Here is a 72089-nt window from a genome sequence, read left to right as displayed (position 1 = left end):
GATTGTTCAGTGAGGGTATCGAGAGTTCATCAGGGTTGTACTCTTGAGCTGTTCCGAGAGACAGAGAGAGAGAGAGAGAGAGAGAGAGAGAGAGAGATCTGATTGATTTAGTTCTTATTCCTTTTCGCGAGAGCAAGGTCATTATAGGGATAAACTGGTTGAGCCCTAATGGGGCAATGATCGATTGAAGGCACCAGTTATTTCATGTTCAAACCCCAAGTGGGGGAGAACTAGTTATTCATAGCGAGGGTGCTCAGCATGAATCGACTCTATGTTCAGCTGCGAGATTTAGGAGATATCTTCAGCAGGGTTGTTTGGGTTTTGTGGCTTATGTAATGGACACCAGGATGGAGAGAAAGAGGACAATTAAGGATGTGGCTGTCGTTCAAGAGTATTCAAATGTATTCCTAAAGGATTTTCCTAGAGTACCTTCGGAGAGGCAGGGAGAGTTCCGTATTGATTTGCTTATAGGTGTAGCTCCGATAAACAAGGCACCATATCGGTTAGCATCACCGGAGATGCAAAAGTTGTCTACAAAACTATAGGAGTTGTTAGATAAGGGGTTTATCAGACCGAGTAGTTCACCTGGTGAGCGTCGATTATGTTTGTAATGAAGATGGATGGCTCCCACATAATGTGCATTGATTCTCGGGATTTGAACAAGTTGACAATGAAGAACCATTATCCGCTTTCAAGGATCGATGATTTGTTCGACCAGTTTGCAGGGTGTGTCTTGGTTCTCCAAGATTGACTTGCATTCAGGTTATCATTAGACGAGGGTTCGATATAAGGATCTTCATAAGACAGCCTTCAGGACTTGTTATGGTCATTACGAATTTGTGGTGATGCCTTTTAGGCTCACCAATGCATCGGAAGAGTTCATGGATACCATGTTGGATCGATCGCTCGTTATGTTTATCGATGATATATTGGTATATTCTAAGACCATGGATCAGCATGAGGATCATCTACGAGAGGTTCTGAAGACTCAGATTACAGAGAGGCTATATGCCAAATTCTCCAAGTGCAAGTTTTGGTTGTGCGAGGTGCAGTTTTGGGAGCATCTTATCAAGAAGAAGGTTATATTGGTTTATCCGGCCAAGATCAAGGTCGTGATGCAGTGGGAGGCTCCGAGGTCTCCATCCAATATTCAAAGATTCCTTGGTTTATCTGGGTATTATCATAGGTTTATCGAGAATTTCTCTAGGATAACAGTTCCGTTTACCATGTTGACGAAGAAGTCTGCTACTTTCCGTTGGGGGCCTGATCAACAGGCAATGTTCGAGACTTTAAGGCAGAAGTTATACAAGGCTCTGATGTTGACCATGCCAGAGGGGGTGGATGACTTCGTAGTATACTGTAATGAATCAATTTTGTTTTTGGGTGCAGTTTTGATGTAGATGGTCCGTGTGATAGCTTATGCTTCGAGGCAGTTGAAGCCTCATGAGGAGAATTATCCCAATCAAGATTTTGAGCTAGGGGTGGCAGTGTTCACCCTCAAGATTTAGCGGCATTACTCATATGGGGTTCGTTGCACCATCTACACGGACCACAAGAGTTTGAGGTATTTGATGGATCAGCCAAATCTGAACATGAGGCGACGCATGTGGCTCGATGTGGTGAAGGAATATGATTATGAGATCCTTTATCACCCTGGGAAGATCAACATGGTAGTCGATGCTCTTAGCCACAAGGTAGCTAGTACTCCAATCTGAGATGTATGTTTGAGAATGACAGTGAATACTCCACTTTTAGAGCAGATTTGTGAGTCTCATGTTGAGGCTATGAAGGAGGAGCATCGGAAGAGTGAGTGTATTGTGAGCCATGTCTCCTCTTTTGATTATGATAATAGGGGTTATTGACCCTTCATCGAAGAGTTTGGGTTATGTATTTTGTGGATACATGACAAATTTTGATGGAGGAGGCGCATAATTCGATGTTACTATTGATCCGAGTGCAAAAAAGATGTATAAATATATGGCTTGATTATTGGTGGCACTGCATGAAGCCAGATGTGACCTGGTATGTGTAGAGGTGCTTGACTTGCAAGAAAGTCAAAGTCGGTCATCATTGAACTCATGACAAAATGGAGTCGTTGGATGTTCCTGTTTGGAAATGGGAAGAGATTACGATGGATTTCGTCATGAAGCTACCATGGACCTCACGAGGGGTAGATTTGATTTTGGTCATCGTGGATTGTTTAACCAAGAGTGAACATTTTATTCCCATTCAAGATAGCATATCTGTGGATAAGTTGGTAGATGTTTATATCTGAGAAGTTGTGGCATGACATGCGGTTCCATTATCAGTGGTCTCGGATCAGGATGTGCGCTTCACTTCCAGATTTTGGAAGAGATTTCATGAGGATTTGGTACTCTTCTGCACTTTAGCATAACTTTTCATCCGCATACTAATGATCAGAGTGAGCAAACTATTCAGACTTTGGAGGATATGCTTCGGGCTTGTGTGCTTGATTTCGGTGGTAGCTAGGATGCATATCTCTAATTGGATGAGTTTTCTTACAACAACAACTATCACACCAGTATTGATCAACCTCCTTTTGAGATGCTGTGTGGGAGGAAGTGTTGGACCCCGTTTTGTTGGGGCGAGGTCGGTCAACGAATTATGGGTAGCACGGAGGTGGTGGTCCAAACTACCGAGTTGATCCAGCAGGTGTGCAGGATATTGCAAAACGTGCAAAGTCGACAGAAGAGCTAAGGAGACAAGCGTCGATCCGATTTGGAGTTTCAGGTCAGAGATATGGTACTCTTGAAGGTGTCACCTTAGAAATGTGTCATTCGGTTCAGGAATTCGGGCAAGTTGGGCCCCTAGATATATCGGTCCTTTTAGGGTTATTGCCCAGGTGGGCAGAGTTGCATATCATTTGGAGCTGATTGAGGAGCTCAGCCAGCTCCACAACACTTTTCACGTCTCTCAGTTGCGGAAGTGTTTGGATGATGATTCTGCAGTGGTTCCTATGGAGGACATTCAGGTGAACGAGCGCTTGAATTATATAGAGACCGATTTCCTGATTGGTTTTGAGCATAACAAACAATCCCTATGTGTGCATGCAACCCTAATTTGTAGGATATAGGTTTTCTCTAATTGAACATAAAAGTATTAAACACAAAAGAATAAACCCTAAAAGATACCTACTATTTTCGAAATTCATATTAATAGATAGTATACATACCTTTGATTGTTATGTAGTAATAACAATGTAGATCCAAGAGTTCATGAAGCTTGAGAGAAAGTGTCACATGTGTCACACCTCTAATGACTCACAAACACACTTAGCAAGAGGATGAGAGGAGAGAGATGAAGAGGATTGAGAATTTTGGATTTCTCTTGAGGAATAGAATGGCCAAAAATCACAAGGTGTATAGGTCTATTTATAGTGTAGATAGGATGCCCTGGATAACCCTAATTTGAATATAATATTATTAATTCAAATTTGGTAATTATCCACCTCCTTAATTATCCATATGGGATAATCTAGAAACCTTAATTATCATAGAATTTCGTCCATACCCTTCCCTTGGAAGATTCTGGACCATTTTTCTCAACTATTGAGCAATTCCACTTTTAGTCCCTACACTTTTAATTAATTCATTTAAACCCAAAATTAATTCCAAATTAATTTCTTATCAAATATTAATTAAATAGTATGATTTCTAATTAATATATTATTTCCATAATACATTAATAAATCATTTATATCACTTTATTAATCAATTAATAAATTCATCCTCTCTCTTCAAAAGGCATCATGTCTAGTTGCTAGTATGAAAGCAACCCAAAAGGATTGTGCTACTATCAATTCAAGTACATACCAATTATAGTTATGGGCTTAGAAACCTAATCCAACAGTCTCCCAGTTGGATAAGTCTAATAACTATAGTTACCAGTATGACTTCAGAAATTGACTAGCAAATTGTAGCTCTCAAAGCCGTTGTTGAACTCTGACACAATTAGTTCGGTGTCCTTAGATACGTGATCAAATATTCCTCCGTTCTACAAGATAACGTATGGTCATGAGACATGGATTATAATCAATCTTATTGTCCAAGTTTTCTTTCCCAATTTCTGATTTATGACGACTGAAATCAGACTACCAATTAAACACATCAATTCAGTCAAGACTTGGCCAAGCGCTTAAGATGTCTTAATCAAATCATTGAGGTTCCCACATATATCTCTTTTCCCGTTAGGGCAAAAGGAACAGATAAACTTTGACTTATATGCTTGTACTATTCACTCATCAAATCACACACAACAATACATTTTATAACCAAGTTACTGATGTGTTTACGTATTATCAATGCACAACTGATTTGTAAACAACAACTCATATATCTCCGTTTCAAGAATATATGATATTATCGTCTCAAAATTACTCGTGATAGAATCCATGAAGTAATTATCTGAATGTCGGTTTATCCAATACTCAAAATCTCCATTTCCATGTACTCATGAATATTACAACAAAATTATTGTTATGTCTAATCCCCATAGACAAGCTACAATTCAATTCATGACAGTATTAATTCGCTACTTACTTCCAAAAGTACGATCGACTGTGGATGTTTGAATAATCCAATTATTCGAGAAGTAAAACATGAGAACTGAAACACAATAATAACTTAATTAACTACGGTCACAAAACTATTGAATATAAATAAAACTCTTATTATTTAATCACCATATCAATTAGACTTTATTAATTGTATAATATTTCAAGTAATCAACTAAATACTTGAATCAAACATTTGTCATGCCATGTTATAAGCATGCATACTATGTTTCTCTATAATCATTCCTTTGTGAGAAGATCGATTCGACATTATTCCAACGGTGCTCATTTCACAATGCCAAATTCTAGTAATTACTAGAATGCATTAGAGTTCAACCTTTCATGCAATGATCTTTTGTAATATCGAGGCTTCAAAGTCACAGAGACTTTGCCAACGATATTACAAAATATTCCATTGAAACTTTGTTGCTTAAAACAGTTCCATGGTAACAAAGTTTCAAATTCCAGATACAATCCTTAAACACCTTGCATTAAAGTTTCAAACTTACATGTAGATTTCAATAACCAACTCCCATTATGAAAACATTTCCATATTCCCATATGACCATCAATTCTGAATAAGAATCACCTCCATTCAGAACTATGTCAGTATGGTCCTTCCAAATATTACTATACTGTCAATTGTCCACAAGCAACCAATCCTTCGGTATAACCTCATAATGATCTTGACAGTTGTTCAATAACTTTAGTCTTACCAAGTTCTAGTCCTTATCCTTCTTAATGCCATAGGCATTTGGAAAATCAGAACAAGTGAATATTATAGCATATGTAATCAATCCTATATCTGAAACATATAGGACTCGATCCATTATGTCTTACATAATGACTTGATATCTACTCAGTCTCTTGCTATAATATTTCCATACATCAAATTTTCTATGTTGAATCATTTCAACACGATATTCATATATGTCCGAGACTAAGTTCCATTAAATCTTTCAATCTAAACTTTATTTGAAATGAAGTATGAGTGCCCTCTCCCCCAAACCTTATCATAGCAAAACAATTTCCAAATATAGCAACCTGCAAATTGAAAACTTTGTTTCTTATAAACAGTATTGCCAACTTGCAACACTTAGCATAATAATTATGCTCTCACTAGCATAACAATTATGCTACTAGCATAACAATTATGCTTCCATCCACATAACAATTATGCTCCCACTAGCTTTGACATGTACCCTGAAATCAGCTAGACTTCTAGAAATCAATACTCTTTGACTTTCTTACTAAGGTGCAGATTTCTGATACGTGATGCTTTTATAAGTCTTCATCTAGACTTCTCAAGCTCATACACCTTCATTAGATAGCATATGTTTGTGTTTAAACCCTTTCAGAACTTATAGCTATAAGTCCTGAATTATTCAAACTGTACCTTGCCATTTCTCACTATTCGAACTATGAAAAGGGATGTCGTAATCATATGCGAATTTGAGAACGCAATTCTCACAACTGTTAATCATAACGATATTAATCCTATTTAAAATCTACTAGCAAAATTATTTTGTCACACCCCCGAACCAGACGGCGGAAACGTTCGAGGGCTCTTGTGACTTAAATTGAATACCATCACAATGAATATACATGAATCATAACATAATTCGTCACCATGCATTGAAATATTACAACTGATATTGTTTGCATCTAGTACATTGTTTTAGACATTACAATTTCATAACATAAACTGTTCGATAGACAATCTAAGCAAAACACCATGACATAACTTGGTACTTATTCTTCGGCTTACCTGTTACCTGAGAATACAAGTTATTTTGAAAAACGTCAACATATGAAATGTTGGTGAGTTCATAAGTAATGTTGTAGTAAAATGATTTGGTGTAGTTTGTAAAACCCAGAAAATCCGATATTTTTTGAAAAGATCATTGTTTATAAAAAGTGTGAAGATCCGTGATTATATGCTTGTTGATTTTTAAAACATGTATAATTGTTGAACTTTTGTATAAATCACGCAAGTGAAAATGTTGAACTTCCCGGGAAAACCCGATGTTTTCCCAACACATAAAATATGGTGACTTGTCTATTGTTATACCAATACGTCGAATGATTTTGATTACCCGAGTGGCATTGGATTAATTAGGGTTGTGAGTTATTATAATCACGCATTAAAGAAAATGACTACTTTATAACTACAATTTACGAACGATCCTTAAAGGCTTTGGCCGTTACTACTCACTTAATCCACCCACCATGATTACTCTTGTTTATCGTCCTGAATCTGTTTACTTTGATTTTTCATAAGCCCAACAACCGAGGAGATAGGAGAGTACGGAGTCCCTTTATTTCCATGAGTTATTCAAGGCTATCGGGAATGCGAAAGACACTTGGCCCCACTCGCATTTGACTTCTCGACCTCGCTAGCAGTACTAATGGGTCATTAGGGCCCAATAACACATTAGAGCTATTGAAAGTCCTTTTACGTGGAATTGGGTCATAGAAGGCCCAATATCAGATAAGCATATTCCCTTTGGGCCCAAAGATCATGTTAATGGGCTAGCAAGGCCCAAAAAGCATGATTTGAAACTTCTAAGCCCCAAGTTTGTAAGTTAGTTCATCATAATTATCGCGTGTTCATTGAAATGCATGGGTTTATCATTTTTGTTTTGTTATTGATTCGAGACCGAATCAATTCGTTTTGTAACGATATTTGTTGTTGAGAGTGTATTTGTTTTTTCCGTTTCGTCGATAGTCGTGGATCTTGTATTTTGTATTATTGACTTAATTTGTTTGAAAATGGAGTTTGGCCCTTTTCATTTCCTTTCTTTTATAAAAATAACACTTTTGGTCCTTTTATATAAAAGAATTTCATTTTTAGTCCTTAAAACACTTTTCTTGACACTTTTGTATAATTTATTTGATGAAAACACGATTTTAACTATAACGTCCCAAAAATACGAGCCAAAAATTTCATTTAATAAGCATATGCTTAGCAACCATTAGAAATATAACGTTCACCGATCTTATCATTTCATAAAAGATTATCGCATGTCTTGAAAAACATTTTATAAAAAACATAATATCATCAGAGCACAAATTCCCAGGAGGGTCTCATAGTGCGGAATACAAGGCATGTGTGTGATGGGCCGCTACCGCTCCAGCTCCTTCCCTTTCGAAGAAGAGGTACCTGAAACCAAACTGAAAATTGTAAGCACAAAGCTTAGTGAGTTCCCCCATAATACCACATACCATACAATAATATAATGAACAACTAGGAGATACGGGCCTCGCCCACACTCTGCTAACTGGGAGATACGGGCCTCGCCCACACTCCGCTATCTAGGAGATACGGGCCTCGCCCACACTCCGCTATCTAGGAGATACGGGCCTCGCCCACACTCCACTATCTAGGAGATACGGGCTCTGCCACACTCCGACACTATCATATCGTCTATACGAGCCGGCCTTGGTGCCTTAGACTCGTTACTACTAGAAGGAAACTCACCTCGAAGTAGCTGCTGAAAGTCTGCTTGCTGAGCGCCTGACTGCTGAACCGGAACTCCCCGGATACAATTTCCATACACACTAAGTTAGATACTGATAACTAATATTAGGGTAAAATGACTATTTTACCCCCCGGTCAAAGTCAACATCCTGGTCAAAGTCAACTTCCTGGTTGACCGGACTCGCCAAGTTGGCTCGCCAACTCGCCGAGTCCCTTCCATCTGTTCTAGTTCTACACTCGTTTCTACTCGTCGAGCTTAGCGAAGACTCGACACGTTCTTCCTCGATGCATACATACTAAGTCCAAGTTCATCTGACTCACCGAGTTAAAGAACAACTCGTCGAGTCTAAGGCAATCTTCATCGGACTCGCCGAGTTGCTCATCCAACTCTCCGAGTCCACGGCTAACTTCATAGGACTCGCCGAGTCTATTGTTCTACTCGTCGAGTTCATTCAGTCCTTTTTCTATACAGACCTAATTTGAGTCATGCAGAAGCTCAAACCACAGATCTAGGCTTCTAGGGCATGCTTATCACGTAAAGTTGCAAACTTTACGTGCATGCATAGCTTTAGAGGCTTCAAATGTCCAAACTAAGCTCTTAATGGGATTCTAAGTTCAAGAGGGACCTTAATCACCAATATGACTAAAACTTAACACTTCAAGAAGGTAATAAGAGTCCAGATCTGGAGTATAACCCAACCATAAGATTTCTCTTCAAGGATTTGGGGTTTTAGGGCTTAAAAGCAACAATTTAGGGACAAACAAGATCTAATAGATCAATAACTAAGATGGAAACTTTATTACCAGAATGGATGACCACAAATGAATGTGTTCTGGATATAAGTCCCCCTCCTTGACCTCTTCAACCTCTCCCGTCTTCCTCTTGCTCCAAGGTGCACCAAAAGTCCCTTCACAAGGCAACAATCACTCAAACTTATCAATGGAGGCTAGGGTTTTCGATAAGGAATGCTCTGAGGGTGATGGGGGCTGAGATGGGGCTGTAAGGACGTTTAAATAGGGTGCAAACCCTAAGGATTAGGGTCTCCTCCTGATTGGCCTACTTGCCGAGTCCAGGCATGGACTCGCCGAGTAGATCACTTAAAGCCCGCATCCACTCGACATCTACTCGGCAAGTTAGGGCTACAACTCGCCGAGTAGCTCTTCCCAAAAGAACATTTAATCAAAATAAATACGTACCAGGAACGCGGCGTTACATTAACCCAAAGTTTACTTTTTTGACAGATTCAACCCCTCTAGAATAGTGATTCTCGGTTAAGGACCCATTTTTCACACCTTTTACAGTTTTGGCACAAAATCTAAAAAGTTTGCATTTTTGGTCCTTTTTTATAATGAAAAGCATTTTTGAACCTTATAAACATTTTCTTATGCTAATTACTCCCTGTTTTACAGAAAATTACATTTCCAGCCCCTCAAACTTATAAATTTCGCATTTTGAGGCTTATTGGGCCGAGAAGCCCATAATTAGCCCATTAGGTTAAAATTTTACATTTTAAGTCCCTTGAAATTTCTAATATTTAGAAAAATATTTAAAGAAACTGTTTTGATCCCTTTTAACCTTCAAGAAACCGTGACTTGTTGATTTTTACCCCAAGTTTGTATTTTTGACATTTTAAGCCAAAAAATAGGTTTTATGTTATAGTATGTTCATCACAACCTTGTCAACTTATTTTTCTTGACTTGTTTAGTGTAAAATAGCTTAAGTTATGTTTATTTCCTTTCTCATGTCTTAGATCTCGGGTTTACACCCTTTTTTGGTAACATATTCATCACAGTACACAAGAAATCACACACATACATGCATCAAATCACACAAAGCATACATATACACATAGATCTACACATTTTCTTGTATTCTCCCCCATAAAACTCATAAAAACCGAAAAGAAAGGGGTATGAAGCTCACCTTGAGTGTGGTTTCGGTTTTGGAAAGAAAAGATGAAGAAGAATTCGATCCTAGCAACCTTTCTTGGAGGATCTCGAACTTAGTGTGCTCTAAGATGCAAGATCATGAGTTTGAATGGATTAAGAGATGATTTTTGATGAAAAGAAGTGAGTTAAAGCATGGATCAAACATCAACTTACCTTGGATGATGATTTTTGTGGAAGGATCTCTTTGAAAGCTCCTAAATTTCGAAACTTTTTTTGATGAAGAAAGAACTTTTTTAGAGAGAGTTTTGTTTGTAAAAGATGAATGAAATGGGTGTGTGTGTGGGTGTCTTCGGCCGAGAGTAGAAAGGAGAGGGAGAAGAGAGAGAGTGATGGGATTGTTGCATGGAGATATGGGTTACATGCATGGAAATCCAAGAGAAGATAATGAGTTGGCACCACAAAGTCAACTCTTCCTTTCTTTGTGGGCTTAGGCCGAAAATTAGAGAAGAGAGAAGGGAGTTTTGGGCCTTTAATGCTTAAGCACATATTATAATCCATTTAGGTGAATTTTTGGCCCAAATAATTCTAGGAATGATTTTTATGGCCTATTAGGGCCAAATTAGGTTAGTTATGGCCCAATGAGGTCCATTAAGGTATTTTATTTCATTCTAGGCCCAATATGGCCCAAAATATTAAAATAAATGAAAGTGGGTCCAATTAGAGCCCATACAAGAGTTCTAAGCCCAATATAGTCCAATTGGAAGCTTATTGGTCCATTGGGCCCAATAAGGAAATTCTAGTCCAAAATGGACTCAAACAAGGATTTCTAGGGTTTCCAATTGTTTGTTGGCTATTTGCAGTGCATGTATGAAGTGTTTGATTGAAATTTTGTTGTTATTGAATAAACATATTACATGCTTTCACATTGTTGGTTCACATTTGTTATCATTGTTCAATGTTTACAAGGCTTCAAATTCCTAGTTGTGACATATTTCCTCATAATCATTTTCATGAATTGGAGCGAAACCTTTTGCCACCTAGATTTTATGGTGTATGCGTTCCCATCCATGTGAATCTTGTCATTTCCAACCTAAAATAATAAGATAAGGTTGAGGAAAAAAATGAAAAACAAATTTAGTTTTCCTTTCATGGACTGAACTTTGTTTATTCTTAATTTCTTGTCTTTTGGCAGCACAAAATCCTACCAGCGCTTCCATGTTGTTAAGCATCTCATCCATATTGATCAATTTACTTTCACTCACCAACATGATCTGCCTTTGAACCATAAAACTCATGAGCTTTGCCTACTCAACTGGAAGGTGCACATAAACAAGAATGCGTCAATTGAAGACAATAGGTTATCAACCTCAGGTTGTGTGCTAGTGATAACTAAAAGGTTTATTCTTGATTGACTCCTGAAACTTTTCAAGATCAATAAGACTCCCATTGACTTCTTGAAATATATTTTTATCTTTCAAGGAACAATCCTTTATGATCAGGAAAGACATTTCAAGGAACAATCCTTTATGAGTAGGAAAGACATATTCAAAAGTTAGTATGGATTCTCGATAAGAAAAACACTTCACAAAATTGGTCTAAGTTTATCATTTGTTTTAACTAAAACATCAAAACTTCCAATTCTGAATGTGATAGAGTAAGAAAACATTATTACTCCAAAATTTATGATGTGTTATAACCCTACTTAGTAAAGAATAAGCTTCAAGATACAATTTGCAGTTACTAGAGTATATCTCTAAAACTTGATTGGAAACAAAGTATGACTCATCTCCTGATTAAACCATTTCACTGATATCCAGGCCTGACCCAATACATGGGCGAGTTGGGCTTAGGCCCAGGGCATAAAAAAATGGGGCATAATATGTGTCCAATAAGTAATACTGTGTGTATATATATATATATATATATATATATGTGTGTGTGTGTGTGTGTGTCCAATAAGTAATACTATATATATATATATATATATATATATATATATATATATATATTGGCCCAAAAGTTAGCTGCTCCAATCCAAGAAGGAAAGTGTCCTACGTCCGGATGCAAGAGTGGAAGGTGGAAGGCGTGAGCGCCAAAGAGTCGATAGCTCTTGAGAACTTCAATCGTCAAATCGGTTACCCCAACCTTGAAAATCGTGGAATACGAGCTGTAAATTGGCTGGATTTCTTATTCTCAATTTCTTATTCTAAATCGGTTATCTAAGCTCTCAGTTCAGTAGATTCACTTGTACCGCTTGTGCTTGACTGATTAGATTTTTTTTTTGCATAAAGCAATAAGAAAACCGAAAACGAAAGAAAGGAGTAACCTAGTAAGGTTTATGGTTGTTGATCCTTTCTCCTTGATTGGTTCATTTTTTTTCGATTTTTGCTGGTTTCTCTTCAACTGGACAAGTGATCGGGGTCATCAGGTGAGTTCTTTTTTTTTTTCTTAGTGTGCTTCTAATTCCTTTCTAAACTTGCTAAAATCAATTATCACCTCTTCAATCGTCATTGTATTTGAATCTGATTAAGTGATTCGTTTTAGGAGGTTGATTCAGTTTAAGTATTTGGAAGTGATTTGGGTGAGTTCTCTATTTCTCTTCTTCCGATTTCAATTTTTATTGGATGATTTCGATTGATGTGTATCATTGTATGTTATTAAGTGATTCAATTTATGGTAAAAAAAAGAGTTTCTTCTTTGTTCAAGCTTGGATAAGCTCGAAATTTGCTGCCATCAATCTTTCTCCTTTATTTGTGGTTTGCTTCAGGTAACATTTTGTCTATTGTGGTTTGCTTATTTCTGATTTATGATTCATTGATTTATTTTCTGATTAGTTTCTTTCATTCATTGTTATTAGACAGTAGTTTTTAAAAATGGGTTTTTATTTTTTATTCTTTGATTCATTTTTCAGATTTCTTGACATCTTGAAAGTGGAATAAAAAATGAAAATATTGTTCAGGTTGTATATTTGTTTGCTTAGCTTTTATCACTAGATTTGTTTTTTTTATCAATAGATTTGTTGTCTTGTTGGTTTAAGGGGGTGTTTGGATAGGAAAAAAAATGGTGCTTATTGCTTATTGCTTATTCCCACCACAATAAGTTAACTTTGAGTGTTTGGATAAAATCCTTAAAAAATCAGCTTATTAAGCTAAATAAGCTAATTTTAATAAGCATCTCTCCCCATGCTTATTGCTTATTGCTTATTCTCACCACAAATAAGCTAATAAGCTAATCCAAACACCCCCTAAAATATGTTTCCCTAAAAACAACCATAAGCTGCTCAAAATGAAAAAAAGAACAAGAAGAGGATAATCAATTAAAAGGGGCCTTTGAGATTTTTTGTTAGAAGTCAAAATGCTAGTGAAAATAATCCGGTTAATAATTATAATATTCCACCAAGTACTTCGAATAATGTGGTTGATATTTCTAAGGATTTAGAAAAAAAAGACTTTGTTGAGAAAGATAAACCAAGTGATTTAATATTATTGATCCTAGAGTACGTAAGAAAATGGATATGTTTTCTAACGTGTTGGTTGCATATAGGATATTGTTGATGGTGCTAGGGTTGTTAATCGGTTCAACCCGATTGGGTTTCGGGTTAAACGGGTCGGGTTAGTCGGGTTTTCACAAAAAATAATTTAACCCGGCACCCGACCTTATTAAGGTATGGGTTGGTCGGTTTCGGGTTAATCGGGTTTCGGCTTAATAGGGTCGGGTTAGCCGTGTTAGTCGAGTTAATAGACTAAACACTTAATTTAAACATAATATATATGGTTTTTTCAAGAGTGCAATCTGATATAAATCCAAACCATTTTTTGCTCTTTTCTTAACATTGTCACACCCCAAAACCACGAACGGCGGAAACGTTCAGCGGTGGAGGACGTCATGTACAGTATCACAACAGTGTAATATAATAAACAAGCAACAACATCGTCCATTGCATTATAAGTAAAGTTTAATACATGTGTGTTCTTTCATTGTAATAAGACACCAAAAATATACAATCAAAATAAAAGACGAGACTTGTCTGCTCCGTCTTCTCAAAACCTGGCCATCGTACCTGTCTACTGTTGACCTGAGAATACAAGTTATTTTGAAAGAGAGTATCAGCTTTAAAGCTGGTGAATTCATAAGTATTTAAGTGTCATTGTCTTGTTTATGAAAATCTGTTATGAAGGCCATGTAAACCTTTAAATGAAAATGTTGATGTAAGTATGAAATCCGTAGAAAATCCCTTATTTTCTATAAGTATGAATTATAGTCTTCTACCAAGACCCGAATGTTTTGTTATGACAATGTAGTCTTCTACCAAGACCCGAATGTTTTGTAAGTAAAATGATAGTTTTCCTTTAATTGTTTAGTACTAAAGTACTTAGTCTAACTCATCGTTTATGTGAAAGTATCACAAAATAAAGTAAACAGGAAAATGTACTACTGTAAGTGTTGTCACTGGGTACTAGGACTAATACAACATCGCATTAAGCGAAATATGTAACCTAATGAACATTCGAAGATTATCCAGAAAAAGTAATAATGTAAGTGTCATTGCTGGGTACTAGGAGTAACACAACATCGCAATAAGCGAAAGGTATAACCTAATGAACAATCGAAGATTGTCCACTTGTCCTCTGTATCAGCAGTATGTGGGTGGAGGGGTTAGCCCCGGTTATCGATCTACCTAGTATAAGTAGTAACATCCCCCTCTGGCACGTATCACGATATTGTCCGCTTTGGGCCACTCGACACGAGGACTTCCCAGGGGGTCACCCATCCTGGTACTACTCCCGCCCGAGCACGCTTAACTGCAGAGTTCTTATGGGATCTGCTACCCTCACGGCTTTAAAACGCGTTGTGACAAGGAAGGTATCCACACCCCTTATAAGGAATGTTTAGTTCTCCTTCCCAGTCGATGTGGGATCAGATCTAACCCATTTTCACCCCCCATTATAGGGTTCGACGTCCCCGTCGAACACATCGACCCGTGCCCTAGCTCTGATACCATTTGTAACATCCCCCTCTGGCACGTATCACAATATTGTCCGCTTTGGGCCACTCGGCACGAGGACTTCCCAGGGGGTCACCCATCCTGGTACTACTCCCGCCCGAGCACGCTTAACTGCAGAGTTCTTATGGGATCTGCTACCCTCACGGCTTTAAAACGCGTTGTGACAAGGAAGGTATCCACACCCCTTATAAGGAATGTTTACTTCTCCTTCCCAGTCGATGTGGGATCAGATCTAACCCACTTAAAAATTTGGACCATTTCTCGATTTGTGCGTGTCATCCTTGTGCAGGGGCCATGCTAATCTTCTCTGTATCGTTCCAATTTTATCGGATGTCCCCGAAGGGACGTATCACAAGTAATGGGTTAAGCAAAATTTGTAACATCCCAGGGGTGCGATCTGATACCAACTTGTAACGAACCAATTTTCATGACCAAAAATTTCGTTTTAAAAACATTACCTTTAGAAAATATTAAAAACTAAAACATTGTCTGATCGAATTATCACACAAGTGAACCCTGTCTAAAAGCCAATTCATACATTCAATCAAATATCAGAGTACAAATCCCAGTGAAGCTCGTAAATGCGGAAACCGGAGAGTGTGTGTGTGTGTGACGTGCCGCTACTGCGCCGGCTCCTTTCCCCTAGCTGAGGAGGTACCTGAAACCAAAACTGAAAACTGTAAGCACAAAGCTTAGTGAGTTCCCCCATAATACCACATACCATGCAACATATAACAACCATTGTTCAGCTAGGAGTTACGGGCCTTGCCCACACTCGGGAAGATACGGGCCCTGCCCACACTTCGCTAGCCGGGAGATACGGGCCACGCCCACACTTGTGAAGATACGGGCCCTGCCCACACTTTGCTATCTGGGAGATACGGGCCTAGCCCACACTCCAACCTCGGAGAGATACGGGCCCTGCCCACACTCAACCGCTAACTCATAACATACAAGTATCACGTAGACAACAAGTATTAGCAATTCTATCATATTAACACATATATCATACTTGACTAAACCCAGAGATACGGGCTCGGCCCACACTCTAGTACTAACATCTCGTCTACACGGGTCGGTCTTGGTGCCTTGGACCCGTTCCTACTGGAAAGGAAACTCACCTCGAAATAGCTGCTGGTCTGTGTGGGAATTGATCACCTACTACTGCTGCTGCTGCTCCGGAAACCCTCCGGCTGCAATTCCCACAATAAACTCAATCAAACACTGCTCACTGACCTTTGGGTAAAATGACCATTTTACCCCTGACCTTGCCCTAAGTCAAAGTCAGAGTCAACTTTTCAGTTGACCTCGACTCGCCGAGTTGGCTTTCCAACTCGCCGAGTCCCTACGCAAACGACTGTCCTGAATCCTGATCCTACTCGTCGAGTTAGGCGACGACTCGACGGGTTCACCTTCTTAACCAATATTCAAGTCCTTCATCCTACTCGCCGAGTTGTATGAACAACTCGCTGAGTTCATCTTCATCCGATGAACACTTATGCGAAGACTCGCCGAGTTGTATGAACAACTCGTCGAGTCTGTTCTTGATCTAAGGAGATGGCCTTGAACTCGCCGAGTCAGGGCATTGACTCGCCGAGTACCTCCATAGATGAGTTAAGCTTCCGACTCACTGAGTCACACCCCGTGACTCACTGCTCACTCGATACTACGAAAAAAGGGGACAAACTCGGAGACTTGCGAATAGACTCGCCGAGTCATATGAACGACTCGCTGAGTCGTTGCCATGCACCTACTGAATACCCGGATTTACTCGATTCCAGTCCATGCCATTCATAGATCTGGACTTCTAGGGCACGAATCACACGTAAAGTTTCCAACTTTACGTGTGGATATTCACCAATATGGATTTTAGGGCTCAAAATGTCTCAAAAGGGTAGATCTAGGGCTAATAAGCAACATGGGGCCAAAAAGCTAACAGATCTGAGCCCCTGGAGCTCAATCTTGCCTAGATCCAAAGGCCAAACGCCTTATTACAACATACAAGGCACATACAAGCTTGGGGATTTGATCAAGAAGGACCCAAATGAAGTTTTAAGCATAGAATCAAGGGGAAAACGGGTTATACCTCAAAGGAACTGCTGGAAGAACACAAATAACGCTTGGATGGCTTCCCTTCTTCTGGATCTACCTCCTTCCTCTTCCAAAGCCTTCAAAAACACACACACTAACCTCAAACTCTCAAGGAATAACTTAGAACGAGAGATACAGGGCTTTAAGGGTCAATGGGGGCCGGCTTGGGGCTGATAAGTCCTTTAAATAGGGTGCAAACCCCTGAAACTTAGGGTTTCATCCAACAGCTGTGACTCGCCGAGTCCAGGATATGGACTCGCCGAGTCACCAACTTAAACGTGTCCCGGGTCCCGCATCCACTCGGCGAGTCGGACCTATGACTCGCCGAGTCCAAGGCTAAAAGAAAGGAAATACTCAAATAACATTTACGTACCAGGAACCGGGTGCTACACGGTCGCCCACCTGGAACTCCAATGGTTTCCTACGCTTGTCAGCGTAGCTTTTCTGTCGGTCTCTAGAGGCTTTTAGTCGTTCACGAATTTGAACGATCTTCTCTATCGTTTCCCGAATGATCTCCGGACCCGTGAGAGTGCTTTCGGGAACTCGTCCCTTAGCTAACTGGGTATCACCCACTTCAGCCCAGCACAGAGGGGATCTGCACTTTCGGCCATAGAGGGCCTCGAACGGAGTTGCCTTTATGCTCGTATGATAACTGTTGTTGTAGGAAAATTCAACAATGGGTAAATGGGTATCCCAAGCTTTTCCAAAGTCAATCACACAGGCACGCAACATATCTTCTAAGGTTTGGATAGTCCTCTCACTTTGCCCGTCGGTCTGTGGATGGTAGGCTGTACTCATGTCCAGCCTAGTTCCTAGGGAATTTTGTAATGACTGCCAAAACCTCGAAGTGAATCTACTATCTCGGTCCGAGATGATAGATAAACGAACACCGTGCAACCTTACAATCTCCCTAATGTAAGTTCTGGTAAGTTTCTCCATCTTGTCTGTTTCTTTGATTGGCAAGAAGTGTGCAGACTTGGTCAGTCTATCGACGATGACCCATATGGAATCAAGTCCACCCGTCGTCTTGGGCAACTTGGTTATGAAGTCCATAGTGATCCGCTCCAGCTTCCATTCTGGTATCTCCGGTTGTTGTAGCAGACCGGAGGGTTTCTGGTATTCGACCTTGACCTTTGCGCAAGTAAGGCATTTACTCACGAAGGTAGCAATATTTGCTTTCATGTTAGGCCACCAGTATAACTTTTTAAGATCCAGATACATCTTATCTGAACCCGGGTGGACGGAATAACGAGTGTTGTGAGCTTCGGTCATGACCAAGTCTCTGAAGCCACCGTGTTTCGGTGTCCAGATCCGATCCATGAGGTATAAGGCTCCGCCACCCTTGATTTCTAAGTTCTTATCCATCCCTCTAAGGGATTCACCCGCCACGTTTTCAGGTTTCAAAGCGTCGAGCTGAGCCTCCTTTATTTGCGCGGACAAGTGTGAATGGATAGTTAGAGTCAAAGATTTGACTCTACGACCAGTATATTCTTTCCGACTTAGGGCGTCGGCTACTACATTGGCTTTACCCGGATGATAACGAATTTCGCACTCATAATCACTGGGTAGCTCGACCCACCGTCGTTGTCTCATGTTGAGCTCTTTCTGGTCGAAAATGTGTTGTAGACTCTTATAGTCTGTAAAGATCGTGCTTTTTGTACCGTACAGGTAATGTCGCCAGATCTTCAGAGCTAACACAACTGCTCCTAGTTCAAGATCATGGGTTGTGTAGTTAACCTTATGTGTCTTCAGCTGTCTCGAGGCATAGGCTATGACTTTACCTCGCTGCATCAGAACACATCCGAGCCCTTGTTTTGATGCGTCGCAATAGACTACGAAGTCTTCTATCCCTTCGGGGAGGGACAGTATTGGTGCGGTGCACAAGGCTCGTTTGAGCGTTTGGAACGCTCTTTCTTGTTTCTCTTCCCAGTCAAAGGCTACGCCCTTCTGGGTCAGTGTTGTAAGGGGTTTTGCTATGCGGGATAAGTTCTGAATGAACCTACGATAGTAGCCAGCTAGACCTAGAAATTGACGAATTTCAGTAGGTGTCCTTGGTGCAGACCAGTTCTCGATGGCCTTGATTTTGGAAGGGTCCACGTGTATTCCCTCTTCGCTAACAACATGGCCCAAAAATTCGACTCGCCGAATCCAAAATTTGCACTTTGAGAACTTCGCGTAGAGCTTCTCCGATCGCAATGTTTCTAAGATTTTACGGAGATGTTGACTATGTTCCTCCTTACTTCGAGAGTAGATGAGTATGTCATCAATGAAGACGATGACGAACTGATCCAAGTAAGGACGACACACCCTATTCATCAGATCCATGAATACTGCGGGCGCGTTAGTCAATCCGAACGGCATCACTACAAACTCGTAATGTCCATAACGAGTTCGGAAGGCTGTCTTGGGAACATCCTCCTCTAACACTCGTAGTTGGTGATATCCGGATCGCAGATCTATCTTCGAGAAGTAGTTGGCTCCTTGAAGTTGATCAAATAAATCGTCAATGCGGGGCAAGGGATAACGATTTTTAATGGTAAGTTTGTTGAGTTCTCTATAGTCGATGCACATGCGAAACGATCCATCTTTCTTCTTGACGAACAAGATCGGTGCTCCCCATGGTGAGAAGCTTGGTTGAATGAATCCCTTCTTGAGAAGTTCGTTAAGTTGAGTGGAAAGTTCCTGCATTTCAGCCGATGCCAGACGATAAGGAGATTTGGCTATGGGGGTAGCTCCTGGCACTAAGTCGATTCTGAACTCGACTTGGCGTTGCGGTGGTAAACCGAGAAGTTCTTCTGGAAATATGTCGGGGAAGTCGCGTACTTCTGGGATGTTCTGAATGTCTTTCAGTTCTTGATTGGTATCGACGACGTGTGCGAGAAATGCAGGGTACTCCTTTCGCAAACACTTCTGAGCTTGAATGCACGAAATGATGCGAAGGCTCGTACTAGGTTTGTCGCCGTAGATAACTAAGGTTTCGTTGTTAGGAAGGTTAAGACGAACTGCTTTTTCGAAGCACATAATGTCGGCGCGAAGAAGACTCAACCAATCCATACCGATGATAACGTCGAAACATTTAATTGGGACTGGCATGAGATCTATCTTGAAAGTATGGCCATCTAAAGTTAAGGTACAACCTACGTATATGCAGTTTGTACTCTCTATTTTCCCGTTATCCATTTCTACCGTGAATGAATTATCTAATGCACATGGTTTTTGTTTAAGCAGGTGTGCAAATTTGTGACTTACAAAACTTTTCTCGGCTCCACTATCGAAAAGTAGCAAGCATATGAGTTATCAAGGAGGAACGTACCAGTAACTATCGTAGGATCAGCTACTGCTTCCTCGTGGCCTAGGGCCATAACTCTTCCTACTCCGCCATCCATCCCCGCTTTAGGGCAGTTCCTCTTGTAGTGGCCCACCTCGCCACAACCGTAGCAAGTTTGGCCCATACCGGCATTAGGAACCTGGGCGGCTTGAGCTGTTGGAGCCTGGCAGAAATGGGTTGTGTGCCCCTTCCTGTTGCAGTTGGTGCATTACATCTCCCTGCAAGGCCCGCGGTGGTGGAAGCTGCATTTGTTGCACTTCGGGAGAGACCCAACATAAGTTTTTGCTGGTAAGGGGTTCGCAGGGACAACAGGAGTCACTGTGGCAGCATTGATCACCACAAGTTGTTGTTTATTGGAGGATCCTTGCGAAGCCCCTCTTTTCCTCTTATTCCACCCCTTCCTGTTGTTGTCGGGGTTGGACTTTTGGGGTATGGGTGTAGGGATTGTTGTGTTCTGATGTTTCCGGTGATCGATGAGAGATTGTGCCAGTTCCTTGGCGCTATCGAAGGTAATAGGCCTGGAAGCGATCACACTTGACTGGATCTGGGGCGACAGTCCTGAGATATATCTCTCTATCTTTTTGCTCTGGAGAGCAACCATGTCAGGGCATAAGTTTGCCAGATCACAGAACCTATTTGTGTAGGTCGTGATGTCGGATCCAACCATTTGTAGACCCCAGAATTCATGCTCGAGTTTTTGTACTTCGCCTCGAGGACAGTACTCTTTCATCAGCATGTCCTTTAACTTTTCCCAGCTGATGGAATACGCCACCACCAAAGTCAGATAGTTAACATGGTTGTTCCACCATGTTAGTGCTCTGTCAGAGAAGGTACAAGCTGCAAACTTGACCTTGTTGCCCACCTGACAAGCACAGATTTCAAAGACAGATTCCATCTTTTCAATCCATTGTCTCAACACCATAACACCCCCAGTTCCATTGAAGCTGCGGGGTTTGGCGTTAGTGAAGTCCTTGTAGGTGCATTCCCGAGGGTGTCCATGGCTCTTGCCGTGGTTCGAGGGTGGTGCACCTGTTCCTGATCCACTAGGGGCAGGAGCGTTGATTGCTGACACAGCAGCTGCAACTGCTGCTGTGAAAGCTGCCTGGAACATGTTGGCATCGAAAGGATTTGGTGGTTGAAGAGGTTCAGGTAGTGGTGGAGGTGGTGGTATCGGTGTTTCGTTATTTGGGTTGCGCCTTGGATTCCTGCGTGGCGGCATCTTTAACTATACGTTTAAAAGATGACGACATGGATAAGAATAAATGATTAATGAATGTGTCTCATAGACTAAATCCCCATAGCCCAACAACAGAAAGAATAGTATGATTAAATGAAGAAGATAGAATTTGGATAATAATTTCCATAAGATTAGATATCTGTAAATAATACTGGAATTACAGATGTAACAAGTTCGGAAAAAATGGCCTAGAAGTGGGCCTTACATCAACCAAGATGGAAAATTTTGACAAAATTAAGACTAGATCAAGACCTAACAGGTCTAAGATTTATAAAGACAGGAAATTAGACCAAAGTTTTACATAAACTAGGTTATATCCAAAAGATGAGTTGACGAGATTCTATCGGCGACGAGAACTGCTAGCATGAGTCCTTGATCCCGACAGTAGACGTTCAATGTCCCTTATACGCTTGTCCGACCTTGCTTGCTGAGCTCGAAGTTCTCTAACTTCAGCTTGGGTTTTAGCAAGTTCCCTCTGCAGATTTGCATTGCGGACCAGAGTCCTTTCATGAGCAGACTCTAGTTGGCGAATGTGGACAGTGTTAACACCAGAGTTGGCGTCAACTTCCAAGACTTGATTTATAGTCGCCTGAGCCATTATCGAGTTCCGAGAAATCCTACGCACCATGATTGGTAGGACTCTATCAGCAGAACCTCCTTCAGTGAGGTTGTAGAAACTTCGGTCTCCATTGTAGGGAATGGGCTGACCCTGTTCATGACTCCATGTATTCAAGTTAGTGGCCCACAGAGGTGTGGGTCCTTGAAATGCGGGACGGGGGTTCAGGTTTGGGTTTTGAGCAGCTGGGGGTAGGTTGTTGACTTCTAGCTCCGAGTCAGAACTATCGGAAAAACCCTCAGCATGGTGATCATCCAAAGGGATTGGGTGATCATCTTCCGGTTCTGCCTCTAGCCAACCAACATTGCCTTGGTTCGAGAAGTACGGATCGCCATGGTGAAATCCATCCATTTTAATCTACGCGAGAAAAGGGATGTAAGAAATAGCTAAATAGACGAACTGACTAAGATAGTTACAGTAAGACCAATACCCCTATGGTATTTCTTTATGGTTGTGTTGGTAAGTTTTTAGACTTGTTGCCACATCACAACCATTCTTGGGCATATGCTAATCACTCCTTGGACCAGCATAGTTGATCAGGCTATGCCATTCCCAAGACTCACCATATATCCCCAAGCTTACTTGTGATATTCAACAATCGTAATACTTTTGTTCTTGTCGTTGTGACACTGATTTTAGTATGAATGCAGGCACGTATACTTTGTTAAATATTTTATTATTTAAAAGTATAACTCTTAGACAGAGTGTTTTAATCCCGATGTATTTATAGTTAGTATATCTTTTATGGGTTGATATACTTTATTCACTATAAACAATGCTCTGATACCAATCTGTCACACCCCAAAACCACGAACGGCGGAAACGTTCAGGGGTGGAGGACGTCATGTACAGTATCACAACAGTGTAATATAATAAACAAGCAACAACATCATCCATTGCATTGTAAGCAAAGTTTAATACATGTGTGTTCTTTCATTGTAGTAAGACACCAAAAATATACAATCAAAATAAAAGACGAGACTTGTCTGCTCCGTCTTCTCAAAACCTGGCCATCGTACCTGTCTACTGTTGACCTGAGAATACAAGTTATTTTGAAAGAGAGTATCAGCTTTAAAGCTGGTGAATTCATAAGTATTTAAGTGTCATTGTCTTGTTTATGAAAATCTGTTATGAAGGCCATGTAAACCTTTAAATGAAAATGTTGATGTAAGTATGAAATCCGTAGAAAATCCCTTATTTTCTATAAGTATGAATTGTAGTCTTCTACCAAGACCCGAATGTTTTGTTATGACAATGTAGTCTTCTACCAAGACCCGAATGTTTTGTAAGTAAAATGATAGTTTTCCTTTAATTGTTTAGTACTAAAGTACTTAGTCTAACTCATCGTTGATGTGAAAGTATCACAAAATAAAGTAAACAGGAAAATGTACTACTGTAAGTGTTGTCACTGGGTACTAGGACTAACACAACATCGCATTAAGCGAAATATGTAACCTAATGAACATTCGAAGATTGTCCAGAAAAAGTAATAATGTAAGTGTCATCGATGGGTACTAGGAGTAACACAACATCGCAATAAGCGAAAGGTATAACCTAATGAACAATCGAAGATTGTCCACTTGTCCTCTGTATCAGCAGTATGTGGGTGGAGGGGTTAGCCCCGGTTATCGATCTACCTAGTATAAGTAGTAACCTTAGACCTCCGTAGATGGTCATTGACCACTGGTGCTAATCAGTGGGGTTCGGAATGGTAAGTCCCGCCGAGCTATCCCATTGAACCGGGATAGGAAAGATAATTTACACAGTAAGTACTAATAAATCATCCTCGTAGTTCTAAGTACAAGTATCCAGGTAAGTGAATACAGGATAATGCACCTATGTAAAAGTGTTCCTGTATGGTATTCATGTATGTGTGTCCATGTAACAGGTAAGTATATGTAAACATATTCATGTATCAGGTAAACATCTGTATGTACTCATGTATCAGGTAATGTACTAGTATAGACTCATGAATGAACTGACTCCTGTGTGATTCCTTGTAATAGAAGTAATGTTTGATATCTTCAAATTATCCCTATGATAATTTACTATAATATAACTGGTTGATCATGTAGGTTTATACACTCTTACTACTCAAGGGTGTGGGCAACTGGATGAAAGGTGTAAACTATAACATCGATACTTATATAAGAATATAAGTGTATATGCATAGTTTAGTTCAAGAATGTAAAATGGTTTTGTAAGACATCTTATTGGTTTTGAACAATAATTAAAAATGACTTTATGTCATTTTAATATACATTTCAAAGGTAAAACATTTGATAACAATGTGTTTTTTAAAACCATTTCATGCATCACATTTTGTAGCATGTGAAATCTGTTAAATGACAAACACAGTTATAAAATACATATCAATGATTTAATAACATGTTTGTTTCTACTTGTATCCCCCCCCTTTAAAGCATTTAAAATCATTTAAAACATTGATTAGGGGTATGAACTCACCTGTAGTTGGTGATTGGGATGAACTGAACGGTATAGGATTGCTAGGTGTTAAGCGAGGACTTGTACACACACTACGGTCCTAATGAACATATAATCACACATATATGCACTCAATTAGTCTCAAATCACTAATTGATAATGTTAAGACATCCTAGACATAATAAACACTTTATATAAGTGTTTTAAGCCCTAAGGATTGCATCTAAGCTATTGTGGGACAAGGTACTTGTGTTTAGGGTTCCAAAGGACCCCATATATGAGTTTACTCCCCATATACCATCACACATGGAGTTTACGGTTGTAAACTCTTGAGTTTACGGCCGTAAACTCCCAACCATGGGGGTATTGTTTGTTTTGAAGTCCCAAATGATTCCTAGAATTATTCCAACTTGGTGGTTCAATTCTTGAAAGGGTTTAAGGTCTAGAAACACTCCATTTAGGAGTTTATGGAACCAAGGCCATTTCCCTTGGAGTTTACGGTTGTACACTCCCTTGGGGTGTTGTTTTTGTTGTTTTCAAGCCTCATGCATAAGTGGGGAAATTTCTAGGCATGTGTTTAAAGCTAATGAGGACCCTAGGCACACTTTGGTGCCATTGCTTGGTGTTTACGGCCTAGGAGCATACCAAGGCCGTAAACTCACTTCAAGAGGTGATTTTGATGTGGTTTTGTCCTTCAATTAAGTGGGAAACAATTCCATGTAAAGGTCTAGGGCTTTAGGTGTCTTAAAAGCACCCTTTGGTCCATTTCTATGGAGTTTACGGCCTAAGATACACTTGGGCCGTGAACTCCCATGTGTTTGTGTTCTTTGATTGTTTTCTTGTCCTTAATACACCTACAAATGAGTCTAAGGCAGTAGCATAACACAAGGAACAATCTAGGCTCGGTTTCGGGAGTTTACCGCCCAAGGACACCTTGGGGAGTAAACTCCTAAATCTAGTGATTTAGCCTTCTAAATCTTGTTATTAACATATATAAAGCTTTCTAACACTACTAGAAAGAGGTAATCATGATTTGGGATAAAAACACGAAGATCCGTGAGAGAGCAAATGGCTTTTCTCTAGTTGGAAATGTGAATAATGAATGAATTTGGTTCAGAATTCTATTTATAGTCCTGAGATATTTTTGGCAGAAAATATTTTTATTCCTGTAATGATCTCTAATATAATAGAGTGTTGGAATAATAGTGTTGCACAAAACCCTAGTGCACCCACTCTCCTGATATTTCCTGAAGTGTAAACCCTGAATTAACCAAACTTACGCGAAAAGTCTGAAAATTAACTGTGACTGCTATAACTTCTATTGAAGTGATATAGTTTGTACAGAATGGAAATTTCGGGTTGTCACAAACATCAAGAATGCATACAAATTGAAACAAACTAAAAATAAAAGATCATGGACCCCACAGTTATTACAACATACCAGAAAGCATGCATACCATAATAGCTAAAAGAGTTCTTCCATTATAAATATTAAATAGATGAACTTTCAATCTCTTATTAACGATCAACTCCATGTAGTTTATTCATGTTTATAGTTAGTTTAAAGTAGAAATAACTATCAAAATAAAATCTTTACTTTCTCAGCCGGTCCAGTAATTTTGAGATGTGGAGGTTTTATATCTTTTTAGACTTCAACTTCACAAATGGGAGTTACTTGACCCTCGTATGCTTCTAGAGTCACAAAAATTTACATTTCAAAGGATTTGTAGTCTTTTTGTATACTTCAAGTAGAGGGCAGTGGAATATGTAAAGGTTGTGAATTCCTAACCGGGTTATTTGGGTTGACCCGAAACCCGATTTTTTTAGTAAAAATCAACCCTAAACCCGACCCTAACTACAAGTCGGGTTTGTCGGGTTAACCCGAATAACCCGATTTGGAATTCTAACCCTATTGAACCCGACCCTAATTACTTTATTCGAGTTAAGGTCGGGTCGGGTTAATCGGGTTCAGGGTTTTTTGACACCCCTAGATGGTGCCAGTTACGTTGCGGAAAGAAGCTTCTCAAAATCGAAGCTCTTGAATCTCATCTCCAAAGTATTATGACTCAAGAAGATTCAATGAATTAGCAATTTTAATATCAAAAGTGATTTTTTTATAAAATATTGATTATTGTAAAATAAAAGATATTTTTGCTTCAAAAAAATGCACTAAGACATCATTTTAGGTGATTTCTATAGGTTTTTGTTTTTATTGTTTGTTTGATTATAAAATTTATTGCATTTTTGATTTTGTAAAATTTTTATATATAAGGGCATAAATTTTTAATCTCGCCCAGGGTAGTTAAAAACAATGGACAGGCCCTGCTGATATCTGATTCCTCTTTAGTCGAAACAATTTCACTAATATGTTCTTCAAGGATCAATTTGTGACATGGTTTCATAATCATTAAGATGATCACAAATCACGATACTAAAGTACTATCATTTCCTTTTAGATTGGAGAAACTTTTTTTCTAACAGATTCTTCATATTCGTTCTATCACACTTTGAAAACTTTCCAAAGTGTTAGAATTATATTTAATCTTATAAACACGACCATATTTACTGAACTTTCAGTAAATCATGACGAATAGACTTATCGTTCTTTGTGGTGGATCTAAATAGTCCATATCAATGTGTACTAGATCCTTTAGTCCTTCACTTGACTCGCATAAACATGTGATCAACGAATTATTCATAATTTCCCAACGTTTAAGACTCTCATATATCACACTATTCAAATTGCATGACTCCAACTTTTTATCCAATTGAAACTTGGGTGATGAGAATTCCTTTTTCACTTGGTTAATTATGACATTTACCACATATGATATAACTAAGAGTCAACCCCATATTTTGCATTGCTAATAATAGAGATATAACCACCAATTTTCATAAATGCCATTCCAAGGAGATATAAAATAAATAAATCAAAATTCACTTTTATTAATAATAAGCAGAAAATATTTGTCCTTACAATGAAAATATATGAAAACTATGTCTCTAGATATTTCCTAAGCAATCTATTAATCTATCATAATCTGATCATCAATCCATGCGACCGAAATCCATCTCTCACGATTAGATTCAGCTTACTCCTATCAAGTTTCCTTCTTTCTCTTAGATCCCGCAAAACATCAAAATGTAACTATCACGTCATGTAATAAGCATCTACGAATATGAACCTAATACAACAAAATTGGATAGTGGATGTACCTGAAGTAGAGTCATACGACTTGACTTTACTATCTTTAAGATCTCTCAGGTAGTTTGGATAACTCGACATCCAATTCCCCTTCAATTGACAATAGAAACATATGTATCTCTTAGGAATAGCACATGAAACTATCTAAAAAATAAACATTCTATCTACCATATGGTCAAACAGCTTGACCTTGGTCGATCCCTTTCCATTGGGAAGAGAAATTTGTTCTGGACTACCATCGCCATTATCAATGTCCATAGAAATTTAGGAGACAAATCCTTTAAACACATTTGCTTGATTTATGCTCTTAAGAATTTTTTCTTCAACGACAATCAACATATACGTCAGATCGATTAGGGTCACGTCATCGTCCCTCATATAATAGTCCTTAATGAACTGACTATATGACTTGGGAAGTGAAAGTATAACCAATTCAATGGCCAAATTCTTCGGGAAAACGACACCCAACATTCCTAATCTGTCAGTGTGCGATTTCATATTGAGAACATGTGCACACATAGACTTTCCATCTTCATGTTTGCTTGCAAATAGGGCTTGAGTGACTTCGTATTTTTCAGCTTGAAGAAAACGTGGCTCAGGGAGAATTATTGGAGGAGGTGGAGGAAAAGTTAGAGAAGCATGATTTCCAGTTCAACCATTGCTTGAAGAAGGGAACATTCTTTTACCTTGATCAACATTTGGAAAATCATTTTTAGATAAAGGAAAACCATTTCTAGAAAAAAACGAGGAGAACCATTGTTGTCTTGACTCGAAATCTATAAAGGGAGAAAAGAGAAATCAAGTTAGTTGATTTTTAACCCTTAATTATTAACCCAAAATTTAAATTAAGGCCATGATCCATATTTATGATTCGAACTTTGAAGAGGGATGTTGTAATCAAATTCGAATCTATTTTAGGTAGGTAAGGCTTTTACCAATTTCAATCCAATTGAAACTCCTAGATCATTGAGATTCATATATTGAACTATTCAATGACATGTTTAATCTCGATTATGCTCTCACTTTTTGACTGGGATGCCAATGATCACAAACGAGATGTGAATAACCATGCAAATTAGCTTGGTACTCTCGATGTCATTTATCATCTAATTAATGTGTCGGTTAACCACACACGCTCCATTATTCAATAATAATTTACGAGACACCGATTGCCAACAATATTAGTCCATATCAGTGTGACGGTTAACCACACACACTCCACTAACGACTAATACAATGCAATGTGCAATTTCATGGGTTTGCATCAAATTCATATTTTTCCTAAAGTAACTAAGAGTGGGGTTTTTTAGAAAACGGTTTAGTTACTTTTCATCAATATACTTTTAATGAGGTTATGTCTTATCAAACCCGTTCGGCTAACGACCCTCCACTAATCAAGGGAGCGACGGGTAAGAGTGGATACCCAATAGCGGTCATTTTATAGGCCGCTTCCTTAAACTCCCCTTATAGACCAGCTTCGTGAATGAGGTGTATTAGCGGTTTGACTGACTTTTCTTATACATATAATATATATTAAACTATAAATTATATATATTATAAGGTGTATTTAAAAACATTTTAAAATAAAAATGTTTTAATCCTTTAATAAATTAAACTTTTAATTTAATTAAATTTAAAACGTTTTATGGATTTATTAATTATCTTTTAATTAATCACTTAATTAAATTAATAATAAAATCCATAAGGATGTATTTTAAACCTTTTAAAATACTAGGGATTAAAAGAAAAAGAATCCCTTTTAAAATTCGAAATTAAAACACAATTTTAATCTAAATTTCAAAAATCTCCATTTAATAATTATCTATTAATTAAACATTTTAATTAATTTCCAATTAAGGATTATCCATAATTGGTCAATATAATTTAACCTAATCATTTCCCCTATTTTCGAAAATGATGGGTAAGGATATATCCAGTTTTATAATCATCCTATTTAACCAGATAAGCTGATAATTACCAAAAATAAGATAACCCTATCAATAACCCTAAATTTTCAAAAAAATGTATAATCTTGGGGAAAAAGGCAAGGATTTCAATCCTTATCATAGTTTCGAAAATCCCTAGGGTTAGGAAACCCTAAATTTTATAAATTAGAAGGCCAAAGGAAATGGTTAAACCCTTATTCAAAATTTCGAAAACTAGGGTTAACAAACCCTAATTTGATAAAAAAAAACGCTAAGCCCAAGGGTTTAATTGTCATAAATCCTGATTGTCAAGTTCAAGCAATTGCATCATATTAAATAGAAAATAATCATACGATCTGATACCACTAATCGGTTTTGAGCATAACAAACAATCCCTATGTGTGTATACAACCCTAATTTGTAGGATTTAGGCTTTCTCTAATTGAACATACAAATATTAAACATAAAAGAATAAACCTTAGGAACTACCTGCTATTCTCGAAATTCATATTAAGAGATAGTAGACATACCTTTGATTGCTATGTAGTAATAACAATGTAGATCCAAGAGTTCTTGTAACTTGAGAGCAAGTGTCACACCTTTAATGGCTCACAAACACACTTAGTAAGAGGATGAGAGGAGATAAGCGAGGAGGCTTGAGAATTTCGGATTTCTCTAGAGGAATAGAATGGCCGAAATCACAAGGTGTAGAGGTCTATTTATAGTGCAGATAGGATGCCATGGATAACCCTAATTTGAATATAATATTATTAATTCAAATTTGCTAATTATCCACCTCCTTAGTTATCCATATAGGATAATCTAGAAACCCTAATTATCATAGGAATTCCGTTCATACCCTTCCATAGGAAGATTCTAGACAATTTTTCTCAACTATTGAACAATTTCACTTTTAGTCCCTGCACTTTTAATTAATTCCTTTAATCCCCAAATTAATTTCAAATTAATTTCTGATCAAATATTAATTAAATAGTATGATTTCTAATTAATATATTATTTCCATAATACATTAATAAATTATTTATATCAATTTATTAATCAATTAATAAATTCATCCTCAATCTCCAAAAGTCATCCTGTGTAGTTGCTAGTATGAAGGCAACTTAAAAGGAGTGTGCTACTATCAATTCTAGTACATACCAATTATAGTTATCGGCTTAGACACCTAATCCAACATTTCCATCATCGACAAGAAGACGAAGAATTTGCATAGCAAGGTTGTGAGCTTCGTGAAGGTGCAATGGCACCACTACAAGGGTTCATATTGGACATAGGAGCCCGAGGAGTAGATGAGGGAACATTACCCAGAGTTGTTTGTTGCAACAGACTTCGAGGACGAAATCTGATTCAAGTGGGGGAGAATTGTAACATTCGGATTCTTGGAGTTATTTAATTTTATTTTATTTTGGATTTTGGCAGTGGCCACGTCATGGTGAAGGCATCCCACAACGTCGATGCTGTAAGTTTCGTGGATCATTTAATGATCCCCACGGCGTGGCATCTATTGGCCACGACGTGGCGAACCTATGGCTTGATAACCCTAATTTTCGGGTATTGAAAGGAAAGTAAGGAGGCTAGAGTTGTCCATCTTCAGCCTCCATCACTCTTAAGCCCCATAAACCTAACCCTAACCCACCTTGAAGATTTTGAACTCATTTTTAAGCCTTTTTGGTGATTTTGAAGGAAATAAAAGAAGATTGAGTGCAAGAAACAAGCAAACAACACTCTCCAATCTCTGGAATCATATTGATGGATTATTTATAAGAATCTTTAATCTATATTTTCATCTTTTCTCTATGGATCTAGAGTTATCTTGCATGATTGAACTCTTTGATGCATTTTGAGTGAAGCAAAGTGATAAAGTCTACAACTTTATGACTCTTAGGAGTCTCAAGGACACTATACTTTGTAGATCTGAGAAATGGTTGTGGTTTGGGATCCTTGCATGAGTTTACGTCCCTTTTATACTCTTTTGACCTAAATTTGATGGAGGACATGCATGAGGCATGCATGTCCATAAAGCTTCCGTATTCAGGGATCAATAGGACCCTAGATGCCTTTTGGAAAGTTTGGGCAAAATGCTTTACGAATTAAGTACCATGGAAATAATTCTGCCTTCGGACGATTTCCCACGACATGGCAGTAGGGTTCCACAACGTGGCAGTGAGGTTTTTCATGATTGTTTTGAGACTGTCTCTGCCACGACGTGGTGCTTTGGTGCAACAACGTGGCTATATATTTTGGTATGTATTTGGGTTCATTCGAGACCGGGTTCTGATCAGGTTGAACCCATCAGGCATGACATGTTCGAAGGATGGCCACGACGTAGACGTCGTCTGAGGTTGACTTTGAATTTGACCGTTGACTTTAACTTTTGACTTGCATTGACTTTTGGTCAAATCCATAGTTTTGGAATGAAAGATAAGGGTGTACTTTGTACAGATGTATAGGTGGTTTATAGCATCTACATTCGCGATAGTGGGAGCAGTAGTGATTTATCATCGTTTATTATGTGAGTCTTTTCGATATACTCGAAGGTTGAAGGCACTAATGCTAGCCCACTAGATTATGTTTATAGGATGATAATTGTCTTTGTGACACTTGTTGATATGCATGTATGTGCTTGTTGTCTTTGTGACTCTTGCTGATATGATTGTATGCTTAGTTGTAGATGGTGAAATAGACCCAATACCAGTTGAAAGATACTGAAGGGGTGAAATAGACCCAATTTATTTTTGAGCTTTTATGTATGTTGGATGTGTGGTATTTTGGGGGTGAAATAGACGCAATATCGGTTGAAAGATACCAAATGGGGTGAAATAGACCCAGTTTAGCTTCGAGCTATTATGTATGTTTGATGTGTGATATTTTGTGGAAACTCACTAAGCTTTGTGATTACTATTTTATGTTTATAGTTTCAGGTACTTCTTGTTTGAAAGAGAAAGACTCGACATGATCACACCGCATCCACCAACATTCTGCATTTTATGACATTATTTGTACTCTGATAACTATTTTATACTTTATCACATTTTGATATATTTTGGAATGAATGAATGATGTTTTTGTTAGTTTTAAATTAATTTTTTTACATAGTAATTTTTAGGACATTACAGTTCTATTAAATGACTTTTGGCAAAAGAATTTTTTGACTTATGATTTTTTAAACAAAGTTTCTAATAAAGTGTTTAAATCGGCTTTTGTAGTTGGAAAAGTCAATAAATTAAAAAGGTTCTCTAGCTTTTATATGTAAAATGACCAAAAAAATGACTTATTTGTTTATGATTTTCCAAAAAGCCATGTTTTTGTAACTTCTTGAGACTTTTATTTCACCCTTGCCAAAAAAATCATTTCAAAAAGCTAAACAACTTTTAAGTTATTATTTTTTTTGAAAAAATCAATAAGTTAATAAATCAATTTAAGAAGTAATCCTAAACGCCCACTTAGTTTTTTATGATTTTTTTAATTTATTGATTTTTTATAAACGAGCAAGTTAATAAATCATTTTGAAAAAAACTTCCAAACACCCTAACATATTTGATAAAGACTTTGTCCTCTTAAATTGAAGGCCCGACGTATTAATCCGGATGTTGTTGATTTTTACTAACTTGATGATGCTAATTTTTAACCGAACATTCAAAAAACAAAGTAAACAAACTTAATAAATATTTTTCATAATTAACTTTTATTTTAATTATTTTGAAATAAAAAATAATAACATTTGCTTTAGATTTTCACAATTTAAAGAAAATAAAAAATTTCATTATATTGCAATCAAAATTTACATTTCATTATTTTAATATTTTCCTACCATTTATTACTTTAATATTTTATTTACTATTAATTTTTTAATTATTTATGAGAAAGTGTCACACCTCAAAACCGACGGCGGAAACGTTCCGGGGCGGAGGACGTCATGCGTAGTATCACAACCATTGTACATAGTAAGCATAGGAAACACAACCATTACATTACATATGAATATTTACATTTTTTTGAAAGTGGAGAAATACATAGTTTATATATACATCAATATAACAAAAGTATAGACGAGACTTCTATATGCACCGTCTTCTCCAAAAGTAAACGAGATACCTGTCTAACGTGAACCTGAGAATACAAACAGTTTTAAAAATATCAGCATAAAGTTGGTGAGTTCATAAGCGGTTGGTTTCTGGTGAAAGAAATGTTCCTTTTATTTTATGAATTGTTGTTTTCCCAAGAAAATCTCATACTTTCTTATAAAAGAAGTTTGGTTATCCATTTGTTAAACAGTCTGTTTATGAAAAGTTAAGTTATCCCAGGAAAAACTTATATTTTCCTTAAAAGTTAATGGTTGGTTATTGATATGGAATGAAATGCACAAGTATCTACCATACTTGTTTAGTTAGGTGAAGTTTCCTTGAAAGCTAGGTTAATCTTGATAAAGTACATTAGTTTTAACACATATATAAAACTAATAAGTAGGTAGTGAACTAATTCCTAAGGGTATTACTGATACCCTCTAGTAATCAAAACAATTATTACTTTGAGGTTAGTTCACTAGGTTCATTATTACTGAAAGTAAATCTCAATTATCTAAGTTTGCGAGTTTAATAACCATACAATAAACTAGATATGGCTCGTAACAAGGCCAATATCATTTTATGACTTTGTCACCCGTAGACCTGTCGGTCCCACTATAGCTAACAGCAAGGTGCGTGGTAGTCATTCCCGTATAGATCTATACACAAAAGTCACGTTCTCCCTCTAGGAGATTCTAATTATAGGGTTAGTCCTACACTCTCGAATTCGGGGAAGTGTTACCAAGGACAGTCTTCAATCTTAAGAATAACGAATTTACAAGTAATAATATGGAAAATCCTGTTTTATGATTGGCATGAATCCTTTGTAAAATATGAAATATAACATTTTATGATAAACTTTTCAAGTTTCCTTGTTTTAGATTTGTAAACTAACTCTACAAGTTAATTTCTTAATCGGTTGGTAAAACGGTTTTCAGTGTTAGAAGCATGCTAAACATGTAAGTATTTCATAAAAAATAATAGGTTTTGAGTACAAGTTCCCTTGTACTTTTGCTTGTATTCCCCCCCTGAAAACATGAAAAACTCGGAAAAAAGGTAGGGGTATGAACTCACCTGACGTGGGTGTGCCGGGTAGGATGCTAGGTGTCAATTTAGGACTTGAACACACGCGAGGATCCTATGTAACATGAAGTGATACAAAATTGTATCTAATTAGCTATCTAATCACTAATTAAGCAAGTAAATACACTCTAATGCGTGGAAACACTTTATTTCAAGTGTTAGGAATGATACAGGTTGCATCTAAGGAGTGTATGGCCTCGTTAAGGAGTTTACTCTTCAAGTGTAAGCCCTTAAGGGTGTTTACGGCCCAAAGACCACTTCCCCATGAGTTTACGGCCACAAACTCATGGTAGTGGTGTTCTTGGTTGCTTAAAGATCTTATATCACTTAGGGAAGTAAGCTAGACTCCATTTTAAGGCATATGAAGTGACTAGGGCTCCAAATGGACATTTGGGGGAGTTCACGGCTGTAAACATATGAGTTTACGTCTGTAAACTCATATTTGACCCTTCATTTCATGCTTTGGTGGTTCTAGGTTAAGCATACAAGTTTCTAGTCATTTATACAAGCCATAGGGGGAAGTTAGAGCACCATATGACCCCTTTAGGTAGTTTACGGCCAAAGGACCAATTCCTTGGGGGGTTTACGGCCGTAAACTCTATAAGGACTTGGTTTCTTTGATGTTTAAGGTCCCTACTTCGATGGTGGTTGATTCTATGTTGAGTTCTAGGCATAAGGAAGGAAGAAATGGCAACTTTGCACCCTTAAAGGGAGTTCACGGCCCATGAACATTCATAGGCCGTAAACTCTCATTCATCCTTGATTCATGGTGTTTTCTGAGTCCAAAACATGTTAATCCTAGTGTACAATGAGTTAGGATAGGAATACTTACAATCTAGGAGCTTGAAATGGATGATTCTTGATCAAATCCGAGTTGTAGAAAGAGAGTAGAGAGAGGGACTTCTAAGAGTTGGAAAAGGGTGAAATGGAGGACCACTCATCCCTTATATAGGGTGAGTTTACTGCCCAAGTGTATTTACCGCCCGGAGTTTACTGCCGTAAACCCCATGTTTACGGCCGTAAACTCCATCTTATGGAGTTTATGGCATGGTTTTTGATGTTATGACTTTAGTGGCGGTTTTCTAACACTTGATCCTTAAGTGTAGTCGGCTCGGAATACTAATACAGACTTTTAATTTGGGCTAAAAGATGGCGGAAATGAACTTGATTTTTAAATGAAGAGATAGCCTGCTGAAATTATATATACGAAATATTCGGGTTGACACAGAAAGTAACATTTAACATACTTCATATGTAGTGACGGGTCCATTCTTTTTTTGTTTCCTAAAATTTTATATGGAATTTTATCTATGAAATAGAAACTGTCAATATTTTATATTTTACTTAGCACTTCTTTTTTATATATGTTGTTAACGTCTCTCATTTCTGTGATACATTTTATATTTTACTTAGCACTTCTTTTTTATATATGTTGTTACCGTCTCTCATTTCTGTTATCACTTATAACGAGTCATATATTTTTTTGAAATAAAAAAATCAAACTTTGTCAATTAAGACATTACTCTTTATTAAGAAATAAAAAGCTTTTTTTTTCGTTCACAAAATAAATTATAATACTTTACTCATCACGTAGTTGACGTAAGTCTATAATTAATACTAACATAACTAATATATTTATTGGTAACATAAAATTCAAAATTACGAAAAATTACAATAAATTATGTCAATATGTCACAACACTTGCTAGTTAGCATTTATACAAGAATATTTCCATAAATGAAAACCAAATTATGAAAAAATAAAAAAATATTAAGAGGCCCCACCTTGATCTTCTAACGTACGCTTAAAATCCCCAAAATTTGAACGCTTTATATGCTCCCCCTCTCTCTAAAATTGCACATTCTCATTTTCCCGCTACTCCGTCGTGATCTGAATCTCTCTCAAATCCAAACTCTCTTCTCTCTCCATAGGCCGCCCCTAAATCTCCGCTAAAGCCCTAGCAAAGGTTTGTTATTTTTTTCAAACCTCTTTCAATGGCGATTTACTCTACAGATACCCTCGTATCTGTTTCCGCAAACTTTTTCTCTTTCTTTGTCATTTTGCCATTAATTTGACGGTTACAAAGCTTAGGTTAGCTACTCTCTCTCTCAGTCACTCTTTATATATAGATGTGTATATCATTGATTGACAACGGGTGGATCTTTTGAGCAGTGAAATAGTCTCGAAGTAAGTTTCAGTTTGTGTGAAACTTAATTTTGATTTGCTTTTTTGATCACTCGATTGCAATGTAGATTAGTTAAAGGTTGTCGGTGCTGCTTGCGGTAGGGCTACTTAATGTAGGGTATGGATTTGGTAGTTTTCGTGAGAGATTCAGAAATTAATTGCTTCAACTGATTTAGAGATCAAGTTTCAAGATTTTCCCCTTTGGTCATCGATGAATATGAGAAAAATGCATGCTTTATTGATGTCGGAATAGCTTTAATCTTTTTTCGCTGTTGGATTTCGATAAATGTTGACCTATATGCATCTATATGGTTCTTTAATTTTGTTATCTGGTGACTCGTCTTTTTATGGTGGACTTAGGTTATCATTGATTTTTTTAATCGATTATAGGTAATCGTTTCTCAATCAATCGGATAGATATATGTGATGGCTGGAGGAAAGGAGGAACTGCATACATTTGATTTTTCAAAAGAGGTCGGATTCACTTCGTGTTCATCAATTTCTGATAGTAGCTGTGATGCTAACACACCACGATCTCACTGCAGTCGTTTGTAAGCTTCTTAAGTTTCATTTATTGTGTATTAATGTTATATTGATGTCATTAATTACTGATAAACTTTGTGCTTATAGAAGCGGTGGTCAAACTAAACGTTCATCACAAGCAGGCTGGACAGATGAAGAGGTTTGTTGGTCTTCTCGCTTGTATTCAAAACACATTCTTTCTTTCTTTCTTTAATTAAGTTTCCATATGAAACTGTAGATCATTCACTACTAGAAGATTTATGTTGGAAAAGCTTCTTAAATTCTATCAAATTTTCTTTCTGTGTTTTGCATTATAGGACACTATGTTGACTGAAGTAGTGAAGAAGTATAATGGGAGAAACTGGAAGAAAATAGGTGTGCTTTTTGCAGTCATTCTGTCACTTTGCTTCATATATTACATTCTAAATTTCTGTTGTTTTTTTTTTCATTGTCTTGTGAAGCCGAATCTATTCCAGGAAGATCAGACGTTCAGTGCTTGCATCGTTGGCAAAAAGTTCTTAACCCTGATCTTGTTAAAGGACCTTGGACCAAAGAGGTAAATTTGGGCTTACATTATTTACTCCACTATGTTGTGTTATGAAATAGTTCATTAGTTACTTATTTAGTTTACTTTTCAAATTTGTATTCAGGAGGATGATCGTATTAAGGAGTTGGTTGGAAAACATGGCTGTAAGAAATGGTCACTAATTGCAAAACATTTAGCTGGTCGAATTGGCAAGCAGTGTCGTGAGAGGTAGTGATTAAGATTTAAGACACTCTTTTTTTATAAAGTTTTCAACTTTTCATGTGATTTTTTTTTTAAATAAATTTGAAATACATTGTATTGTTTTTCAGATGGCACAACCATTTAGATCCAGCAATAAAGAAAGATGCATGGACAGAAGAAGAAGAATCATCTCTCGCATACTACCACCACATATACGGGAACAAATGGGCAGAAATTGCAAGATTTCTTCCAGGAAGGTAACAATAAAAATAAAAATAAAAATCACTCCTTTCTTAATTTTGTTCTTTTTCGTGTGTTTTATCATTTTGGGGAATTACAGGACTGATAATGCGATTAAAAACCACTGGAATAGCTCGAAGAGGAGATTGGATCTAAACATCCCTCCTGTTTTTCCTACTAGAACAGCATCCCCTGAGCTTAGAAAGAGAAATGTTCCGAATACATGTTCAACAAATCTGGCTCTTGGAAACCCTAAATCTGTTATTACGGATGATGATAATTTGGGGTTTTCTAGATATACAAAAATCCGTAAGGTTGAACCATCTGATAGTTCTCTTACAACGTCAGAAACGCCTAAGAGGTCAAAATCAGATAGTGTTAAAGATTTGAAATTTGGGAATTCGCCCGATAATTCATTTCTAAGTCTTTCAACTTTTGGATTCAGCGAAGGGAAATCTCAAAAATTAGTTTGTGGAACACCTTCTTATGGGTCCTTGTGTTACCAGCCACCACAGCTGAAGAACTTAGCGATTTCTTTAGAAAACAACCATTTTTCTTGCTCGACTCCTCCTGATCTTGCATTAAGCATCTCTGTTAGTAGTCCAGAATCTATTTTGAGGAATTCGGCAATGAGTTATAAGAACACTCCTTCAATTATAAGGAAGAGAACTCCAAGAAAATCCGTTAGTGCAACATCTAGTTATGATTTCAGCAAAAATGTGGAGACTATTGAATCGGGAAACACAAATCGGGGTTCGGAATCTTGGCTTCATCGATCTCAACCATCGTTAGGAAGGCGTCTGGATTATATGTTTGATTCGGAATGGGACCCAACCATGGTTAGATGTCGCACCCCCGGTTCGGTTACTCCATCATCAAAACCCAACGTCATGCTCACTCCTTGATTTAGTTTAATTAGTGAGTTCCTCTTTATGATTTTCTTCTTCATTTTGAATCTTTTTTTTTTTCTGTGTTTTAATGATTCATTACTCAAATTGTTTCCTTTTCTTTTTGTGTGGACGCAGACATAATAATGGTTTCAAGACAATTGTGATATATAATATAGGAGGATATATCTTTTTGATGGTGGTGCAATGGAAGTTTCAGGTGAGAAAACTGCTCGTTTTGCCTGATTTCTATATCACAACTTAAGAATGGCACCATACTTCTTATGTGAATACTTTTTTTTTTATGACTAGAAGATAGTTTTGTTTTGGACTATATGATATCAATAAGGGAGTTGGTTTTGTTGAAGATAATGTTTTTTAGGAAATGGTCGATTTAATGCGAGGTACAACTTCTGATGCGTGAAATACATGTCATAAGTAACATGATTGTGTGTAAAACTGATAATGAATGTTGTTCATTGTTATGGGAGAATGAGAGTTTGTTTTGGACGTATAGATAGATGACTACTATGATATGGAAGTATGGAACTTTTATACATCAAGTATTGCTTATTTTAGAGTAAATTATAACTTTAGTCCCTGTGTTTTATATCTATTTGTAGTTTTAGTCTAATTTTTTGGTTTTTTACATGGCTCATCCCTGTGGTTTTCAAATTTGACATGCATGGTCTTTGTGGCTATAACCCTCTAAGATGCCCCGTAAAGCTCGAATGAAATGACGACGTTGCAATAGGTCGGAGGTAGGCTTCCGACCTATTGCCACTACTTTTTTGAAAGTGATTCTAGCTTGTGTGCTTTGTTACATGCAAACCAAGATAGTAAGATACTCTAATTTCTTATTAATTGATTCCTCACTCATTATGTATGTGTGTGATGTTACGCAAACCATACACCCCTTACTTGGATTTGGAAGCTCACCTCCTCCGACCTATTGCCACCACTTTTTCAAAGTGATTCTAGCTTGTGTGCTTTGTTACATGGAAACCAAGATAACAACATACTCTGATCTCTTATTAGTTGATTCCTCACCCATTAAGAAATTTTAAGGTTTTTGAATTGATCATCAAATTTACGCAACTATGGTTATAAAAGTTTACTTGACTTTAGTCATGCTACCATGTATCATTATATGGTTTTACAAAATAACCAAAAGATTATCAGAGTTTACTAACTTTGATGTTACAATATAATATCATAACCCTAACACACTTTAAAACAAAATATGTAAGACAAAAATCTCAATCTCGTGAGATACATTGGTTTAGACCCAACAAGATAAATTTGAACATAGTTAGAAAGCTTCATAAAACTTAAACTAATGATATAACATTCATTATCATAAGCTTACGAGTTACCTTGTATCATATGATGAGTTCATACATCCTAACATGTTAACTACAAACTCCTTACTTATCACGTAAGAGTTAATCCCATTGTGGTTGCATATCTAGACAACTACTTCGCGATGAGAAGTGTCATCTTAATATATTCTTATTCACCCCTTACGAGAACATGTCTTGGCCTTTTGAAAACAATGAATGCATTCACACATAAAACATAAAACCCAATCAATATGTAAAAAAAAACACAATTTCTTGTGGGCACAAACATCTTTGATAATTCAGTCTTGTGGTCCTTCATTATCCGCATATGACCTTTTTTTTTACAAGGTGCTCATTTTGAGAGTGTATATGTTCGTGTTATGATCCGCTAGTCTTTATATAGAAGAATCTTATAACTGGCTCTCCTAAAATCTTAAGACGTTCCTTGATTTTTGCTTGACCCAACTTTTTAAGAAAGACTTCAACATCTATTCTTGTTTGATCATGTGTCCTTTGACTTAGTCTATACCCTTTTAGATAAAGTCTTCATCCTTTCATTAAGAAAGACAAGAAATACAACGATAGTCTGAAGATTTTGGCTAGTTCAACATCTTGGGCTACTTAAGATATTAGTGTAAGTTCAACATGTTAATAACAATAAGTGAAAGTAAAAATTATACTCATGACACTAAACCATGCAAGATTTGAAAGCCATAAGATCTAACGATGTCAAAAATAAAAAAATTAGACTAAAAATGCAATTTATTATTTTTTTTAAAGGGTTTAGGTCATTTTTGATCACTTAACTTTTGGTTTTGTGCTCATTTGGTCACTTAACTATTTTGAAGTTTTAAAAAGTCATAAACTTTTGGCTTTGTGCTCATTTAGTCACTTAACTTTTGGTTTGATCACTTAACTTTTAGAATTGTGCTCATTTAGTTACCTAACTTTTAAAATTATGCTCATTTAGTCACTTTAGTCACTAAACTTTTAAAATTTTTTAAAAGTTTAGTGACTAAATGAGCATAATTTTAAAAGTTAGGTGACTAAATGTGACGAAAACAAAAGTTAAGTGAGTAAATGAGTCAGATCCACTAGCTCATTGTTACTTTCAAACTGATGCCAAGAAACAAAAGATTCAGATCCACTAGCTCCTCTTACACTACTCCTCTTATACTTCAAGTCTTCTTCTTGCAAATCACATTCCAAGCTTGAAAATCACACAAGAATGGAGCACACACACGAATTAGGGTTTCTGGACTCACAAGGGGCTGTAAGGGAAGGCTAAGGAGGCAAATGATCCTTTAAATAAGGTGCAAAACCCCGAAAATTAAGGTTTCATCCTTCAACTCCAACTCGTTGAGTCGTGTCCTCCGACTCGTCGAGTTGGTCACTTACACACGTAGCCAAAAACGTTCCTACTCAACGAGTCAGGGCATCCAACTTGTCGAGTAGACCTTTCAATATGAAAAAATAAAACTGTAAAATTAATACTTGAGAGTCGGGGCGTTACATTAAAATTTTTGTATTTTTGTATTTTTTTGAATTCGAAACTAATTACACCGTCGTAATCTTTATAAGCCATCAAGCTGCATGAAAAATAATTATAATTTATTGCATTTAAAAAAATAAAAAATTATGAAAATTGAGGTTATAATTTTACTCAACAAATAAAAGGAAATAAATTTTATGATAAATTATCAAATAAAGATAAAAGATCACAACCTAATAATTTTGAGAAATTAAATATCTTTCTAATTATCTTCTTACCTATTGAAATGAAGATTCAAAAATATAATTAATTTTATCAAAATATGACACATGTGATCATTTAATATGAATAAGAAGAAAATATAGGATGATATTTAATTTCTTAATAATCTAACATTGCTTTTGTTAACCACTAAGAGTAGTGCTTTGCAAATTATACGTGACTAAATTATTATCTTTTAGGATACGTATTATTGCATAAGATTTAATGATTTGATGCTTATGATTGGAAAGTGATATGGCGTATACGGCTTAACGAAACATTGAAAGCGAAAATTTTCTCCTAGTGGTACAAACTCCATTGTTAATATATAAATGATAAATTAATTATATGTTTATCTTTTGTTTCTATTATTTTTCCACTCATATAAATAATAATATATAAAATTCATCAACTTCGTAAATTAATAAAACTTCTTATTGAAATATTAAATTAGTTTGTAATAAATATATAAATATTGTTATTTAAGGTCATGACACTTATCACATTTAAATAATATAAATGTGATAAGTGTGATAGCTAGCTCGACTATAGATATTTATGTGGAAAACTTAAAGTGGTCAAGAATGCCATAAAAGATCGAAGAATGATTGATTCTTAATTTGAAAATAAAATTTTATTGGACCTGAAAGGTAGATTATGTGAGATTGATGCAGTTGATGAATAAAGACTCCTTGCTGAGAAAGAGAGGAAAGAAAGAAGAGACGGAATCAGAGGGTCCTTGAGATAGAGAAACTGAAGAATCTCGATCTACAACAAAAATCTAAAATAAGATGGCTCACTGATGACAACGAAAACTCAAGGTTCTTTTACAGCTCCCTTAAAATTAAGAACATGAAATGTAATATCCACGGGCTCATGGTTAATGGGACTTGAATAACGGAGGTCGAAGCTATTAAACTAGAAACTTGGAGATTTTTTGGGGACAAGTTTCGTGAAACACACACCATCAGACCCACTTTCTCCAACCCAAATTTTAAGAAACTTGATCCTACAGACAACATTTTTATGGAGGGAGATTTTTCTATTGAGGAAATTAAAGACGCAATTTGGAACTGCGGGAACAATTAGGCCCCCGGGCCTGACATATTTACTTTCAATTTTTTAAGAGATATTAGAGCATAATGAAGTTCGATATCATGAAGTTTGTTAAATTTTTTGAGGCTAGTGGTCAACTTGCTAGGGGGTGCAATTCGTCCTTTATTACTCTTATCCCGAAGATTGGCGATCCTCTCACTCTAAATGACTTTCGCCATATTGGCCCATTGGATGTCTGTATAAAATTATAGCAAAAGCCCTCGTTACTCGGTTAAAAAAGGTTACTCGATTGGTCATTGGAGAGGTTCAAACATGTTTAATAGAAAATCATAACATTCTTGATGGTCCGATGATTATCAATGAAATGTGTGGATGGGCTAAAAAATCTAAACAAAAGACTTTTCTTTTCAAGGTCGATTTTGACAAGGCCTTCAATTCCACTAACTGGAATTACTTGGACTCGGTTATGGGTCAAATGGGCTTTGGCAACTGTTGGCGATTTTGGATACATGGCTGTTTGGCATCTTCTAGAGCATCTATCCTTATAATCGGATCCCCAACAAATGATTTTAAAATCACAAAGGGTGTGAGACAGGGGGACCCGTTGTCCCCTTTCCTCTTCATTATCGCCATGGAGGGGCTAAATGTGGCCATGGAATCTGCTGTCCAAAACTCAGTTTATACTGGTGTGAAAATTCCCAATAACAAGTCATCAATCTCTAATCTTTTTTATGCAGATGATGTGATTTTCGTTGGTGAATGGAAGAGCTTGAAATTCTCTAACATGACCCGTATTCTTAACTGTTTTCATGTAGCCTCAGGCCTTAAGATAAACTGTGACAACCTTCACTTTCTGGTCAAGTCAAAGTCAAATAAAGTCAACAAGTCAAACCAGTCAACTCAATTAACCCTTGTATATTAGGGTTTACATAATGTTCACTATTGTATAACACAGTATCTTAATGCAAAGTATCACTTAGAGTTTGCATGTGTTTAAAAAATCTAAACCCTAATCAGGGTAAGTGATGGAACTACTCGATAAAACATTATTACATACCCTTCGGGGGTGTATAACATTCATAACGAGGCCTAACGGGGTTTACAAACCTTGCATTAAGAGGCTAAACACTAACAAAAGTCACAAACAAAGTCTCTCTCAATCTCTCTCGCTATATCTCACTCTCTCCTAAATCTCTCTCAAAATTTCTTTCAACTTTTCATGAACACTCGGGGCATCCCGACCCTTAACTTAGTCGAAAACCACTCAAAACAGGAAGATTATTCGAAAAATAGCCATATAGGGCCGAACCCTCTTAGAGCCGAACCTGTTAGAACCGAACCTCCTAGAGCCGAACCTCTTAGGATCGAAGCTACTTAAGAACCGAACTCCCCTTAAAGACCGAACACACCCTTCGGCCCGAAATCTACTTTTCGTTTCATCCTACTTTCGGTTCGGATTAGTCACTGTGGTTTGGATCAAGCCCCTTCGAACCGAAGCTTTGCCTGCTTTCAGTTCATTTCGCCTTCGCTTCCCACATAACACCTTCGCCTGCGAGCTTCTCGGACTGAACCTACCTTCGGTTCTAAGCTTCATGGACCGAACCCTCACAGGTTCGCTACTTCTTTCCCGATTTTCGACCACTTTCGCGTTTTAAGCCCATTTTTGATGATTTTGACTGAGGATTTTCACCCAAACTCATATTTTGACATATGAGACCCCATAGATTCATATTTTAATCATATTTTGGGGAAATCTTTATTATATATAAGATTTCTTGTACAAGACACTATCTAAGAATGGTTGACTTTTCCCATAAAATTATGACAACTTCAAGTCACTATTCTTGCTTTATGTCACTACTCACACCTTACCTAGTCAAATCCATATATCTCTCCCAATATCCCATCATATTTACTTGCCTAAATCCACTCATTGGATCTCCAATCTTCACCTATAAAATCCCAAACACATCCACCAAAAATACACTTTTTCTCCCTCCCACTCTTCTCATTCTCTGGAACTCGAGATTCTCCAGGAAGCATTTTGCTTTTACTTCATTCTTGGTAAGTTTTTTTCATTCCCACTCTTGAATATTCTACACTCCTTCATTTAAATCATGGATTTCTTATACAAATATCGTCATATTTGTTCTTAGGATCTTCAAATCCTCAAGCTTTCTCTAAGTGTTCTTAACTTGGAAACCTCTTCTCTCCAACATCCATCTCAGGGAATCACTCAAGGTGAGTTCATACCCCTACATTTTCATGTTTTCTTCAAGTTTTAGGGGGGGGGGGGGATACAAGTTAAATCACCTTAACATAACTCAAACTCATACTTCAGCTTTTCACATAAAAGATGAGTTCTATTCACGAACTGTTTTGACCATCTTAAACTTAATATCTTTCAAAACTGTTTAATATTCAAGTAGTTCAGGTTTATAACTTTCTAATGACTACTTGCACATCTCCATACGATTTTTCTACAATTTATGGTGATTTTTACAAAACTGCCTATCATTTCAGAAACGAATTCGGACCAGTCTGTGAATATGAACATTTTCAAACAAGTTAGAGATCACTAAAAATCATAATAAAAATTATGAACAAACTAGACACATTTTCTAAACTCTCAGAATTTACGGAATCAAATTTCAACTTCGTATGATTTTTCTTTGATTTTCCAAAAACAATACATAAAAATGTTAAAACTAGTTAAACAACCTTCCATTTATTAACACTTTGTAACATGTTGAGCAAAGTGTATAACAATAAAAATTCTATGTGTTGAATGTATTTCTTGTTAGTTTAATGTCACAAAAAGAAATAGTCATTCATGGTAAGATTTCCATTTACTACAAACATATGTAATAAACTATAATAGGCGTAGTTTATGGTACTTACACACTACAAACTCATTATGAAAAGTACTTTGGTTATTCCACAAAAAAGGTTTTCAATTACTACAACCATGTATAATAAACTATAATAGGTATAATTTATGGTTCTTTACACTACAAACACACTACAAAAAAGGGTTCAGTTACACTACAAAAAAGGTTTTTCATTCATTCTACACGTAAACTCGTTAACGTAAATTGTGAGACAATACTTCATTGTACTCTTAGAGTACGGGTTAAAATTCCGGTAAGTTATAACCGGAGTATCTTGTAGGGAGAGCGTGATAGTTGTATATAGATCTACTAGTTTATAACCCGTAAAAACCACGGTTATAAAGTTAATTAAAATTTTATATTAGAAAAACAAAATTATTAATCAATTATTTTAAATAAATTATTACTTAAGAGATATTTTTTTTAATTATATAAAATTATAATTGTTGATTTAAATAAATACGTTAAGTTATATCATATTATAATTTGTATTAATTTTATTTTTAGATCTAATGTTGTTAATTTAATATAATTAAAGTGAAAACATTTAAAATTTAATATAATTAAGGTGAGAAATTTAAATTTTGAAATTTGAAATGGATAATTAATATGTTGACAAGTGGCACAATAAAGTGAATATAATTTTAATGAAGAGTTATTATATAATGCCACTCGTCAATAGGAGATTTAACCTATTCATTTATTAGAGTAGGGATATTGGGATTGACAACCCACACCCAAGCTGCTTGCAACAGCTCGACCGGCAGGTCAGGGGTGACAAATGTCATAACATTTCGACGCCTGAAGAACGTCACAGTAGGTCTACTAAGTCATAGTATTGTTATAACGACTCACATAGGGAGATAACGACACATATAGTTTATGGGAATTTCCACATTTAAAAAGGGGTTTTATTTTATAAAACTGCATACACTATTATAAGTATGGTAAAATACTTGTACATTTCAGTCTTTGGGTATTAAGACTACAAATCATTTTATAAGGAAAATATTGGATTTATTTGAACAAACACTACATTTACTAATAACAGATTTCCACTCTTCATACAAAAGCTTATGAACTCACCAACTTTATTGTTGACACTCTTTCAAAATTTACTTGTATTCTCATGTAATCATTAGAAATCGGTGACTACCAGCTTTTGAGGATGGAACGCTTCGACGTTAATTAAAACATTTTTTCATTATTTTGTAATCGATTTTGAAACATGTAACTTTCTCGATTATATTTATGAAGGTTGTATTTACTTTGAGCACTATTATACTCGTTGTTGTGATACTATACATGAAGTCCTCCACCCCGGATGTTTCCGCCATCCTTGGTTTGGGGGTGTGACATAAACTTTCACAAATCAAAGGTTTTTGGTATTGGAGTCTCTAGCATCGATGTCAACAGATGTGCTCAGGTTCTCGGATGTGGAGCTGCTGATTTACCGCTCACTAACTTAGGAGTTCTCATCGGGGAAAATATGAATCTTAAGCGCAACTGGAGGCTTATAATTAAGAAGGTTCAAGCTAAACTTTCCAACTGGAAATTGAAGACTTTATCTTTTGGTGGCAGACTTATCCTAATTAAATCGGTGCTTGGGAGCCTTCCGTTATACTACTTTTCATTATTTAAGGCCCCGTGTTCAAGGATTGAGTCTTTGGAAAGAGCATGTCGTCGTTTCCATTGGGGCGGTAGCGACGAGAAAAGCAAGATCAACTGGGTTGCATGGAAGATCGTTCTTTGTCACACCCCAAAACCGGAACGGAGGAAACGTTCTGGGGTGGATGACGTCATGTCAAGTATCACAACACATGTATTATAGTAATCAAAGTACAACAAAACATTGCATTAATAGTAATAGTTTTACACGGTTTACATTACAGCAACTCCAAGTATACAAACAAATATAATAAGTACAACAAGGTACTAAGCCGTCTTCATCAACAGCTCCGGAGGTGTACCTGTCTAATGCTAACCTGAGAATACAAGTTATTTGAAAAGCGAGTATCAGCATTTTTACAAATGCTGGCGAGTTCATAAATATTTAGTGTCATTTAGTCAAATAACTTTATAAAGTAGTAGTTTAAGTGTTACAGTGTATTAGAGTTCTTTCCAGAAAATCCTATATTTTCTTTAATCACAGCAGCCTTCTACCAAGACTGGTCAGTGTTATGTGGTAAAAAGTAGTTTTCCTCTAAATTGCTATCATTATCAAAATACTGAATTTGATTATTGAGGAAAACAAACAACATTAGGGAATAACATATGCCTCAACAGTGAGGACTGCTGACTAAGGCAAGGAATCATAGACTCCAGGAGAGTATTGAACGAACGACACACCTGGTTCAGTCTAACAAATAGAGACACAGGCCCCAGAAGGTACCAAATGAAAGGTAAAGCTGGTAAGGTCCAAAACAGTGAATACAGCCCGCAGACAATATCAAATGAAAGATACGTCTAGCAAGGTCCAAAACAGTGAATACAGTGAATACTGACCCCATACAGTATCAAATGAAAGATACGTCTTGTAAGGTCAAAAACAGAGAAAGCAGACCCCAGACAATATCAAACGAAAGATACGTCTTGTAAGGTCAAAACAGTATGACTCCGAAATGAATTACCAGCATACAGTGTAAATTGCTGGCGAAATACCGTTACCTTAAAGCCAATGAATTATAAGGTAACCCGGGATACTCGTAACCATACTGACTAGAGTACCAGACGCCCTACAAGCGTCTAAAATGTGACATTTGTCACCCGTTGGCTTGGTAGGCCGGGACTGTAGCTAGCAGTCTGGGTGCGGGGTTGTCAATCCCGTATAGATCTATACACACAATGTCCGCTCTCCCTACAGGAGACTTTGGTTACCAACTAGACGACGGAGAAGGCCGTGTCCTGAAGATGCATCCCAAATAGTGGGTAGAGACTTCCAACTAGTGGGTTTCTAATGTAAGTGCTGAACTAGAGGTAGAGACTCTTAACTGAATTGACTGAAGTAAACCCGTATGTCTATGCTTGTGTACAAAATATATAAGTAATGAATCAACGACCTTCGGATGGACATCCGATCCCACCAGACCACATCTCAACGAAGAAAAGGAAATAGGGCGGACAATCCTTCCTAAGCCCTTCAATCATTATTTATATGCATCTATACAAGCACAGACATACATCTAACTACGACTGAGTGTGTATCAAGTAGGAGTGATCTTTGTGAAGTAGGAGTGTCTAACAAGTGAAGTAGGAGTGATCGCAAGTGAAGTAAGAGTGTCGAACAAGTATAAGCGTATCATGAAGTAGAGACGACAATAAGTGAAGTATGAGCATATCGAGTATAAGTGAAGTAGAGTCAATATCAAGTATAAGCGAAGTAGAATCGTATCATTAAGTAAGAGTGTGAATAAGTATAAGCGTCCATCAGGTATAAGTGACTTCAGGTATAAGTGACTTCAGGTATAAGTGAAAGCGTTACAGAGTAGGAGTATAAAATAAGTATAAGCGAAGCAGCAGTATTTAACAAGTAAAAGTATACGTCAAAAAAAAGGAAACTTTGATGAAAACCTTTATATCCGGAGAAAATCACAATTTGTATTCTTTTGTAAAATATGTTTGAAAACCTTAGAAAATCTCTCATAAACTAGTGTAGAATGAATTTAGATAAAACAGTATAAGTAAGAGTTTGAAACAATTGAAAACCATTATAGTGTCCTACTCGGTAAAACTCGGTAAAACAGTGTACAGTGGTAAAATCTTGTGCATGCGGGTTATCAATCACATGTGATTGATATGATAACTGACATGTTTAACTTGTATTCCCCCTATAAAACATGTAAAAACATTTAAAAGGTTCATTCAGGGGTATGAACTCACCTGTTGTAAGTAGGTTCGACGAAGGTGCCGTTTGGGCGTTCGGTGTCTCGCAAGGACTCGAACACACACAATGACCTAATTAACATATGATAACATATGTTCACATAAAATTAGTATATTTAATACTAATTAAACAAATATACGCGCTCACAAGAGCGGAAAACACTTTAGATAAGTGTTTGGGTGTCCCGGGTAGCGTCTAAAGGTGTGTATGGCTTAGGAATGGAGTTTATTATCCGAGAGTAAACTCCCAAAGTTGTGTTTACGGCCCAGGGACATCTCACCATGAGTTTACGGCCGTAAACTCATGGTGAGGGTATCTAGTGTGTTTTAAGGCTTCTACTTGCTCATGGAATTATTCTAAGTACTTTTCCAAAAAGGCATGAGTGGGTTTGAGGCTTCCAAGGGCATGATCTTGGAGTTTACGGCCTAGGGACAACTCCTAAGGGAGTTTACGGCCGTAAACTCTCATCCTTAGAGTTTTGTGAAGTTTAAATCCCCTAATACCTTGCTAGTAATTTATAATGAAGTGTTATGCCAATTTGGGGGATTAAAACTATCATTTTGGCACATTTAGGGGTGTTTACGGCCTTGGTACATACCTGGTCCGTAAACTCCATTTTCCCCTTCATTTTGATGTGCTTAATTGATCCAAACCCAAAGGACAAGCCCCTATTTTATGTCTTAAGCCTTGGTATGAATTTAGGGCACCCTTTAACATGTTTTTATGAGTTTACGGCCCTGGAACTATTTCTTGGGAAGCTTTGGCCGTAAACTCCTAAATGGAGGGTGTTTGACATGTTTAAGGTCCCCAAACTATTTTTAGATGATTCTATGATTTATTCCAAGGCTATTGGTGGAGTTCTATGGCTTTTAAGCATGTAAAAATGAGTTTACACCCCATGTTTGAGGGGTTTACGGCCCAAGCACATTCCTTGGCCGTAAACTCCTATTTGCTCCTCAAAATTCATGACTAGGGTGTTCTAAGTCCGGATTTGCAAGCCATAAGGTCTAATCTAAGTCCTAATGTTGGTTTGGAGGGGTTAAATTGCTTAAAAACCCACTTATTAAGTGTTTACGGCCCAAGCATGCTCCTTGGCCGTAAACACATGTTCCAAGTCCAATTCTATGCTATAAACACGAATCATAATGTTTAGAGTAAGCTAGGGTAAGCGGACTTACAATCTGGAAGCGTTTGGTTGCGGATTCGGGGCGAAAACGAGTCTAGAGAGAGAGAGAGTGTAAAAAGTCTCCAATGGACTCCACTCACCCTTATATAAGGTTCCGAGTCGGGGCTCAGTGGAATTTTACCCGATACTGCCGTTAAACGGGGCTTTCAGTCGCACCCGATTTAGGGGTCGTAATAATAAAACTTAATACTTTCCAAATAAATGGAAATGTGTGATGTGTTTTTATTTCCTTTTTATCACGACTTAACGGCATGTTAATGTAAACCAATGGAATGTTTATTAAATTGACGCCCTCTAATTAACAGAATTTTTATACAGTGGAATATTCCGTTAACGGTAACGGGGAAATGTAACGGGACAACTTGGGTTGTCACATTCTCACACCTAAAGAAGAAGGGGGATTAGGAGTTAGATCTTTAAAAAGTCTCAATATCTCTTTGCTTTCCAAATGGCTATTAAGGCTAAAGACGGACAACTCGACCTTGTGGTGTCATGTGATAATTGGCATGCACAACCTGTCTAGGAAACCGTTAAATAATTTAGCCAAAAAGACGTTTCATGGAGTTTGGAAAAATACGACCAAGATCATTGAAAACCTCCAAAGTATCGATATTGATTTTTCTAAAATCATCACTTGTAAAGTTGGGTCCGTATCAGATGTTCTTTTCTGGCTTGATGACTAGCTTGGGGATGGATGTCTTGCTTCCCGACTCCCTCTCCTTTATGATCTCGATAAGAAAAAAAATCATGCACTATTTCCGAGCGTGTTTATAGTCAAGGTGCCAAATGGGTCTGTACTAAATCTCATTCCACCCCTTAAGTTGTTTGAGCTGATCCAGTTAAATACTTTGGTTAATAATCTTAATCTCTACAGTTCCAAAGATTCCTGGTCTTCCGATCTCTCATCTGATGGTATCTTTTATGTCTGAGATCTTCAACACCTCATCGACTCACAAGTTACTTCAAGTGTTCCCAGTCCCATGATTTGGACTAGATTAGTCTCACTAATGATTTGCAACTTTGTGTGGAGGGCATGTATAGATCGAATTCCTATTGCCCCTGCGCTCTCTCGAAGGGTTGTTAGCCTCCCCACCACGGCTTGTCATTTATGTTCAAATGGGACGGACTTGACATACCATATCCTTGTCTGCCTGTTTACTCGGGAGTTTTTCTGTTGAATTTTTTGTTGGTGTAACATTCTCCCTCCAGGCTTTCATGACGTGGACAATATGGTGATTTTTGCTGCTAATCGGGGACATTGCCCCAAGAAACGTAAAATGCTTATCTCGATCATTTATGATGTCTTTTGGTGTGTTTTCAACAATATGGTGTCTACCCCTACAACGTGAGATATTTAAGGTTTTTCTTTTTTAGTAGTTAATGATGTAAATAGTAACTGTAATTGCTAGTTCATCTTTGTGCACATTATTTAGGGTGTGTTCGGTAAAATTGATAGCGGATGACTTGTAGCGGGTAGCTTGTAGCGTTTTGTTAAATGCTATATGAAGTAGTTTTTGGATTTGGAGCGTTTTGTTTAAACTAAACGTTAGAAGCTTGTAGCGCTGAACGAGACTTTCTGTTTAAAACGGAGCGTTTTGTCAAACGTTAAAAGCTAGAAGCTCTGAAACACTCTGTGCCGAACACACCCTTAGAAAAATTAACAAATTTATAAGTGAAATTTTAATAATTAAGTGAATAAAGAGACAAACAAATGCGATAGAAAGAACCCTTTACCGATGAATAGATAAATTTATAAATAATTTTTTTTAACGGGTCCGTTAAGTTGTAAAAGTGATAATCGATTCTAACTAACTTGTGATGATACGGCAAAGTCTAGCAACATTCTATCAACATGTTATCATAAAACCTTTTAGTTTTTGATTTTTTTTATCACAAACTCGATGAATATTTTATAAAATTTACAATTTCTCTTTTGATCACTCTCACTCTCTGCGGATATATATACATATTCTCCGCGCTTATCCCAAAAACAAACCGCCTTCTTCGATTTGCTCTCTCTCTCTCTCTCTCTCTCTCTCTCTCTCTCTCTCTCTCTCCAGTTTCCTCTGAACTCTATTTTTATAAACCCTCTTTGCGATTTTCTTCCATCTCTGCGATGGATTCATCGATTTTAGTCACCGGTGGTGCTGGTTTCATAGGCACTCACACTGTTGTGCAACTTCTTAATCAAGGATTCAAGGTTACGATCATCGACAATCTTGATAATTCCGTCGAAGAAGCAGTTCATAGAGTCAGAGAATTAGTCGGTCCGGAACTCTCACGTAATCTTCAATTTCATTTGGTAAATATTCTCCACTTGTTCGTGATTTTTTTTCGACTGACTGTGTGTCGTTAACGAAAATGTCAGAACTATCAGGATTTTAAGACCGAAAGCGAAACTACATTAAGACTCGAATTGATTTTTTCTAGTTACGTAGGTTTACGGATTTCTTTATGGTGATGAACTCTTGGAATACATGTGAGGATTATAAACATTCTTAAAAATCAAATTAAATAAAGGAGTTATTTGTTGCTTTAAAAGTTTGAAGCCGCAAGCATGTAATTCTGCGTGATTCACCTTATGATCGTGGTTTAGGTTTAACTGTGTATGGGTTTTATGTTTTATTGGTAATTGGAACGGGTCAGTAGGGTTTACCCTAAAAGCTGCAACCATTTGTATTCAAGGATTCTACCGATTGCGATTGCAACTGTTTGCTAGTAATGTCTGAATTCATACGTTTTTACAAGTATCTGGAAATATCCGATCAGTAAAACATATTACAGGAGTCGGTACACATTAGGTCTTAATCACCAGTTTCAAGAAAGTGTTAATCTAATTTATAATATATAAACATGCAATTTTGTTGCGTATGGCCTCTGGTTGTAAACCAATCTTTATCTGTAAAATAGAGATGAACATCTGATAGAATCAGACATGAATATTGATGATCATGTTTATTGTGTTTATCATTAACCAAATAATGGAATGTAAATTGTATTTTGGTGGTAATTGTTGGTTGCAGGGTGATATCAGGAATCAGCATGATTTGGAGAAGTTGTTTTCCCAAGCTAAGTATGTAACATTTGACATGAATGCGATAATAAGGTTTCTGTAACTCCTAATAAGAGTAGTAAATGGATTGTGTTGTAATTATAGGTTTGATGCTGTGGTACACTTTGCTGGGCTGAAAGCTGTGGGTGAAAGTGTGGCCCATCCATTCCGTTACTTTGATAATAATTTGATCGGATCCATCACTCTGTACAAAGTCATGGCCAAATACAATTGTAAGAAGGTATGTACCCTGTCTTGTCTTTCACACTGATCCTGGATTCAAGATATATTCACCTAATTTTAAATGTTGGCAGTTGGTATTCTCTTCATCTGCAACTGTTTATGGACAGCCGAAGAAAATTCCATGTGTCGAGGACTTTGAACTCAAAGCAATGAACCCATATGGGCGCACAAAGGTAGTAGTGGTAGTGAGTTTATATAATTGATACAAATGTTTGAAATTTGATTGTTTATACTTTATATGTATGTGTGTTGGTTAGCTGTTCCTTGAAGAGATAGCTCGAGATATTCATAATGCAGATGGGGAGTGGAAGATAATACTGCTGAGATACTTCAATCCTGTTGGAGCTCATGAGAGTGGGAAACTTGGTGAAGATCCGATTGGGATCCCAAATAATCTGATGCCTTACATACAGCAAGTAGCTGTTGGAAGATTACCAGAGTTGAATGTTTATGGTCATGATTACCCCACAAAGGATGGCAGTGCCGTATGTATCTCCTAATTGATTTTTCTTATTATTAAAAAAAGGCACCATAATTTTTTCTTTATCTTTGCAGATCCGGGATTACATCCATGTCATGGATTTGGCTGATGGCCATGTTGCAGCACTTAAAAAGCTTTTCACAAAACAGGATATAGGTGAGAGAGAAAACAGTCACTAGTTATATTTCTTTCATTTAGGTTGTTTTGCTGACCCACGTGGATTGTTGTTTAGGTTGTTTTGCCTGCAACCTGGGGACCGGTAGGGGGACCTCAGTGCTTGAAATGGTGACTGCCTTTGAGAAAGCATCTGGAAAGGTTGTTCCGGTTTTTATATATAAATACATTTGTACATGACTAGGAAAAGGAATATTAATTTGTACAATTATTATGAAATGACATTTTTAGAAAATCCCCATTAAACTGTGTCCAAGAAGGGCTGGAGATGCTACAGAAGTTTATGCCTCTACGGATAAAGCTGCAAAAGAGCTTAATTGGAAGTAATGTCTTTTCTCTAAATTGTGCAAATGTATTTTTGGTAAAAGGTAACGCTGGATGAATTATGTTATATATTTTGTTGTGGTTTGCAGGGCAAAATATGGGATTGAGGAGATGTGCAGGGATCAATGGAATTGGGCAAGACAGAACCCATGGGGATACCAGAAGCCGCCCACCAAAAAAGGAGGCTGATGGCTGATGTCTTCGAGTAGTTGGAAACTGCTTAATAATGAGATATATAAATGGTCAAAGCAGGCAATCTGAAGATGGATTAATTGCAACAATAGTTTTGTGAATACGTTGGTTGGTTTCTACTTTCAAGCAAATCAAATCACATGACGCAAGTCATATACTATATCAAAAGAGTCAAAGTGTGCATTGCAATTATATGGTTTTAAGTTTTATGTTTTAATTAGTTGTGGAGGAGTAATAAATTTGGGTTAATGAAAAATTCTAAACTTTACTTCACCATTATATTTATATATTTTATATATATATCCAACTTGGCACATGTATATGTCTCTTTAATAATTAAGGTTGTATAGTGTAGTCGCTATTATGAATTATCTAGTTTGTTTGGCGTATCACGACTCCTTGTTTTTCAGTTAGGCAAGGCAAGGCTATCTTGGCGCAAGTGCAAAAACCTAACGATATTCGATCTTATCCATTCTTTCTGCATTTATTATACTAAGCAGTGATGGAACTTTCCACGTTTTTCTTCGTTTCATCATTTGCCAAATAATTGAGTTGTTCAAGATAATTAAAAGAATCCATGGTTTTTTCAATAATAATAATAATAATACTTTATTTATTTATTTATTTATCAAGCTCTACATATTTGATTTTTTGTTTGATATGCTTTTATATTAGTTCAACTATTTATCCTGTTAAAAATCAAAGTATATCCTAAATCTATTCATCGCACGCCTACCTATGAATTGGTCGAAATTGTTATGTTAGATTAAAGGCTGAAACTGTAGGAATTGCTTTATACGTCTCCATGTTCATATTCATATTAGTTTTCATCATTATCTTATCAAATTGAAGGTAAAAATGTCAAATTTGTCTGAATCCACCTTCATCGTTATCTCATCTTCATTTCAACCGTTTCTTTTTATTCTTTTACCGATAAAAAAAATATAAAAGGTACACCACATATAGACTGTTAGAGTGTTCGTTTGGATGTATCGGTTTGATCCGACCCAATCAAGTAAATCCAAATTGATTTCGGTTTTCAACACATGGATCCGAATTGTCCAAACTAAATTCAAATCCGATCCGATCCGATCCAATTACAATTCGGTTGGATCGGTTTTTATAATTCTGTTTTCAAAAACCGAAACACTTTAAAACGATATATAATTATAATATTATCTAACTTTACACAAGAAACAAAAACAAATAATTTAGCTGTGATTTAAAATTTATAAACAACTAAGAAGAAGACATATTATAGTTAAATATTTTATAGAAAAAAAACTTTCGAGAGAAAATACATATTAATGTTTTTATCGGGTGAAACGTTTTGAACCTATTTGAAAAAACAAATTACAAAATTAATAAATAACTATAAATATATATTATAAATAGATATATAATAAATGTTTATTCGGTTCTTATTTTATAAACCAAAATCAATATGAAATCCAAAATAATAATTTGGTTTTGTTGAAAATCAATCCAAAAATCCGAATATTCAAACCAAATAGTCCAATTGGATAATTCGGTTTTATCCGAATAATGAACAACCCTATAGACTGCGACTCAAACAAATATACGTAACTTTAAATTTAAAAAAAGGTTATTGCCGGCAAAATACATATTACTTCTGACTTTTTGGTGGTTATGAATGTACTTTTTTTCTCTTCAAATTCACGGATTTTTGAAACTTCTTGAAAGTATAATAAGGATTTTTTAAACTTTTTAAAATTACAAATATGTATATTTTATAGTTAGGCAAAACCGCAAAATTCATAATATCTGCCACGGTTTGTTTTTCAATTTTGTTTAACCAACCATATTTTTTGATTTAATCATTGAGAGTGATTTTTTTAAACAACTATCTTTTTCCGGCAATGAATTGTAAGAAAAGAAACCATAAAAAAAGAAAAAACTGTAAAAACTTGTAAAAACATAATTTCCTAACATCATCATCTATTATATTATTTGAGGAATAAAAGACGGGTGATTTTCATGTATTTACATAGAAACCTCACTACAATAATCGTATACTACTCTCAAAACGAAACTCTCAACCTAATCCAACATAACTACAAGAACAGAGGAAAGCTTGTCACACACCCTAGAACAAGCCTTAATATGAATAAAACTAAGGAGAATGAGAGTGAAAACAAATTGGTCGAGTGAATAATGAACCCAACATCAGTCATCCAAGCCTTAAGTACCCGGGTCACACCGGATCCTAGATCCGCGTGTAAACTCGGAGGAATCCGTGATACATACATCCGGCCCCCTTAACACTTCATAAATAAACTTGCACAACCTTACAACCACAAACACTACAAAATATATCCAATTTATAAATGATAACAAAATGTTAGTTTGATTATAAAAATATTATTTATTTTAACAGTCCCCTCAAACTAACCATTTTGAAAAACAATTATTTTGAAGAAAAAGGATCAATCAAACACATTTTATCACTAAGAATCTCATGTTGTGAAGACATAAAAGACTTAATGAATATATCTACAACCTGATTAGAAGAACTAATCTTAACCAATTTAACAATTCCTTTTACAATATTTTCTCTTATGAAATGAACATCAATTTAAATGTTTGGTCTTATCATGAAAAACAGGACTCATAGCCAATTTAATGACATAATCTTTATCACAAAAAATATTTACTAGAACAAGACTCTTAAAACAAATATCATATAAAACTTTTAAAACCTAAATTAATTCACAAGACAATGAACCCAAAGCCCAATATTCAGACTCTATGGATGAACGAGATATAGTATACTACTTCTTGCTTCTCCAAGAGATAGGAGAATCACCAAAATAAACCACATAACCTCTAATAGACTTTCTAGAGAAAAGTCTCTTAGACCAATTAGCATCTGAATAGCCTTTTAACAAAAAAGAATCTGATTGAGACTTCAAATAACGAACACCTTTACCAGGGTTGAGTTTAAGATACCTTAACAATCTCATTGCTACTTGCAGATGAGCTTTAATGGGTTTATACATATACTGGCTTAAGATTTGAACATAGTATGTAATATCTGGTCTAGTAATCATAAGGTAAATAAGTTTTCCAACAAGTTTCTGAAAGTCAGTTATATTCTCCAATAAAACACCATTGCTATTATCATAAACAATATTTGACTCAAGAGGAGTCTTAACAGGTTTGCAACCTAGCATACCAAAGTCATGAAGTAACTCCAAACAATATTTTCTTTGAGAAAAACAAATACCATTTGGAACATCCACAACTTCAATACCTAAAAAATATTTTAATTTTCCCAAATCTTTTATAAGAAACTGAGACTTCAAAAAAACTTATATTTTGGTTATTTCAGACTCACAATTTCCAGTAACAATGATATCATCTACATATACCAACAATATTATAACCACCTTTCCATAAACTTTAACAAGCATAGAGTAATCGTTAAAAATCTGTTTAAAATCAAAGCTAACTAAAGAATTACGCAACTTTTTGTCCACTTACGTGGAGCCCTCTTTAAACTATACAAAGACTTTAACAACTTAGAAACTCTATTGTCATTTTTACTGTGATATCCAAGAGGTAAAAACATATAAACATCCTCTTCAAGAGAACTATATAAAAACATTGTTTATGTCAAGCTGATATAAATTCCAACCATAGTTAACAAATAAGGTAATAACCACACGAATAGTAACAATTTTGGCTACAAGAGCAAAAGTCTCCTCATAGTCAATGCCAGCCCTTTGGTTATAACCTTTAGTTACAAGACGATCTTTATACCTCTCTATTTCACCATTGGCCTTATATTTAATTTTGTATATCCAACGACAACCAATAGACTTTCTATTTTTGGGTAAATTGGCTATTATCCATGTATTATTCTTATACAACGCTTCCATTTCTTGATTCATAGCCTTAACTCATTCAGGATTAAGGGAAACCTCATAGTAAGACTGAAGTTCAACAATTTTATCAAGATTGGAAACAAAACACTTATTATCAGAAGTCAAATTAGAGTAACTAAGAGTTTTTTCAATGCCATATTTATAATTACCTTTTATAACATAATCAATAAACCTAGATGGAAAACGAGTTTCTCTCATAGTACGTGTGAGACCAATAGATTGAGTATTAAGAGATTTAGATTTTAAATGACTACTTTTCTCAGTTCTGACACGAGAGTCAAAAGATTCATCAAAACTAGGACCATACCCATCAGATAAAGGCACATTGGAACCTTCAAACCCTAACCTAATATCTGTAATTCCTTCTGTAGGACCTGTTATATTAAGGTTTAAAGGTGAACTAGCACCATCTAACTAATTGTAACGCCCGTGTTTTTAGGCTTGCCATTTTTAACAATGTAATAGTCTAGGTTAGCCATTGTAACCCCAATTTGAAATAATAAAATGTATTATTTGTGATTTATGTGTTTATTTTCTTATTTAATGAATTAAGAATAAAATAAGCGTCAAAATTTAAGTGTGAGATAAGCCCGATATCTTTGCATAAAGTTTTAGTGGTTGAAACAAGGATTCCGGAGATATAAGGAATGCCAAAATCCGAGTTATAACGAAGAAGTTATGACCTGTCGAAGTTTCGCGTCAGAACCGGCACAACGCCGAGTGACGTAAAACATGAATTTAAGATAGAGCGATATTTAGCCTTAGCGATCTAAACGAAAGTCATAGATTTCGTTAAACCGAGAGCGTGCGTAAAAGGAACGCCCAAATCTGACTTCGTATGATGAAGTTATGATTTTCTGAAGTTTCGACGTGGCAGTAGGCAGCCCGAATACTCGATTTGAGATCGAGCGATTTCTAGCCAAAACAATCTAAATGAGAATTGAAGATCTCGTTGTTAGTAGCGAAACGATGGAAAGATAGGCGAGAACGGACGTCGGACGAAGAAGTTATGATTTAATAACGAAGTTTCCTGTCCGAGCCTTCTAAAAATAATTAATAAAAATAAAAGTCAAAATTAGCCGACGGAGTCTAAACAAAAGTTGTAGAGCGTAGTCTCACCTTCGCGTGGATATAAAGAACGTTGAAAACGGAGTTCGTATGAAGGAGATATGAATTTTTGAAGTTTAATAAATATTTAATATTTATTTTAATTTAACTCCGATATTATCCGAAGAGAAGGATGAGGCGGTCTATCCGAAGTACGCAGCGCGTACTGCTGTACGCCCCGCGTACAGCGTAGGGCACTCGAGTTCTACGGAGTAGTGAGTCGTATGCAGTGACGTAAGGGGACCGATGACGTAAGCGCTGACGACCACCGAGGCGTACGCCCCACGTAGCCTTGTACGCCCCGCGTACGTGCGAGGGTTCAGCACCTATAAAAGGAGATCCGAAGCAGCCGAGTTTCCTTTGCAATTTTCCTCATTCTCTCTAGCCCTTTGCCTCGTTTTGCGTGCCGATTATACCCCGAAGCCCCGGTATTATTCCCGAGCCCCGAAGCGAGATCCGAAGCCCCGAGAATCCCGAAGAGCGTTATTCCCGAGCCGAAGCCCTGCCCGCGAGGAGCCGGTTTTTGTGAAGATCTTCCAGATCTACGGAGAGACGCTACTTCTATAAGCCGTAGTACTGTCGGATCATCTTCTGATCAAGTGAGTGTGTAGTTATTTTCTCTCCAACGCAATATTATGAAGTATTTAATATAAAATACGTGCTACGTGTATATATTTTGTGGTTATATGTGTGAATGTATATTCTCTACGAAATACGTGATTTGTGTGTATGCCTCATCTGTTATGTGGAATATGTATTGATTAAAACATGTTATACAGGTTTTTTAAACAATGTATAAAAATGTATATTTTTATCTACTAATATGTTGGGTAGAACATGGGTAGATAATTGGTGTGTAATAAACAGATGAGAGGCCTCGGTGTTATTGGTGTTATTCTAGTCATTCAGCAGAGTATGGATGACGACCACGAACTATTCTAGACTGTCCTGTGGAACACTAGCAGGCTCATTACCTGTAGGTGTTGTGAACGACGTGTTCACCGGTGTACTCTATCCCCCACATGGTTGCCTTTAGGACACTTATTATTGAGGAAGCCCCTCTGCAGTAATGTCCGTCCCGATGAAAATCCTGAATATAAGTTCCTTATAATAAACGTTATTTTTAGGAACGTAAGGTGAGGATAACGGGAATGGGTAATCGGGTTTATTGTTGATTGTTGTTAGGGGTGTAAGTGAGCCGAGCTACTCGCGAGCTACTCAGGATCGACTCGTTAAAAGCTCGACTCGAGATCGAATTAAACGAGCCCGAGCCGAGCTCGAGCCCAAATATGAGGCTCGTTTATTAAACGAGCTCGAGCCGAGTTTCAGCTAGTGGGCTCGCGAGCCTAAATGAGCCTAAACGATCCTATATATATATATATATATATATATATATATATATATATGTGTGTGTGTGTGTGTGTGAGAGAGAGAGAGAGTGTGTGTGTTTATATATATAGGCTTGTTTAAGCTCGTTTAGGCTCGCGAGCTCACTAAATTGTTCACGAGCCGAGCTCGAGCTTCATATTAAGGTTCGAATCGAGCTCGAGCTCGAGCTCGAGCTTCTTCAAATTAAACGAGCCGAGCTCGAGCTTGGTTAGGCTCGGGCTCGGCTCGGCTCGTTTACACCCCTAATTGTTGTAATTAAATATAATTATTGTGGGTTTGAAAACCCTATATGCTCACCAGGCTCCCAAGCCTGACCCACTCAGTTTAATTGTATTACAGGAAGTGGCGCAAGAGCTTAAGATGGGCGAATCATCAAGTCATTTTTGTTTACAAGTCTGCATATGTGTATATTTGTTGAACGACTTGTAATGTTATCGTTTATGCTTTGTGATCTGTATCGGAACATGACATCCCGACTTTTGATTATGAAATGAAATCATATTTCTATATGAAATGTTTTGATAAATATCTATCTTATCATGTTTTGTTTTTGGGAACAAATTCCGCATCTCTTTTAAAAATCAAATGAATTTACTCTGAAAATGTTTTAAAAAGCATAAATGAAATCGGTCTTTTCTGGCCGAGATTTTAGGGATGTCACACTAATGATCCGATCTCTAAGTTCTATTAGAAAAACCATCATAAAAAAAGTTTTCAAAATGTAAAGGTTCATCATAGGAAAACATATCAATCCTACTAGAATCATCACCAGCCTTACCAAAAACAAGACTTTGCATTATGAACGGAAAAACAGACTCATAGAATTTAACATCCCTGGAAACAAACAAGGAATTAGAATCAAGGCTTAAAACTTTATACCCTTTCCATTATAAAAAGTAGCCTATAAAAACACACTTTGCAGAAAAATTATCATCATTTTTTAAGTTAGTTGAAAAACAAAAACAACCAAAAACACGAAGATTATCAAAATTAGGAGACTTTTTATAAACCAATTCATAAGGAGACGGGCCTTTCAAAAGAGAAGAAGGAGTTCTATAAATCAAAAACACTGATGTAAGAATAGCATCACACCAATACTTTAATGGAACTCCTGATTGAAACATTAGAGATCTTTCAACATTAAGAATGTGCCTGTGTTTTCTATCCATAACTCCAGAGTGTAAACATAAGAAGTCTGATGAACAATCCAATTTTTATCATTAAATGTTTTAAAACGAAAATATATAAATTCAGTTCTATTATCAGTCCTGATGGTTTTAATAACAACTTGAAATTGATTTTTTAACATGTTAAAAAATGTAACATAATTTTGAAAAACTTCTTCCTTAGGATTAAGGAGAAAAACCCAAGTAGCCCTAGTGAAATCATCAATGATAGTCAAGAAGAACCTAAAACCACCTAAACACTCAGTCTGATATGGTCCCACACGTCTAGATGAATAAGCCCACCAAGAACCTTAGTAAGATGAAGACCATTATGAAAAACATCTCTAGTCTACTTAGATTTACGACAAACCTCACAATGAGGTAAGGAAACATCATTAAAATTAAGTTTATTTTTGAGTATGTTTAAGGCTTGATCAACAGGATGACCAAGTCTACTGTGCCAAGTAAACTTAAAGACACAACAAACATTTTTTTGAAATAGATGAGTTATTACCTGAAATATATGGATCAAGATAATAAAGCCCCCAGATTGATTACTACTATCCACCGTCCCCATAATCTGTGAATCTTGAATATGAAAGTTATGTTCATTAAAAACAACTTCACATTTGCTGTCTTTGCACAACTTATGAACATTTGCTGTCTTTACATCAACGAAATCTTGAAGATGTGACTCAGAACTAATCATATGTTGACTAGCTCCAGAGTCAACAACCCACTTATGAAAACTAGTATTAAGAAAAGAGTTACATGAAATACCTGCTTTGTTGGCATTGACAAATGTCTCATCCAAGCCTTGCTTATTTTCACCAATGAGACTGAGAAACTTAGCATATTGCTCATTAGTCAACAAACGACAATCGTTACTATTATCATTAGTTCTAGACCTAGGGGATTCAGTTTGTAAAACAGAAGTTGAATTATTAGAAAAACTTTTTTTTCACTATTAATTTCAGACCTTTTCTTAAAGTCCTTAGGATATCCTGTTATCTTGAAACATGTGTCTATAGAGTGACCTTTAATACCACAATTTTTACACTGTGGTATTTGACCTTTAGATTTAGACTTTTTCTGATCAACAAGTTTAGAAACAAAAGTGGAAGACGAAGTTTTAGAACTGGAACTATGTGTTTTATTAGATTCCTCACGAGACACTAAATAGAAAGCAATTATAATTGAAGGAAGTGGTTCCATTAATAAAATGTTACTTTTAACTTGATTATAGGTCTCATCTAAGCCACTCAAAAACTGCATTTATTTCATAAGTTTTGAATGATTTTTAAAACTATTAGTAGCTTCACAAGACACTCAGTTTGATTGGTTAATCCATCAAATTCTTTCCAATAAGAATCAAATTTGCTAAAATAATCAGACAAGGACAGATTACCCTGAGTAAGAGAATTATTCTTTTGATGAACATTGAAAATAATAGAACCATCCATTTTATGATAGGTTTCAGACAATTAATTCTATAAATCATGCGCACTTCTAGAGTAGGCATGATTAGCATACTAATTTTCAGAAATAGATCCAAGAATCCAAGAACAAGTGATAACAATAACACGTTCCCATTTAGACTCTTTAATGGGATCATTAATAGGTTTAGGAACAGTTCCATCAATAAAACCAAGTTTGTTACGAGCTTTTAAAGCTCTAACCATAGAACTGTGCCATTGTTGGATTAGTGTCTAAGTCCATAACTATTTTGGTATGTACTTGACCCGATGGTGCATGGTCCTTTTAGGTTGCCTTCACCAAAGCAACTTGATAGAATGAATTATGGAGAGAATGGATTAAATATGATTTATTAATAGATTATGGGAATAATATATTAAAGGAGAAATCATATTGTTTAATTAATATTAGTCAATAATTAATTGGTAATTAGTTTTGTGACTAAAAGAGATTAATTAAACTTAAGGGACTGGAATTGTAATTATAAGATAATTGCAATTGGGCCATGGATTGCCTTATATTATAAGGATGGACGAATTCTATGGGGAAACCCATTAGAAATCGTCCAAGGCCTTTAAGGAAAGGAGTCCATGGGTTGCTTAGGGCTTAAGCATCCAAATTAGGGTTTCCTTGTTAGATAACCCTAATAGCCTCACTATATATAGAGCCCTTATGCCCCAAAAACGTGGACAAGCTTCCTTCTAGGGTTAGTACACGTTTTGGGCAGCCTCCATCCTCTCTCCTCTTCATCCTCTTGCATTTGGTGTTTGCGAACCATTAGAGGAGTGACATTTGTGACTCTAAGCTTTCTAAAGTCAATACAAGAAGGATTTGGGATTGTTATTGCTACATAACAATCAAGGTAATAACTTAAACCCATTCTTATGTTAATATGATTACTTGTATGCTAGAATTAGGGTTTATAGTCTTGGATAACTTGCATGTACAATAGAGAAACCTAGATCCAAGCATTAGGGTTTGTATGAGCACATAGGATGTTTTTATGGCCAAAACCCATCAGCTATATCCTAAAATTTTCAGTACCTAACGGCTTGAAATTTATGACACTAGTAACAATATTTTTAGAGGATGAGCATATAAAGGATCATCAAAATTCACAGCAGGATCAGATTTGGACCCTGAGCCAACATGAGTTTCAATCACAGGACAAGTCATATTAACAAGTAATCAATAAACAAAAAACTACAATAAAACACATACAAACTTTAAAGCCTTAGAGTCCAGATGGTCACCACGGTATGTTGGGGCCCAAGACAAGCAGTCACAGTGCAAGAAAACCAATAACAAACAAATAGAAAGTAACTGGCGTACTCAAGACAACCGGGATCTCCCAAAAAATATAAGTAACTGCCAGTTACTTCAGATCCTAGTTTTCTTGAGTACGCTAGTTACTTCGGTTGGTTAATCTTGTCGATCTGAAATAACTCTCTAAGGCTCGGAGTTCATTAAAAGAAACACACTATGGCTACTCCATTAAGCTCTTTCCCTTATACGTAATGTGTGTACCTAAAATCAATAAGCAATTTACAATAATAAACTTAAGGCTTAGTGAGTAACTTTTCATATAATATTAGGAATTCTGATCATAAAATTGTCTCTTGCATCAATTGGACTCATATACCCTTCATGAGTATAATACACAAATCTCATATATTTTACATCAATATCATTTAGTATTGATGTCTCATATTAAGAGTTTATCTATATAAATCAATGTCATCTCAACTATATCAAGATCATCTTAATGAATTTCTCATCCATAAGTAATCAAATCACCCCTCATAGGTTTAATAGTCTTAACTCGTATTTTATATCAACCTTTATCTTTTGCAATTAACATATATTTTCAACATAATTAATACAACAATATAAATTTGAAATCTATCTAAACATGCCAGCAATCACGAAGTCAATATATAGTGAGGTTAAAACTTACTCACCTTGTCCCTTATGGTTTATTTAGATGATATCCCAACCTTGGAACCTCCTTGCTCCGTCCTTCCTCTCGATTTCCTAATCATAATTATCTCATAAACTTCATTAACATGATCAATTACACATTTCAACTCATAAACATTAATTCTCATTTATGAAACCATATCATTAATTCATCATAAATGGAATCTATAAGTATATCAATCAATAAACACTCATATCAAGTTTAATTTACCTATTATATCATTACATACATCATAATCCAACATTTAAAGACTTAATTCATTAAGTCTTCTTTCTTCATGAGTCCTATTTCTTCACTCATGAACCCTAATCATCATGAATCAAATTTAACATACAAGGTTCAATAACATTATACTAAATTAGAATCAAGTCATAATATATTAAATAACATCATTATTTCGTTAATTGAACTCAAACTCTTTGTCTAGGGTTTCAACCAAAACCTTCAAACTTTGCCCTAATTTCATAACAAAGGTGTTATAGATGATTATCCATACCTTGATTCAACAAATTGGAGTTCTATGCCTTCAATCTCTTCAAAATTGGATTTAGGAGGGTTAACTAGGTGTAAATCGCACCTTAGTGTAAGTTTAAAGAGAGCTAAAATCAAAATATCCTATTTAAACGCGCAACTCACTTTTACGTCTATCACGTCGTCATGTCGTGACATTTTATCAGTGACGTCGTGAACATCTTTTTGTGACACTTCATTCTTACGACTAAAAAAAATATGTCGCTAATAATATAAGGTAAAATACTTTCTCACGTTGTGGTTTATCTCCTCTCATGCCGTGACATCTTCAAAGAAGATTTTTGTCACTATTCGCTTACGTAATTCTCATTACTGTAGTGAGCCACGTCGTGACAGACATCCTATCACGTCGTGAGTTTGATAAAATGTATTTTCTTCTCATTTTTTCACTAAGCTTAACCACATGTACCCTTAGACTAAATTACTTATTTTAAGCTATTAAAACACAATACATCTTTACAAAATCATATTCATAGACTGAATCACAGTTTACAAAAGCAGGTATTACAATTAATATATTTTTTTTCTATATTGACCATTAAATTTTTTTGTTTACATTTAGTCCTTATAACCGACTATTCCAGATTAAACCAGTAAGAATAATATAACATGCTAATATAACCCTCAGATTGTATATATTTAGTCATTAATGCTTTTTTTGTCACAAAGTAAGTCTTTGTTGAGTTTGTACATATTTAATCTTTATAAGTGGTTTCTTCAGGTTTTACACACGACATCGTATGTGAGAAAATCATTAATCATGTGTTCTCATACGTGACTCAAACTATAATGGTTAAATAATATATATTTTTTATAGTGAAATTCATATAGAATTCAAAGTTTATATAGTAATTTAAAACAGTCAAAGTCTTAAGGGTTGACGAAATTCATACCTCCCACACATAAACCTGATCCTTAGTATGGATCCGGTTAAAACCAATGTTTGAATAAACGAGATTAAATATAACCGGAATAAGATTAATCCGGTATAAATAGGATCAAACGTTTCCAAAACTACCTAGGGAAACTAGATAGGATTATCATTGGACTGGATCGTGGATGACGTAATCTGAACCAAATCGGATTAAGATAGGATTCACAAGATGTGCACCTCAACCTCCCACCCTCCTAACCTACATGTCATCTCAATGTCACATCAATTTTTTCTATCCTCTCACTTTCATATCTTCCATCCCAAAGGCCAAAACCCATGGGAAATTCATCCCTCCCAACCCGCACACATTTTGGTACAAGTTTATATGCATTTGTTACAAATTGTGAGAATAGGAAAGCGATAGCTACTATGTCGATCATCCCTTCATTTTTGCGGTAGCACAAGGGCTGAGATCGTGTGCTACTGGTAGGGGTGTAAACGAGCCGAGTCGAGCCGAATACTACCAAGCTCGAAGCTCGACTCGACTAAAATACTCGAGCTCGAAACTCGGCTCGAACTCGAATCGAGCCTTGATTTTAAGCTCGAGCTCGGGCTCGTGAAATACTCGACAGTCTCGAGCTCGGCTCGGCTCGGCTCGACTAATATTTACAAAAATCAGAATCACTAAATTGAGTAAAAAATATTAAACATTCCACATGTAATTGTCCAAACTAAAAAAAAACCACTATTAATCACCTAATATCAATAAAACATCAACCATATATGTCATAAATGAATAATTATAAAGAAATGACATATATCTTATAAATGAACAATTATAAAGAAATTACATATATGACTATACACCCCTAGCTACTTGTATCGCACCATTGTATGACTATACAATCATTTTTAAGTTGTTCAACAAAAAAAGTACAAATAAGCAAATGCTATAAATAATAGTTGAAATTAGATTTTAGGTCATATTTCATCACTTAACTTTTGCTTGTGTGCTCAATTGGTCAAACAAAAGTGCTCTTCACTGATTAAACAAGTAAAACGTATCTTTGGCTTCACACATCAAAGTGCAATCAATGGACGGAATAAAGTAATCCAAATCAATAACAAAACAAATAAAATATCATTGTAATTTAGACCATCTGGTATAGATATTACGGAGGCATCCATGGTCTATGTGGCAACGAACCACGACCATGAACACCATTCGATGTCTCGTTGTGGCTCGTGGTCAGTGTCCATTGTGGTGTAGACGACGACATACCACAACCAATCAAAACCATTTACACTTTGACTTGCTGCTTGACCCTTGTAACAACTACTTTGTTTTTTTTATTTTTTATTATTATTTGAACTTTTACCTATATAAATACCACTCCAAACTTTCTTATTTTTCATACAAATTTTCTCTCCTTTTATTCACATTCACACATTTGTATTGTTCTAATTTCAAAACTCATGGCTCCCAAAATGATGAATTGGTTGGAAGAGGAAGATGAGAAGTTAGCACTAGCATGAGTGTTGGTTTCTGAATAAGAAGATAGTCAAATCTTTAGAAATTTTTAGGGAAAATTTTGAAGCATTTTCTATGGTTTAATGGGTTGTGCAAGTCAAAATCCTGGCAAAATATGTTCGAAGGGGTGCGATATGAAAGTAAAATGTCGTCAATTCAATGAAATTTACGATATGGTAAACAATCAACATGAAGATGATATCAACGTGGTTAGTGTAGCAATGCATCAATATGAAAACATGACTCATACACATTTTCTACGTCTCAAAGTTTGGCTAATGTTGAAGGATTGCCTAAAATACAAAGTGTAGTTTAAAAAATAAATTAGGATTGTAGGGTTAGTTTATTTTATGTTTGATATTTTTATGTTTTCTTGCATTTTATTTAAATTGTCGTTTTTTATTTTTAAATTAGCGTAACTTATTTTTTTGCTGAATGAAAAATAGTTTTTCTTTAAATATGTTTTATTATATTTATTATTTAAATTTAGTTAAAAAAATGATGTGGAGTAATGTATAAGTGATATATATCCCATGTGCATAATGGTTGGATATGACGATAAGATGATCCTATCGTTTTAATAGTGAGAACATCTCTAATATGAACTTTTTTAGAGCTTATTAGTATTAACTTATCTTATATTGAGCAACTATTGTATTGAAGCATATAACTTTTTTGATTATTTTTAGAAAAAACATCATAAATGGTCCTTGTGGTTTCCCAAAATCTGAAGTTCAGTCCCCGTGGTTTAAAAACGTCATAGATGGTCCCTATGCTTTCAAAACTTTTGACGATTGGTCCTTATTGCTAACTCCGTTAAGTTTTGTCCGTTAACTGAGGGACATTTTCGTCATTTCACTCCCACAGGGACCATTTATGATGTTTTCTTGTATCTTTTTTATTAAAATAAATACAATTAAATATATAAAAGGCCTCTCTCTCTCTCTCTCTCTCTCTCTCTCTCTCTCTCTCTCTTTCTCTGAATGTGGAAACTGTAAAGCCTTGAATCAACCATCGTAGCCTACTTTTTGTGAGTGGCTTCTTACACACCACCTCCGACGAACACCATATCTATCACCCTGACAACCACTTTCATACCCACTACCACCAGTGACCAATCTTACATATAAATCTCGAATCATGGTTCACTGTCTACATCTACAACACCAAATCTGACCCTGTACTGATACTGTAACATCAAATTCGAGATAAGAGGGAAGGATTGCGATTGATTAGAGAAGGAGGACCGAACCTTGTGTGATTTAGGAAATATAGAAATAGATGAGAGCTCGATCGATTTAGGATAAAAGATATTGAAAGGGAGCTTTGATTTTTGCCGCCTCATCGATTAAGAACAAGTCGTAGAAAAGGGTTGTGATTTCTTCTTCTTGTCAGGATGCACATGAGACGCACGCATATAAGAAGCATAATTGATTGTGATCTCCTTTACAGTGTGTCTTCTCCGGTGGTGGCAGAGGGTAAGTCTGAATCGGAACCTTAAATTTGAATAAAACTGAAATCGGGTGTCTTTGTGTGAATGAAGAGATGATAGAAGGGAAATAAAGTTTGATTTAGGTAAAGAGATGAAAAGGGGTAGATCTTTCATGTTCTTTGTTGTTCTTGGTTTCATGTTCGTCTCTATTTATTTGTCTGGTCACGATGACACCAAGTGCAGATACACATGTGTACAGTGTGTAATCGTTTAAGCGTTTCCCGGTGTTTCCTCAAGTCTCCGACACAATCTATAATTGGGAGCATGTGTAAATCAAAAATCAACAAAAGGAAGAAAGGGAGAAAACAGAAATTGAGGGAATAAAGAATTAAAAAAAAATACAATTTGTTTGAGGTCAAAGGATGCTCATCTGAGTTGATCAGAAAATATGTTGTAGGGAAGAGATAGAGTCTTTTTTTGGGGATTTGTGGTGGTTTCAGGTGGCGGTGGGTCTTCCTCTTTGATGAACTCCGTCATTTCATTTAGATAGAAACGATCCGCCATTTTACGATGTTGTCTCTTATTGTTTGTT

The 72089-nt window shown here is 36.3% G+C and overlaps 2 protein-coding genes and 1 non-coding gene across 5 annotated transcripts; 2 read left to right on the top strand and 1 right to left on the bottom strand.

Moving 5' to 3' along the window:
• Nucleotides 1–15192: 15192 nt before the first annotated feature.
• LOC145096561 (U6 spliceosomal RNA) lies at nt 15193–15295 on the bottom strand. Its single transcript, XR_013703936.1, has one exon. It is a non-coding gene; the product is annotated as a U6 spliceosomal RNA (small nuclear RNA).
• Nucleotides 15296–36803: 21508 nt separating this feature from the next.
• Nucleotides 36804–40109, top strand: LOC145091420 (transcription factor MYB3R-5-like). Of its 3 annotated transcripts, none has more exons than XM_079029134.1 (9): nt 36804–36930; nt 37539–37699; nt 37779–37830; nt 37988–38045; nt 38132–38226; nt 38321–38424; nt 38526–38654; nt 38738–39555; nt 39663–40109. In XM_079029134.1, the coding sequence occupies exons 2-8, from the start codon at nt 37575–37577 to the stop codon at nt 39540–39542; spliced, it is 1368 nt and encodes a 455-aa protein (XP_078885260.1). In that variant the 5' UTR covers nt 36804–36930; nt 37539–37574; the 3' UTR covers nt 39543–39555; nt 39663–40109. The 3 variants fall into 3 exon arrangements, with proteins under 3 accessions (XP_078885260.1, XP_078885259.1, XP_078885261.1); XM_079029133.1 differs by having other exon boundaries at nt 36822–37055; XM_079029135.1 differs by having other exon boundaries at nt 36822–37151.
• Nucleotides 40110–53629: 13520 nt separating this feature from the next.
• Nucleotides 53630–56418, top strand: LOC145091419 (bifunctional UDP-glucose 4-epimerase and UDP-xylose 4-epimerase 3-like). The gene is made up of 9 exons (XM_079029131.1): nt 53630–53938; nt 54660–54709; nt 54794–54929; nt 55003–55104; nt 55189–55416; nt 55487–55568; nt 55645–55727; nt 55818–55909; nt 56000–56418. Exons 1-9 carry the CDS (start codon nt 53753–53755, stop codon nt 56097–56099), a joined length of 1059 nt encoding a protein of 352 aa, XP_078885257.1. The 5' UTR covers nt 53630–53752; the 3' UTR covers nt 56100–56418.
• Nucleotides 56419–72089: the final 15671 nt, after the last annotated feature.

The sequence above is a fragment of the Lactuca serriola genome, chromosome 3 (assembly GCF_051521515.1).
Source record: "Lactuca serriola cultivar US96UC23 chromosome 3, Lser_US96UC23_V15, whole genome shotgun sequence".
Lineage (NCBI taxonomy): Eukaryota > Viridiplantae > Streptophyta > Magnoliopsida > Asterales > Asteraceae > Lactuca > Lactuca serriola.
The sequence above is the reverse complement of the archived record's forward strand: the minus strand, read 5'-3'. Positions and strand labels throughout refer to the sequence as shown.

Bases quoted from the DNA above. Each gene is read 5' to 3' on its own strand.
- LOC145091420 (XM_079029134.1), top strand. From the start codon at position 37,575: ATGGCTGGAGGAAAGGAGGAACTGCATACATTTGATTTTTCAAAAGAG. The intron at 37,831-37,987 runs GTTTGTTGGTCT...TTTGCATTATAG, and splicing joins CAGGCTGGACAGATGAAGAG to GACACTATGTTGACTGAAGT. The intron at 38,227-38,320 runs GTAAATTTGGGC...ATTTGTATTCAG, and splicing joins AAGGACCTTGGACCAAAGAG to GAGGATGATCGTATTAAGGA.
- LOC145091419 (XM_079029131.1), top strand. From the start codon at position 53,753: ATGGATTCATCGATTTTAGTCACCGGTGGTGCTGGTTTCATAGGCACT. The intron at 54,710-54,793 runs GTATGTAACATT...TTGTAATTATAG, and splicing joins AAGTTGTTTTCCCAAGCTAA to GTTTGATGCTGTGGTACACT. The intron at 54,930-55,002 runs GTATGTACCCTG...AAATGTTGGCAG, and splicing joins CCAAATACAATTGTAAGAAG to TTGGTATTCTCTTCATCTGC.